We start from the raw sequence: 72089 nt of genomic DNA, 5'->3' as shown, positions 1-72089 counted from the left end.
CTATAGAAAGAGAGAAAGAGAAAAAGAAAAGAATAGCTAAAGATAGCTTTAGAGAATGGCCACACCCTTTCTCTCTCACCTAAAACTCCGGTTTAGAGATGATGTTATTATTATACTTTTCTTTTCTTTTCTTTTCTTCTCTTTTAAAGTAGTGCGAAAATTTCTATTGCTTAGGATGAAATCCATGGCTAGAATAATTGCACCTTGTTCTGTACTTGGGCTTTTGGGGTTCATCATACACGGGCCCACCCTCCCTCTCCTTCCTAATCTCAATAATGTGAGTAAGATGGTGGACCCCACATGTTAGTCCATCATTGGGACCGCCCCAAGTAAGCGCGGACGAGGACAGCTGGGCTTTAGGGTAGATTACCCAGGCACTAAGCGACACTTGGCGTCAGATGATTTGGAGAATGAGTGCCCACGTGGCGTGATCCGATGCGTGACACTTGTCAGGAGATGGGTGGGGATGGCCAGGTAGGAGTGGTTGAGGATGCTATTGGTGGTGGGCCACGTTGGTCATGGGTAGGTTGTCTATGTCATTTAGTGATTTGTTTGGGTAGGTTTTGGGGAGTCCCCTTAAATAATTTGTACCGGCGGGCACTACTCTGCATGTTTAACACCATTTATGTGTCCACATGCGAGTATTATGCGGCAATGCGCAAAGTTTTTCTGATGATTAGTACCATCCATCTTCCTAGTGTTATTATGAACGCCAACCATCGAATATTTCCATCCATAGTGATGGATAATACGACTATTAAAACCGCTCGATCAGCAAATCTTATCTTCTTTTGAATCCGAATCTACTGTATTTTGTGCAGTGCTATATTCCTATCAATCCCCGGGAAGCTCAATTGAAAATCACGTGTTATAATAAGATAAAAATATTACAGGCTAAAAATATTCAAGGTGTTAGAAATACTTTTTAAGAAATCACAGCTGACACGATGATAAGGTAAAGAATAGTTGCAGGGAATTTAAAAACAAACCAAGTAGCCAATAGTCATTCAAAAGGTTGATCAAACGACTGAGTGGAATGCGGTCAAGTCAACAATAGGGGTGTACACGAACTGAGCTAAATCGGTTAGCTCGCTCGACTCAACTTGAAAAAGCTCGATTTGACTCGGTTCGAAGCCAAGTTCGAGCAGAGTCGAGCTGAATTTTTAAGCTCGAAAATGAGTTCGAGCAGGCCCCAGCTCGACTTGACTCGGATCGAACCAGTTCGGTGACTCGATTACTTTAAGTGATTACTAGAACATGTGGTAAAAAAGTCTCCAAAAAGTCATATAGTGATAAAACGGCTACAACAATTGTTAGGATGTGTATAGCATCTATACGATCAGTAATACTGAAACGATTATAGTAATTGTCAAAACGTGTGAAACTTTCATATAGCAAAGTTAAGACTATAAATAGTAAAAGAATTCAATAAATCAAATTATCTAATGCCAGCCCAATTAAACAAAATCTTTCAATTATTCCTTCAATCATCAGTCATTTATATTCCTTAGTATACTCCCTTTAATTTTTGTTTGTCAATTACATTCTATAATATAATCATTTACTTTTATTTATTGTTGACCTTTAGTTTAATCTATAGCATTAATCAAGAAGTTGCTAACTTTAGCTCTAATTCAAATCTATACTCGTATGTTGAATTTAGTTCAAGCATCAGTCAAAGTTCTCCATTTAAGAAGGTGTTTTGCAGCCGATCTCCACGATCTACTATAAAGTTTTCTTTCACGTCTCTCTTTTAGCTGCACCATGACCGACTATAAGGTTTCCTTTCATGTCTCTTTTTTAGTTGTATCGAAAAAGTCATTTCTTACAAAAGTCAAAGGTGTAACTAATTATTAGAGGATAAACTTTACCATTTAACTATTACTTGATAATTTTAACATACTATAAGAGTAGCTGAGAAATTAATCTTATTCAATCTTGATCACATGCTACATATCTATCTATCTTGACGCTTAGGGTCATATTTGTTCCGTTTACATTCAATTTTAACACACTTGCACCTATCACATGACAGAAGTTGTATATCTAACCACGATATTTTGTGGACTGTAGTAGCCCATCTCAGCACGTGGACCCCAATACAGGTATCAAATAGATAATTTCCAACAGTCCAACTTCAGCGGCCAACATTAGCTCCTTAAAACCGTACGATCAGCGTAATTTACATACCATGCTCCATCCACACAATGTGGGGCATGCCCCACAATTCGTGCACCCACGATGGGCACACGTGCATGCCACACGTAGAATGAATGAATCACCACCGTTTAATAAATGGAAAGGCAAAGCACATGGAGCAAGATGGCTGATTCATGCATTACCAATGAGGAGAGGAGTGTATCTTTCCGTCATTGAAGTTGATGTGGGTGTGGGGAAAGGAGAAGAATGGGAAAATGGGTGTAAAGAGATCTCCTTTTTTTTAGTTTGTGGGGGTTATGATCTTTTGAAATCCCAACCAAGATGTGGGTGTTGGTTTCCTTTGAAAAGAGAGGCTGTACAACCATACTTTTGATTTATTGTAGTGGTTTTTTTTAAGGCCCTTTTATCTAGTTTGACTTGAATGAAACGTTGCCAGGATCATCACTTAAGAAAGAGAGTTGTTGCTATTGACATTCTCCCCATTTCAAAAAACCGATCATGACAACCAAGAAACGGTGCGGCCCACTCTTCGTGGACTGTAATCATCTGCAACTCTTGTGGGGCCCACCATGTTCTAAATGTGAAATCCACTCCGTCCATTAAATTAGGTGTTTTACGCGCATGATTCGATCCGGTTATCTCTCGGTGGTGTTCGTCTTTTGGCGTATGCAACATTAGCTCACCCACCATGCGTCGCCTCATGGGACCCGTGACCGGGATTTTTCAATATTCTTTCAGATATTATTGATGAGTTTTAGTCTATAAGTTATGATGAACGGATAGATTTGATCATCAGAATTTATAGAAAATAAGACTTTTTGGTTTGTCTTCAATTTCACAAATCAATGGTCTGGATCATAGTTGCGGAATAAGCATTTTATTACAGCTTATCTAAAGTTTCATCCACGTAATGAACGGTTCTGATCATCTGAATTATTTTTAAATATAGGCCTCATGATGTGATGTAAAGTGGATGAGCCTCAATCTCGACCTGGACAAAAGAACTCGGAATGCTGAGAGTTGGATTGATGGTGTTCCGAAAAGATATTAAAGAGTACTGCCAGATGCGAGGAGATATTTCAACATCATTTCTTAAACTCTGGTTTGTCATCCACCGTACACGTGGCAAAAAATCGCATCAATACAGACCGTCCAAATAATGGGGCCCAGAGTGGACCGTCCAAAAAATCGCATTTCTTAAACTTTGCTCGTCATGTAGGTCACACCACACGTGGGAGGAATGGTTGTGGTCGTTATGGATCAGTTGTATAATATTATTTTAATTCCTTTGCATTGCTGTATGCTTACGAGAGGAATGGTAGAGGATGATGGCGCGTGATTGGTTCGTTGCCGTGGGGCCCACCCATAATCAACCAAAACAATGAGGCTGTGTGTGTGGCCCACCATCTCGAGAGAATTTAAGGGAGCCGAACTCTTCCTTTTTCAGTGACGTCTGTATCCCCTGTATCATTCCTCATGGTATTATTGCTAATAAATTGAGGGACCCATCCTGGCCATTGAAATGAGAAAAGCTTTGATACTCAAGCGGGCTATGAATGTCCATACTCATGCATTGAGAAATAGAACATGTGGCATGCATCTAAATCAACGTCAACCGTTGAAGCTATGATCCCCTCTTTAAATAAATCATTAACTAAAAGTTAGGTATAATTAGGTGCCTTTATTTGGAATTTTAACATTAAAAGATGATAAATGCCCCCAAAAAAACGTGTTTTTTAAATAGTTCTAACCAAAAAAAAAAAAAAAAACCTATCCCCCTCAAGAATAGAGATCTAAACAGAGAAAGGCCACAAGTCCAACCGATTGGACCATAGTTTATGGTCCACCCAACGAATAACTTCCCTTTGAAGTTTGATAATGTATTTATGACATCCAATCCTTCCAGTGGGTTAGGTTGGGCTGACCAAGAAAATCATTTTGGGCAAAAATCAGTCCTATCCATTCATCAGGTGGATTATACGATAGAAAATAATTTTTAACCAATGATAAATAACAAAATATAAGTGTGATCAATACGATGAGTGGATTTAGCTGATTTTCATGCAAGTTGATCCTCATGATCAGCACAACCTACTAGAAGGGTTGGATGTCACAGGCACATGATAAAATAGAAGTACTAGAAGGGTTGGATGTCACAGGCACATGATAAAATAGAAATTCTTTGTTGGGTGGACTATCCAACTAATTGGACTTAGAGACATTCGACTAATGCTTTCATGATGGACATTTAAGTACTTTTTTTTTTTTTCCGGAATTTTCAAATGACAAGTGAGATAAAGGTTTTTAAGGATAAGCATTTTCAGCATTGGTCTAATTCCGACACCAAGTAATTAGGATAAAGATTAGAAGATGATGATGATGATGATGAGTAGAATTTTTACATAAAAAAATGTTACATGCCACAATGATTGGGGTGTGGATTGGGTACTACCTTCACCATGGCCTAGTTGGAGATGGGTGGCCTTGTAAGGGGCTCCGTGAGTCCCACTATGATATATGTAATTTATCCAAGTCATTCATCCATTCCGAAAGATCGTTTTAGGGCATGATCCCAAAATGAAGGCAAATCAAAGACTTTCATGTACCGGACCATAGAAAGTAGTGGTGACAATGATGCACACCATGATGTTAATTTGCCATTTAACTTGTCCACGGACTTAGATGAAGGGAAAATATAAATATTAACTTTATCCAAAACTTTAGTAGCCCCAAAGAGGTTTTCATCGGTAGGCATTCAATACTCACTGTTTCTTGTGGTGTAGTCCACATGAGCATTTGACACCTAAAATGATTTGTAAAAATGTATGAACAAAGTGGATAAAACACATACATCATAGTGAGCTCCATAGAGCCCTTGACAGATTGTTCATCTCTGACTAGGTCTTGGTGGGTGACCCAATCCCTGTCCTAAAATTAGCACTTAAGTGCCACATTTTAATGATTTTTGGATAGTTATTTAGATGACTCTAAAATTTTAACATGAAAATAAGACATGTCCTAAGGCTATCTAAGTGTAGTTACATAGAATTATCATTTAAAATTGGCTAAATTTCTTTAAGATAGGTTTAGGCCGTCTACGAATGGGTTTAGAGTCTAATAGATTAGCTTAAATGGATTTCTAGAACTTGAACATTAAATGATGAAGAAATTGTTAAAAGATAAGCATTTAATTCATTTTACATAGAGTTCTATTTTGGAAATAAGGCTAATGAGGGGGCATTTGATCATAAGTTACTTAAGATGAATTACTTATGCTTTAATTAGCTTATCTTTCATAAATAATTATTTTTAAAAAAAATCTACTTATAATTGATCATAAATCAAACTGAGTTATCTCAAATAAGTCAACTTATCCATTGCTATAAGTATAAAAAATAAAAAAATAAAAATAAAATAAAAAACCTTATTTGGTGGTATCTAAGAGTGTACACGAATTGAGCTAGCTCGGTTAGCTCGAATCGACTCTACTCAAAAAAGCTTGGTTCGGAGCTGTGTTCAAGCTGAGTCGAGCTGATTTTTTTAGCTCGAAAATGAGTTTGAGCCGAGTTCAAGCAAGCCCCAGCTCAACTCGACTCAGATCAAATCCAGCTCAAATAAAGCTTGAATCGAACTCGGATCGAACCAATTCGGTGACTCGGTTACTTTGCCGTTGATGTTGCTCACCAAGTGTTTGATAAAATGACTCAACGAAGTGTGGCTAGTGGTAAAGAAGGTATATACATGAAATAAATACCCTTTTTTTCTTGATTTTTCTTAGTTTTTATGTTACTTAAAAGGTGTTTGATAAAATACCTGTAAAACCATTGCTTCTATTTCACATCTAGAAGGATTTTGAAGGTGCAGTCCAGGTGTTTGTGGAAATGCCTCAATGGCGAAATCAGCTCGATCTTGGCTCGAACTCGGCCCGAGCTGGCCCAAGCTGTTGACCGAACCGAGCCGAGTCGAGTTCGAGCTAAGGTTAGCCAATGGCCGAGCCGAGTCGAGCTAAGGCCAGCTGGACTCGATTCAACTCAATGTACACCCCTAGTGGTATCCAAACGCCCCTTAATGTCTATAACATGGGCATAGAAAATTTAGGTGCATGTTCCAAGATTTATAACATAAAATCCGTCGTAAATGCCTCCGAGACAAGAAGTTTGATGCCTTAATGTAGAATTTTAATATAAAAAATACCACATGCCTCAAGGATGTACATGTAAGTGCCTTAAATTAGAGTTGTGCATTAGAAATATAGATAATTAATGCCAATATAATAGGCATATATTTTACTTGGGAATATATATTTAACTGTCTTTATCTAAAATTTTAACATCAAAGGAGGGTTACATATCTTAAAGATAGGCATTTAGACACATTTATCTAAGTTTTAATTTTAAAATGATATAAAATGCCTTTAAGATAGGCATTTATGTGGTTTCCATATTATTTTTAACATGAAAATTGAAATAAATATCATACCTGCCATAGGCACTTAAGAGCCCTTATTTATACATTTTAACATGAAAGAAGGGAATATGTTTTAAAGATAGACATTTAGGTTTCTATATCTGATGTTCCAATTTCAAAATAAAATAAAATAACTTTAAGAGAGTATTTATATGACTTTTCCTTTTTTTTTAAAAATAGTTTTTTTTTTTTTTTAAGGATAATGCTTCGTATATATGCATTTTAATTTTTAGGTGCCTTTATTTAGAGTTTTATCATGAAAAAAGACTATACGTCTCAAGGATATGTTTGCTTTGGAGTCATTTGGTGCAATGCCACACATGCTGCCTTGCAAATGCTACATGGGTTTATCCTATTTATCAAGGACTAGGGACATGGAATGGTGGAACACATGCGATCTTAAGATGGTATATTTCATGTTTTTCGTGTTACATCCAATCCGTCTATTTGATGTCTCTTTCTCATTTTCATAGTTCGTACCAAAATCCAGCTTGATCCAAACTTAGATGACCCACACCTTAGGAACAATGTGAAGTCATGCCTAAAATCACTATGTTGAAGCTCTATGGTCGGCATCAGTTTTGGATTAGAGTTCATCATGGTAAGACACACCTGATGAAGATGTTGGATGGAAGGTGGGTGCAACTATTTATGGTGGGTCCTACAAACAAACCTATGGTATGCGTCCCCTACCCATTGTTGTATGTGGTGTGGCCCACCTAATTGTGGATCTAGCTGAGTTTTTAGATTCAGAGCCTAACATCGAGAGAGCAACTGATAAACGGACTGGATGTTGTGGAAACAACCAGCGCTCGAAGCGGTGGCCCGGGTGTTTGACACACTGCGCGAAACAGGTGTTGTAGAGGAATCGGGTCCTATAGACCCTGGGAGCCATGCACCGCGAAAGGAGTTGCAATGAACGGCCCACATTCTATCAAAATCCAAGGCCAGGTGAATTTGTTCCCTTGAAAGTGCGAAAACTTCAAGATGGACCTGTTATTTCATTAATGGCCTGAAAATGGGTGGTTAGGGAGAAAAAAAAAAAAGATGTGCAATGATCCAAATCCAATATGTAAAACTGGTACTCATTGGATGGCTGGGATCTCCTTGCTTTCGGACTATGGCTAATTGACATGGTGGACTACGGGATCAACGGTCCTGATCACTCCCAAAGGATCAGGATGCGCCCCCCTGGATTAGTATGGCATATTGGGCCAATTAAAAGGCCAGATTCGCCTTTTACAATGCCATCCATTGCATGAGGCATGGTGGAGAGGAGTTGTACGATCCTGGACCCGATTAGTTTATCTCCTTGGGCTCTAAGTTCCTACTAGTGAATCGAGACTGTCCATTTTACTGGGCCCTACAATCTAGGATACGAATTGTACACGCCGCATGTAGAAACTTAGACAGTGTGGATCGTACAATTCCTCCACGTCGCATGCATGTGAACCACAAAAGATGTAGGAATGAATTCGTAGGGCCCAAGATGTACACGTGTGTGGGGAAATATGTTATCTAAAGTTGGATGATATTGGGCCCCATCGCTTTAAAAAACGACTTGAGTTTGGCTTAGCCAGGTGGACCGTTAAATTGCCCAGTACTTTCCAAGATGATGTAGGGCCCACAAGTGAATCTAAGCTACATCCCATGTTTCAGACTCTGGGATCCATCAGACCAATTGTCTAGAGTATGATCACACAAACATGGCCCCATTCTCCTGAGTATCCAAACAACATGGTGATTGAGATGCAACCCAAGCGGGCAGGCTAGGCAGAGGATCAACCCAAACTAAAACTAACCTCCAAAGAGGTTATCCTAGAGAAAGGCCCAGCCAAGATCTACTCAACCCTAAAACATTTGGGTTGGGTTGGGTTGGGTTGGGTTGGGTTAGACTTGCTTAGACTGGTTAACACCTGTGATTAGAAAATTAAAACATAGAATCGGAGATGCCACTAAAATAATATTTGTTAAGTACCAAATTGACATTAGTAAAATAAAGACTACAATCATCATAAATAAATAAAATGAAAGAAATTAAAAGTAAAAGGAACATTAATCTTAACAGCATGTTGTGTTTGGCATTCTGTGATTGAAATGTACTGGAATCCAAATATTTTATTTGGTAGCCTGGAATACATTGGATTTACTTCATACTTTGGGTGTGTATGATACTTAATATGCTAGCACGTTAGGATAGTAGATATAGAAGATATACATTCATTGAAAATAAACTGAAATAATTGTGAAAGCCGTCGTGGATAAGTTACAATCCGAAAACCAAAGCCATTGAAAATTTTGACCTCTGATTTGTGGACACTAGTTTATTGAAATAAGACCATTAGATGATTTTCAATTACCATTGAAATAAGACATCATTATCAAATCATTTATTTTTATATATAAAAAACCCAAAGTCACACCATTTGGACGGTTAAAGGTCGGAGTCATGATTATTCGATGGGTGCAATTTCTGGGTGCATGTTTATGAGCCATCAAACACAACTAGAGTATAGAACTTACAAGAGGGCTTTCACTCTCCATTTACACCCAAAGCTCACCTTCTACAAAGGACTTATATTCACTCATTTACACCCTTTTCAATGCACTAGAAATCCATCTACACTTATTCACGTACACAACGAAAGTCCCATTTACACCCATTCATGAACCAGATTTCAATGCAAGTCATAGTTCTATATATATATATATATATATATATATATATATATATATATATATATATATATATATATATATATGACGTACGTTAGTCATAACTCAATATCTATATGTAATGCTTGTGCATTAGTCATAACCCGGTTGCGTTTAGGTCTTAGCCCGAGCCCAAACTAACTTGAATTGGGTTGGTGTTGGATCTAGATTTTGAACCCAAGCCTAACACAACAAAAGTCCCATTTACACCCATTTGAAGGCCCTGTTTAGTACGGTTCGGATAGTCTGTTTTGTGTGGTTTTTAACCGTGTGACAAGGAAAAAGGCCCACCAGGGGATCCCATCAAAATTTGATTCTTGGTGAATCAAGATATTGGAAAGTATTGCATCCAGACACAGACTATATATAACCCAAAACTACAACCCTATTTCTAATAAAGGATAACCGGGTCACCTGCAAGTAACGGCACCACAACTTATGATGCAGCTGTAGAATCTTTTCACCCGCAAGTAACGGCACCACAAGTTGTGATGCAGCTGTAGAATCTATCCTGCTAAGTAGATCATTAGTACTACGAGTACAGTAATCTCAGGATAATGATCTTCCTTCTCTAAAATCAGGTTGATCCATCCTCAGTGAAGTGATTAAAACTACTGCCAACCACTTGATGAGATTAAACCACTGTCCAAGCAATTCACTATTAAAATAAAATACCATTTGATTCCAATGGCACACGGAATATGCAAAAATCATGTACAATAAATATTTTTAAAAAAATAATGAGAAAAATTCAAAACCACAATCACACGAGAACACGTGTATCATCTCTTGAACTACAACTACGGAAAATCTAGTAAAGAAAAATCAACTGCATCAAGGAAAGATTATAAACAAACAATTAACATACTACCTTCTTCAATAGTATAACAAAACTCTCTTGAATTCAAACTCAAAAGAAAAATTCATCCATCATTGTAATGCTAGCAATAGATTTTCTTACTTTAGATACCTTGAGAATAAAACCTTATAGCACCTCCCAAAGAGTCTTGGATCCTTAAATTTAGCTTTCGAGAAGAGAACCCACTTCTTGAAACCCTCGTCAGCAAGAAGAAACTATTCTCTCCAAAATTTGAAACTCTATCTTAACCCCTACATAACTTATTTCTAAAAGTCTCATTTTCATAAAGAAAATGCCAAAAATATTCCTCTAAAGGTAAATTAACAATTAAGCTTTGTTAGCATGTGAAACATGGGTCATATGAACTAAAAAAATAAATAAACTCATATTAATTTTGGTATTACTATTTTAATACTCAGGTAGGGCACACCTTTATATTTAGTCAGATTGTCAATTGTCTACTAATTCCATCCTTGTGGCCCATTTGATGAACCCACCCATATGATTTTGATCGATATAGAGGAGGTCGCAAACAGTTACATGGCCAAGATGGATCAGAAAAGGCCTGGTCGACGACAGAAGTGATCCAGACCATCGGACCTTAAATCGGGCATATCTCGCAATCCGGAATGAGTTATCTGACGTAAGATATATAATTTTGGGGTAGAATGAGCTACTTTAGACAACCAACCCTGCTAAACCGGGTTGCCCAAGCCAAATTTACGAAATACCGCCAGATTGACAGTCGTTTCCCTATTTTAATTTCGTTTTTACTATAAATAGTAAGTTTTAGTTTGATTATAACTCTCCATCCGTTGGGCTTTAGGAGTTGCGTCCAAAATGAAAAGAGCTTAGAAAAATTAGTAGAACATCTTGGTAAAACCAAATAGGACACTTGCTATTTTTGGCCGAAAACCTTGTGCACTAGTAGACATCACGACTGTCTATAAATAGTAAGTTTACTATTTATAGTAAGTCGCGAATTCTAGGAGTTTTAGTTATAGTTTGATTCTGATTTCTTTCACATTGCTTGGTACCCCTATTTAAAGGGTTGTGAACTCGTTTTTATTTATTTATTAATCAATTTCGAATTTATTAGAATTTATTTCTATTTTCTACTTTCTTTCCTCGTGGATTCTAGAAGTCTCTGTGAGGAGTCCAGAGAAGTTTCGTGGATTTGGAATAGTTATTATCTTGAGAAAGACAGTGCTTGACCTCACGTCCTTCCCTGCGTCAATTTGGTATCAGAGCGAGGTTTTTTTCGGATAGATGACTTCTAACGACGGGTCGGGCAACAATCTCATGGGTGGTGCTCGAGAAAATTTACCTTTAATAGCGGCAACTTTCGAAACAGTGCAACAAGAGAATCGGCAAGCCATGTAAGGGTTGCGAGCTTCCATCGACCACATAGCGGATCTCTTGGCAGAAACCCTAGGGCAATTCCGTGTTCCTGATGGTAATGCTCCACCGTCAATCGCTGAAACTCGTAATCGCCCTGATCGCATGATAGTATCGGCAGTGCATCCAAGGGTCATTCCTGAGAAAGGGGGATCCAGTGAGGAGGAGATCAATGACATAATCTTCCAACACCCCAAACAAGGCGGCAATTGAGTAAATCGAACAGATCAAGAATTCAAGATGCCGATTGATATTCCTAACTTCAATGGCCAACTACATATTGAGGATTTCCTCGATTGGCTTTCTGAAGTTGAGCGATTTTTTGACTATATGGATATCCTCAAAGCAAAGAAGGTTAAGCTTGTGGCCTACAAGTTGAAAGGCGAAGCTTCAGCTTGGTGGGAACAACTGCAACTCGCACGAACCAGGCAGATGAAAGCACCAATCCGCACATGGCAGCGGATGAAGCAGCTACTACGTGCCTGATTCCTCCCTAGCAATTACGATCAGGTATTATTCCAATAATACTAAAATTATCAACAGGGTAGTTGGTCGGTGAGATAATACGCAGAAGAATTTTACCACCTAGCAGCGCTTAATGATTTCGTCAAGACTGAATCACAACAAGTCGACCGATTCAACGGTAAATTACATATGGCGATCTAAGATCGGGTCCATATGCAGTCCGTCTAGATGATAAATGATGCGATCAAGTTGGCTACTCGAGCAAAAGCACAACTTGAACATCCTAACACACGGACGTATCATAACACAAAGATCGCTACGGCAAGACTACCCCAAAGAGCTCCAAAGCCCAAGGGGAAGGAGCTTATAGGAGCACGCACTCAACCTCCTACTTCTGAGAGTCGAGATCAGGGAAGCGGGTAAGCTAGACCCCAAAGGGGTGTATCAACTCTACTGGTCCAAGTAGAATCCTGAACCCATATGCTCGGCCAAGGCCCTATAACTGCTATCGTTGTGGCCAACCCGGGCACCTATCAAATACTTGTCCCCAACGAAAAGTGGCGAACCTCGCCATCAATTATGAAAGTGTTGATAACGCCTATAAAGATCCAAATGTTGAAGAACAGGAGCATATCACCGAAGACAGGGCAGATGATTCAGATTGGGTTCAACAAGATCGCGGCGAATCGCTCGTCGTGAGGCGGCTATTATATGCGCCAAGAAAAGAAGTGCATCCACAACGGCATAACATCTTTCACACTAGATGTACGGTGAATCGAAAGGTTTGTGACGTGATCATTGACAGTGGAACAGCGAGAACATCGTCTCCAAGGTTATGGTAGAAAAATTGTAATTGAAAACGGAGCGTTATCCCTCCTCATATGCAATCGGTTGGATCAAGAAGGTCAGCAAAATAAAGATAACTGAACGGTACACCATATCCTTTTCAATTGACAAACATTATAAGAATGAAGTAATATGCGATGTGGTTGACATGGAAGTATGTCACATGCTACTCGATCAACCTTGGCAATCTGACCGTGAGGCCACTCATAAAGGGCGAGATAACATATATATCTTCGTCAAGGATGACCGGAAGAATATATTGGCCCCTATGGATCCAGAGGGACCACCTAAAACTTCTAAAGTGGAAAGCCATTTTCTTTTAACCATACGAGACTTCATAGAAAAATCCAAAGAAACAAGACAGACTTATGCATTAATTCTAAAAGGGGAAGAGCTCGAGCCTACCATCATCCCTGAAAGACTGAGGCCCTTGTTATATGAATTTAAAGAAATCTAGCCCGATGACCTTCCCTATGGGTTACCCCCCATACAAGATATCCAACATCATATCAACTTTGTCCCTGGATCCAATTTACTTAATCGTCCTCATTATCGAATGAATCCGAATCAGTGTGAGATTCTGCAGGGGCAAGTGGAGGAGTTGATCCGTAAGGGTTTTATTTGAGAAAGCATGAGACCATGTGTCGTACCAGCTCTATTAACTCTAAAGAAAGATGGGAGTTGGTGCATGTGTGTCGACAGCCGGGCCATTAACAAAATCACCATAAAAAACAGGTTTCCTATACCGCGGTTGGACAATATGCTGGACATGCTAGAGGGTAAAAAAATATTCTCTAAATTGAACCTAAGGAGCGAATACCATCATATTCGAATAGGGCCGGGTGATGAGTGGAAAACGACCTTTAAAAATAAGGAAGGATTATACGAATGGATGGTCATGCCCTTCGATTTTTTGAATGTGCCTAATGCATTCATGAGATTAATGAACCAAGTTCTGAAACCTTTCATTGGGCGGTTCGTTGTGGTTTATTTCAATGATATTTAAATATACAGTTAAGACGAAATCACCCATATGGAACACCTCAAGAAGGTCCTTCAAGTGTTCACTGAAAATAAACTGTATCTCAATTTTAAAAAGTATAGTTTCATGACTGATAGCTTATTGTTTCTGAGTTTTGTCGTAACATCCACGGGCATTCGGGTGGATGACGATAATGTGCAGGCAATCTGATAATGGTCGGTTCCCACAAATATTCACGAAATATGAAGTTTTCATGGATTGTCGACATTCTATCGTCGGTTTATGAAAATTTTCAGTACCATTGTGTCACCAATCACATATTACATGAAGAAAGGGCAATTTTAGTGGACTGACAAAGCCAACAGGAGCTTTGCCGAAATCAAGCGCAGATTATCCACGACCCCAGTTCTTGTACTTTCCAACTTCGACAAACTACTTGAAGTCGAATGTGATGCCTCATATGTCGGGGTTGGGGGAGTTTTGTCTCAAAAAAGTAGGCTGGTAGCCTTTTACAGTGAGAAACTTAGGGATGCACGCAAGAAATGGTCTACACATGAGATCGAGTTGTACGCGGTGGTCCAGGCACTGTAACACTAGCAACATTATTTGATTCAAAGGGAATTCATACTTTACACGAACCATCAAGTTCTCAAATTCATTAATAGTCAAGCTAACATTAACTGTGTGCATGCTAAATAGATCTCATTTTTTCAGGAATTCACGTTCGTGCTAAAACATAAGTCAGGGCAACAGAATAAAGTAGCCGATGCGCTGAGTCGCCGTGCAACTTTATTAGTCATTATGAGCAATGAGGTTGTCGGGTTCGAGCGTCTCAAAGACATATATGCCGATGACGATGACTTCAAGGACGCATGGGTTAGATGCCAAGTGTTGAGGGTCAAATATTGCATATCAGACCCAGTTGTTGCTTAGATTTATGAACATGGTACCGTTTAATAGCCCTTTTTAATCATGTTTCTGTTGCAAGGTGGAATTGCGAGCTGGGACTGGATCGGGAGGCTAAAAGCATGGAATTAACGTTCAGAATGCACCAAGGCAAGGGACGGACCCAGGGGACCAAGATCAACGGAATTTCACACCAGGGGTCCGCGAAAATTGAGAAACTGAAGCTCAAGCGGCCTGAAAGTCAACCGAAATGCAAGATCACTGGGTTTCCATCATCTGTTTGGCTCAAAAATTTATACATGGACTGGGGGTCATAAATTAACCGTACATGTAAAATTTTAACCATTGGATACCTCTGGAAGTGGCCCAATTGACAGATCAACCCCTTAATTCCTTAAGTGGGGCTCACCTGATCTCTGGATCTGCCTCAGCTTTGGACTCAATGGCTCAAATGGATGGTACAACGAATCGATGGCGCAGATTTAATATACACATTATGATGGATCCCACGTGGGGGTTCGTGTGCACATTGCATAAGTGCACTGGCTGTGCATCGGATGAACCAGATCAGTCAACAGCCTGATGACCAATCTTCTTCTTCACCTCTCTCGCCTGCGAACTGCGAAAGCTCGAACAGAGCTTGTGGGTCACGTTTTGCGGGCCACCAACATGATCCGACTGTCCGATCTGGACCGTCCATAAGACCCACATGGCCCCTCTAACTTAGACCTAAGTGGAAGAATTTTAAAAGATAGCAGAGATTGAATTTCAACTGCCCAAGCGGAGGATGAACGGTAGAAGCACAAGTCTCGTGGGCCACACCGAGTCTGAGCCGAAACAGACCATACCTCATTGGTTTTTCGAGAAGAATCCGGTGGACGGCATGGATTTTGCAAAGGGCAAATTAAGTGGACCTCACCGAGAGTCCAGCGTCGACAATCCGGGCTCTGTTTACGCAGCCCGCGTGCGACCGTGAAAATCGGAGCTTGTGGGGCATCCCGTGATCTCTATCACTGCCGGATTGCCGATCCAAACCGTCCAAAATCCTTATAACTGGGTCTTTACCCCAACCAAGAAGCCAAAAACCGGAGTTTAGGACGTTCATCCATCTCAAAATTCATTCAAACGCAAACTGTTTTGCGTTCTTACGCAGGCTGGCTGCGTAAAGAGTTCCACCGCCTCTGGCTGCGCAGAAGGGACGATTCAACACCTCTCTTGGTGTCTATAAAGAGGGAAGGAAGTGCTGGACGAGGAGGAGGAGAAAAAAAAGATTGGAGGCTGAAACGTGGAAGAGAGTACAGGGTGCTCGGTTTTAGTTTTGCTGTTGGGATTGAAAGGGCTTCCGGCTGAAGCGTGGCACTGGGGTGGCTTGGGCTGTTGGAATGTGAATGGGAGAAAAAGACTAAGGGTTTTCTTCTTTCCTTTCCTTTGTGTTCCATTTTTTTCTTTTCCCTTATAGTTGTTTTAGTTTCAGGCCATTCATGTGTGGCTAAACCTCTTAGCTAGGGCTAAGAGGTGAAGCTTGTAGTCTGATGGGATAAACTTGGCTTGTGCCTATTGTTTAGATGGACTGATATTGATTTTTTTTGTTCAAATTAAAAAGAATACTTTTAGTTATTTTTAAGGGTTTGTTGTGACTGAAATTACAATGGATCTGCGATAATTTTGAGTATTTCTTTTCCCTTTTTATGTTTATGAAGTCAGGAACCCCTGTTGTTCATCATTGTCCCATGGGCATGGTAGGATGACAGTACCCTTCCTGATCTTCATACATTTTTGATTGGTTGGTAATTAGTTTAATCCTGTTGTTTGCTTTGTCTCTTGGGCATGGTTAGATGATGGAATCCATTCTAATTCATATACCTTTCATCTCTTGAAAACCAAATCAAGTAAGTTCAGTTTGAATTTCATAATCCTTGATACAGGCATAAGATCTCCCTGATCCCTACAAGTGGATCCTCTGAATCCCTAGTTTCCTTCCTCTGAATTACTAAAGTTTTAGATAATTATTCCACAATTGTTCCCTAAATTTACATTGGATTTAGATTACATCTTTTTTGCTAATTCTATATCTAATTAGTTTCAGATCACATACAAGTTCAGTCCCTGTGGATTCGACCTCGGTCTCACCGAGTTTATTACTACATCACAACCCTACACTTGGGGAGTGAACAAGTTTTTGGCGCCGTTGCCGGGGACTGACGGCTACATTTTTCTGGAATTAATTAGTTTTAGAATTAGGTTAGGATTAAGATTTTACTACTTTAGGATAAAAGTTTTTATTTTATTTTATTCTATTTTTAGAACTTAACCTGTTTTCCTATTTTGTAGGTTCTTGACATAAGTTCTTAAGTTGGTAATTCTTTCCTAAATTCTCTACTTTTTCTGTTTTTAGAATTAAGGTTTAAATCTTAGAAATTTTTCTAATTCCAGTATTTTTCCAATTTGTAAGAAATAGTTTATTCCTCTTTTGATTTTAGAAACTTGGTTAGTTATTCCCTTTTTTAGAAATTAACCTTCTTATTTTTATTTCTAGTTACTTTCTAATTGTAGAATTTTAGTTTAGAAACTAACCTTCCTATTTTGTAGGCCTTTAAGATAGAAATTTCTAATTCGGTAAGCTCCATTCCCCCAACGGTTGGTTTCACCAAAACCTCTCTCTAACTCTCAGGATATCCTAGAGGTGTTGAAACAGGTGAAAGTCAACATTTCTCTACTTGATGTCGTTAAACAGATACCTTCATATGCCAAATTCCTGAAAGACTTATGCACGACCAAAAGACGAAAAATTATTCGAAAGAAAATCTTCTTGACTGAGAAAGTGAGTGCCATCTTGAAGCAAGACGTGCCGCAGAAATTCAAGGATCCCGGTAGCCCAACCATATCATGTGTAATCGGGAACCATCGAATTGATCACGCACTTCTTGACTTAGGAGCGAGTGTCAATCTGATTCCCTACTCGGTATACAAACAGTTAGGTTTGGGTGAATTAAAACCCACCCTAACCACACTACAACTTGCTGATCGCTCTGTTCGTGTACCAAGAGGGATAATTGAAGATGTGTTGGTCTAAGTTGATAGATTTTACTACCCTGTAGACTTTATCATCCTGGACACCGAACCTATCAATAACATGAGCACTCAGATTCCTGTCATTCTTGGTCGCCCATTCCTTGCCACGTCAAATGCAATTATCAATTGCAGGAATGGTATCATGACTATGTCTTTTAGAAATTTGACATTGGAGTCAAACATTTTTTTCAATAACGGCAGCAACTCAGAGGATGATGACGATTTCCACAACATTAACATGATTGACTCTTTCGTGGAAGATACGACACTGCTGACCTTATCCTCCGACCATCTGGAGACGTGTCTGGCCCACTCCCATGATTTTGATGATGACATGATTAGGGAGACGTGTGCCTTACTTGATACTGCACCGGTACTTGAAGTTAACCGGTGGAGGCCATAATTTGAAGAATTGCCACAAACCGATGTAGTGCCTCTACCGTCTAACCTCAAGCCGCCGAAGCTTGACCTAAAACCTTTGCCCTCTGATTTGAAATATGCCTATTTAGGTCAAGATGAGACATACCCGGTGGTGATCTCTGCCCACCTGGAGAAAGAACAGGAGAGTATGCTCATATCTACTCTCATTGAGCATAAAGGAGCCCTGGGATGGACGATAGCGGACCTCAAGGGAATCGATCCCTCGATTTGTACTCACCGCATATATCTTGAGGATAATGCAAAAACCGCTCGGCAACCACAACGTAGACTAAATCCAAACATGAAGGAAGTGGTTAAGGCCGAGGTTCTTAAACTATTGGACGTAGGTATCATATACCCTATATCTGATAGTCAATGGGTGAGCCCAACTCAAGTGGTCCCTAAGAAGTCCGGAATCACCATCGTAGCCAATGCTAATAATGAACTCGTACCAACTAGAGTCACTACTGGTTGGAGAATGTGCATTGACTACAGGAAGTTGAATACCGTCACAAGGAAAGACCACTTTCCTTTACCATTCATTGATCAGATCCTTGAAAGGTTAGCTGGTCATTCCTATTACAGTTTCCTTGACGGGTATTCGGGCTACAACCAGATAGAGATAGCCCCTGAAGACCAGGAAAAGACCACATTTACATGTCCCTACGGCACCTTTGCTTATCGAAGGATGCCATTCGGACTATGTAATGCCCCTGCCACCTTTCAGCGATGTATGCTTAGTATCTTTTCTGATATGGTGGGGCAATATCTAGAGGTCTTCATGGACGATTTCTCTGTTTACGGTCCATCTTTCAGCAAGTGCTTGGAAAGTCTTAAATGTGTGCTGAAAAGATGTGAAGAAAAGAACTTGGTACTTAATTGGGAGAAGTGTCATTTCATGGTTCAGAAGGGAATTGTCCTTGAGCATATCATCTCGTCCAAAGGAATCGAGGTAGATAAGGCAAAAATAGATCTTATCTCTAACCTACCTCCACCCAAGAACATCAGAGACGTGCGATCCTTCTTAGGACACGCGGGATTTTACAGGCGATTCATAAAGGACTTTAGTCTTCTCTCTCGTCCTTTATGTAATCTTCTTCAAAAGGATGCTCCGTACGAGTGGACTGAGCAGTGCCAGGAAGCTTTCACCAAGCTTAAGGGCACGTTAACCATTGCACCTATCATGCAGCCACCCGACTGAAGCCTTCCTTTTGAGCTTATGTGTGACGCTTCTGATTATGCTCTTGGAGCGGTCCTAAGCCAGAGAAAAGATAAGCGGCCCTACGTCATTCATTACACAAGTAGAACTTTAAATTCTGCTCAGGTGAACTACTCGACTACGGAAAAGGAACTCTTACCTGTAGTGTTCGCCTTGGACAAATTTAGGTCCTACTTGATCGGATCCAAGATCATTATCTACACAGATCATACAGCACTTAAGTATCTTCTTTCTAAGAATGATTCTAAGCCTCGTTTGATACGATGAATCCTTCTACTCCAAGAATTTGATTTGAAAATTAAAGACAAAAAGAGAGTAGAGAACGTAGTGGCCGATCACCTTTCTCGCCTTAATACCTCTGATTCCCTTGAGGCGACCCATATCAATGATATGTTCCCTGATGAACAATTGTTCAGAATCTCCCATTCACCTTGGTTTGCTGATATTGCCAATTATCTTGCTATAGGTGCCATACCGACACAGTGAACTGCGCAAGATAAGAAGAAATTTTTCACCGAGGTGCGCAACTTTTTCTGGGATGATCCTTATTTATTTAAATATTGCCCAGACCAAATTCTAAGGAGATGTGTACTAGACGATGAGCATCAAAGCGTCATCTCCTTCTGTCACTCAGAGGCCTGTGGTGGTCACTTTTCTGCTAAAAAGACCACGGCCAAGATTCTGCAGTGTGGCTTTTATTGGCCCACTATGTTTAGGGACACTCATGAGTTTTGCAAAGCTTATGAGCGTTGCCAGAAATTGGGAGCATTGTCCCGTCGAAATATGATGCCTTTGAATCTCATCCTTATCATTGAAGCATTTGATTGCTGGGGCATCGATTTCATGGGACCATTCCCCCAATCATTTGGAAATCTGTATATTTTGCTCGCCATGGACTATGTCACTAAATGGGTTGAAGCGATTCCGTGTCGAACTAATGACCATCGCATGGTCATTAAATTCCTAAAAGAAAACATCCTTTCTCGATTCGGAACGCCTCGAGCCATCATTAGTGATGGGGGCTCACACTTTTATAATAGATCATTCGAGAGCTTAATGAAGAAATACGGTATCTCTCATAAGGTGAGCACCCCATACCATCCTCAGACAAGTGGACAAGCTGAGATTTCCAATAGGGAGATCAAACACATTTTGGAGAAAACGGTTAACCCAGATCGTAAGGATTGGTCAATCCGATTGACCGATGCCTTATGGGCATACCGTACTGCATTTAAAACCCCTATTGGAATGTCTCCCTTTAGACTTGTCTATGGGAAGGCTTGTCACTTGCCTGTGGAGCTGGAACATAAAGCGTACTGGGCGATCAAAAATCTTAATTTCAATCTAGACAACGCTAGCTCGCTACGCAAACTTCAATTGAATGAACTTGAAGAAATCCGGAATGATGCGTACGATAATGCGAGAATTTACAAGGACAAGATGAAAGCATTTCATGACCAACACATTTTGTGAAAATCATTCACGCCTGGTCAGAAGGTCCTTTTGTACAATTCTCGATTACATCTCTTTCCAGGTAAGCTTCAATCTCGTTGGACCGGCCCTTACATTGTTGTTACTGTTTTTCCTCATGGGGCCGTTGAGATAAGAGATCCCGACAATGGCAAGGAGTTTAAAGTTAATGGCCATCGATTGAAACTTTGTCGAGAAATTTGATTCAGAGGACATGTCCATGCCTCTGACTGATCCTGTTTACCAGGATTGATCTCCTAGTCTGATGGAGGTATAGGTAGGTTTCCTGTTTTCTTAGGACTAGGGTAGTTGCTTTATTTGTCTGGCTGAAGACGGTAAACTTAGCGCTCCTGGGAGGCAACCCAGCTCATCACTTCATTTTGTTTTTATCATTAGTTAGTTCAATGTTTGTGGGTAACATTACTGCAAACCCTCACGAGACTACAACTCATCCACTAGGGGTAACCTAGGGGTTTAAAGGCTTGTTGCATACGCTAAATGCAATCGAGAGCACCTACGAAAGTGGTATAGGTAGGTATTTATTTTTCTTATTTTTGTGTTACCTTCTCTCTCGTGCTGACCGACGCCCATGCTGCGATCTTTTGGAAAGCCTCTTGACTTTTTCGCCCAGGTACTATCTTTCCATCACTCTTATATTTTCGTTGTCCCATGTGCATTGTATGCTTATTTCTTTTACATTGAGGACAATGTAGATTTTAGGTTGGGGGTGGGAGATTAAGTTTACTAATCAGTGTTTTCTTGGTCTTGAGCAAAAGTTGTGAAAATTTTTAATTTTTCAGGGTTTCTGATGAAGTCGAAGTGATTTTGACAGGCCATCTAGGGCACTTAGAATTTCAAGATGCGTGATGTTGGTACTTCATGACTCTTGGATTCAGTTATCTATTAAATTTCACAGTTAAGTTTGAATTATTAATCCATTATTAGAATTTGTAAACATTGATTGAGTCATGAATTCGCAGGACACATCTCGCTTGCATATTAAGGTTTTAGTTCGATATTAAAGGATTAACTTGGTACTCACTAAGCATGAAAGGAACCGACCTGAGAAAATTGAAAGGATTGGGTGGATAATCTTCATCATAGGTTTGCTCCCTATAGGTGAAGGTTTGATTTCCCAAAGTAGCCTACGGAAAGGGGTGGGCAATGGTCTTCATCATAGGTTTGCTCCCTATAGGTGAAGATTTGATTCCTCCCCTTGGCGGTATTTTAATGAATATATATATATATATATATATATATATATATATATATATATATATATATATATATATATATATATATATATGATCGATTTACTGAAAAGATGACCCGTGAGAAAAGTTTTAGTTCTTATGAATTATCTTAGTGTTTACCGATAATATTATGAAATTAAGAAGTGAACCTTAATGATAAGCCGAGATTACACGATATACCCATGGAATTCAATATTTAGAATCGTTCTAATCAATGGATTAATATTTGAGCTTGATTCCAAGAGAAAGTAATGCCAACATTCATGAATCTTAGAATTCGAGTATCTGAATTGTCTTTCATAAATCTCTTGAATTTGTAGAAATAGTCCTGTAATTCTCAACTTACTTTTCGCATATTTTGCTCGGGACTAGCAAAATGCTGGTTGGGGGTTGTGTTGAGGGTCAAATATTGCATATTAGAACCAGTTGTTGCTTAGATTTATGAACATGGTACCGTTTAATAGCCCTTTTTAATCATGTTTCTGTTGCAAGGTGGAATTGCGAGCTGGGACTGGATCGGGAGGCTAAAAGCATGGAATTAACGTTCAGAATGCACCAAGGCAAGGGACGGACCCAGGGGACCAAGATCAACGGAATTTCACACCAGGGGTCCGCGAAAATTGAGAAACTGAAGCTCAAGCGGCCTGAAAGTTAACCGAAATGCAAGATCACTGGGTTTCCATCATCTGTTTGGCTCAAAAATTCATACATGGACTGGGGGCCATAAATTAACCGTACACGTAAAATTTCAACCATTGGATACCTCTAGAAGTGGCCCAATTGACAGATCAGCCCCTTAATTCCTTAAGTGGGGCCCACCTGATCTCTGGATCTGCCTCAGCTTTGGACTCAATGGCTCAAATGGATGGTACAACGAATTGATGGCGCAGATTTAATATACACATTATGATGGATCCCACGTGGGGGTTCGTGTGCACATTGCATAAGTGCACTGGCTGTGCATCGGATGAACCAGATCAGTCAACAGCCTGATGATCGATCTTCTTCTTCACCTCTCTCGCCTGCGAACTGCGAAAGCTCGAACAGAGCTTGTGGGTCACGTTTTGCGGCCACCAACATGATCCGACGGTCCGATCTGGACCGTCCATAAGACCCACATGGCCCCTCTTACTTAGACCTAAGTGGAAGAATTTTAAAAGATAGCAGAGGTCGGATTTCAACTGCCCAAGCGGAGGATGAACGGTAAAAGCACAAGTCTCGTGGGCCACACCGAGTCTGAGCCGAAACAGACCATACCTCATTGGTTTTTCGAGAAGAATCCGGTGGACGGCACGGATTTTGTAAAGGGCAAATTAAGTGGACCTCACCGAGAGTTTAGCGTCGACAATTCGAGCTCTGTTTACGCAGCCCGGCGCAACCGTGAAAACCGGAGCTTGTGGGGCATCCCGTGATCTCTATCACTGCCGGATTGCCGATCCAAACCGTCCAAAATCCTTATAAGTGGGTCTTTACCCCAACCAAGAAGCCAAAAACCGGAGTTTAGGACGTTCATCCATCTCAAAATTCATTCAAACACAAACTGTTTTGCGTTCTTACGCAGGCTGGCTGCGTAAAGAGTTCCACCGCCTCTGGCTGCGCAGAAGGGACGATTCAACACCTCTCCTGGTGTTTATAAAGAGGGAAGGAAGTGCTGGACGAGGGGGAGGAGAAAAAAAAGATTGGATGCTGAAACGTGGAGGAGAGTACAGGGTGCTCGGTTTTAGTTTTGCTGCTGGGATTGAAAGGGCTGCCGGCTGAAGCGTGGGACTGGAGGTGGCTTGGGCTGTTGGAATGTGAATGGGAGAAAAAGACTAAGGGTTTTCTTCTTTCCTTTCCTTTGTGTTCCGTTTTTTTCTTTTCCCTTATAGTTGTTTTAGTTTCAGGCCATTCATGTGTGGCTAAACCTCTTAGCTAGGGCTAAGAGGTGAAGCTTGTAATCTGATGGGATAAACTTGGCTTGTGCCTATTGTTTAGATGGACTGATATTGATTTTTTTTGTTCAAATTAAAAAGAATACTTTTAGTTATTTTTAAGGGTTTGTTGTGACTGAATTACAATGGATCTGTGATGATTTTGAGTATTTCTTTTCCCTTTTTATGTTTATGAAGTCAGGAACCCCTGTTGTTCATCATTGTCCCATGGGCATGGTAGGATGACAGTACCCTTCCTGATCTTCATACATTTTTGATTGGTTGGTAATTAGTTTAATCCTGTTGTTTGCTTTGTCTCCTGGGCATGGTTAGATGATGGAATCCATTCTAATTCATATACCTTTCATCTCTTGAAAACCAAATCAAGTAAGTTCAGTTTGAATTCCATAATCCTTGATGCAGGCATAAGATCTCCCTAATCCCTACAAGTGGATCCTCTGAATCCCTAGTTTCCTTCCTCTGAATTACTAAAGTTTTAGATAATTATTCCACAATTATTCCCTAAATTTACATTAGATTTAGATTATATCTTTTTTGCTAATTCTATATCTAATTAGTTTCAGATCACATACAAGTTCAGTCCCTGTGGATTCGACCTCGGTCTCACCGAGTTTATTACTACATCACAACCCTACACTTGGGGAGTGAACACCAAGAAGGTCACCCCGGCGACTTACATATGCAAGATGGGTTCCTTTTCAAGGGAAATCGACTATGCATCCCCAACAGTTTACTAAAGGCCCGTTTGGCCAACTGCATTAGGTGGGATTAAGGTGGATGGAATTATAAAAGTAATAATAAATGTATGTATAAGGTATTGTCCCTGGATTGGGTGTATCCCATATTTTCCAATACCATGTTTGGAATATATGCAATTAAAAGTAAATCCTGAGATTTCCTTTCAAATTACACTTGGGTAAAGGAAAAATTCATCATCCATGGGATTTGGAAATCCCATCTCATACTTTCCAATACAAGGCTCATTTTCCAAAGCCTAAAAATTAATTTTAATCCCATCCCACACTCCTTCCAAACATGTCATTCCCAATCTCGAGGTGGGATTAACAATGCAATCCCACTTAATACAACTTAATACCACTGGCCAAACAGGCCCTAAGGGAACAGATAATCTAAGAGCTACATGGAGGTGGCCTTAATGGACACCTTGGGCGAGACAAGACGTGAGCTTTTGTGGAAGAACGGTATTACTAGCCACAATTGGTACATGATATGGGAAAGACAATCCAACGTTATTATATTTATCAGACCTCCAAGGGCAATCTCATAATACGGGCCTTTACACCCCGTTACCCGTGCTTGATAGCCCTTGGGAGGATTTATCTATGGACTTCGTGCTTGGTCTCCCACGAACACAACGCGACATGGATTCGGTGTTTGTGGTAATAAATCGTTTCTCTACGATGGCGCACTTTATTCCATGCAAGAAGATTCTCGATACAATACACGTGACGAATCTATTCTTCAGAGAAATTATGCGGCTACACGGGGTTCCTAAGACTATTACTTCTGACCATCACACGAAGTTCATAAGCTACTTTTGACGGACTTTGTGGACTCGATTCGATACACGATGTTCACTCCCCAAGTGCAGGGTTGTGATGTAGTAATAAACTCGGTAAGACCGAGGTCGAATCCCAAGGGACTGAAACCTATACGTTATCTGAAACTAGGTAGAAATAGAACTAGCCTAAGATGAAATCTAAATCAAATATAAATTGATGAATAATGGTGAGAGATTAATGTAAAACTTAAGAGAAATCAGAGATAAGAAACTAGGGATTCAGAGGATCCACTTGTAGAGATCGGGGAGATCTTATGCCTGCTTCAAAAATCATGAAAATTAAACTGAACTTCCTCTGATATAGTTTTCAAGAGATGAAAGGTATATGAATTAGAATGAATTCCATCACCAAACCATGCCTAGAAGACAAAGCAAACAACAGAATTAAACTAATTACCAACCAATCAACAATGTATGAAGGTTAGGAAGGGTATGATTATCCGACCATGCCTAGGAGACGATGGTGAACAACAGGGCTTCCTGACGTCATAAACATATAAGGAAAAAGGAAATATTCAAAGTCATCACAGATCCATTGTAATTTCAGTCACAACAGACCATTAAAAACTACAAACATTCCCTTAATTAACTAAAATCAACATCAGTTCAGTAGAAACAAAAGGCATAAGCTAAAGGTCTCCCATCACGCTACAAGCTTCACCTCTTACCCCTAGCTAAGAGGTTTAACCTAACATGATGAGGCTAGAACACATAAGAATAAAATAAAACGAAATAAAAATCTCTAAAAGAACAACTCTCCCTATCTCTGACTTCAAGTTCTCCTAAAATCTCCTTCTTCCTTCCTTCACGGCTGCCCTGATCTCCCCCAAAAAATGACCTTGCTCACCTCTGTTTCTCCTTCTCTTTATAGAGGTGTACAGCTAAGCTGGCGTCGGTGGGAGATTTACGCACCCATGCCTAAAGAATCGTCTGGCGTACCTAGAATCATCACAGAAATGATCCTGTTATGGGATCTGAGCCATTCAGGCTCCTTGGCGACGGACGTCCGGCCGTTGGGAAGGTTTTGGATGGTTTAGATGGACGGTCCGATCACCTCCATGATCGTGCAACGGACGGAAGTCCGGTCTTCTCTCGAGCATGCGTAACTTAACGCAGGAAGCTGCGCTGATGCTCGGTGGGGCCAATGATTGGTGATTCCTGGAAAATCCATTCCGTCCACTGGATTCCCCTCGCAAAATCAGTCGGTTATGGATGACTTCTGCTCAGTTTTGCTGTGGTCCACAAGGTCTTTTTCTCTGTCATTCATTCTCTGTCAGATGGTTGAGATCATCCCAACGGTTTTATTCTCGGACTTTTGACACCCAGGATTGGACGAGAGGGCCCTTGGGCTCCTCATGGACGGTTCGGATGAGACCTTTGTTGTACGGTGGTGGCCCACAAGAACCGTCCGCAAGCCACAAAATTTTCGCGAAACAGAGCTTTGCATCCAGTACTGTGATGGTTGGTGGGCCCATATTTGATGTCAGTGTGGAAATCCAGATCGTCTATTGGATTTAACTTGAAAAACCAGTCGGACGTGGTCCGTTTTTTATCGGATTCGATGTGACCCACAGAGTTTTTCATACTACCGTCCGTCCCCCGTTTGGATGGTTGAAATCCAATCCACGACATCTTCTAAAATTTTGTCACCTAGTATTGGATCATACGGCCTTTGGAAAACTAATGGACGGTCCGGATCTTCGAATTACATGATGAATGGGGCCCACTGAGCAGACCCAACACCGGACAGCGTTAACGCTGTTGTGTTTGAAAATTTTTTGAGTTTTTTTCTTTTTGTCGATCAGCGCCTGCTGACCGACTTTGAGTGCATAGGTGCACGGCTGGGGCACGTGCACACTGTGCGTATGCAATGCACATGTGGGGTCCATCATGATGTATGTACCAAATCTCCTCCGTCCACCTATTTTGTCTCCCAGATTAAGGCGTTGAATCCAAATTTGAGGCAGTTTCAAATATCAGGTGGGCCCAGAATCAACGGTTTATGGGCTGATCTGTCAGTTGGGGAACTTCCATAGTGATCCGAGGGCTAAAATTTGAAATGTACGGTTAATTTATGTCCCCAATCCCATGTATAAAGTTTCGAGCCAATCGAATGGCGAGAACCCTGTGATCTTGCATTATGCACCAGTTTCAGGCCTCTTTAACATGAACGGCTTTATTTCCTCGGATCTCTGGTGTGTAAATCATTCAGTCTTAGTCCTCTGGAGTCCATCCCCTGCTCTGATGACTTTAAAGTGTCAAATCCATGCTTTTAATATTTTTTTCAATCAACACTCCTGATTTCATCCTGCAACAAAAAATACAATTAAAATACTCCATTAAGCATTATCATATACGTAAAATCTGGCAATAATCAGGGTCTGATATGCAATATTTGACCCTCATCACACGACTTCAGTTCAGCAGCGTCTACCACCCACAGATTGACGAGCAAACTAAGGCTGTGAATCGCACATTAGGAAACCTCATTTGATGTATTTCAGGAGAAAAACCGAAGCAGTGGGATTTGACCTTATCTCAAGCAGAGTTTGCATTCAACAATATGGTGAACCGCTCGATAGGAAAATTCCCGTTCCAGGTTATTTAGGGACGAGTACCTCGCCACACACTAGACTTGGTCCCTCTGCCCAAGCTCCAAGGCATGAGCATTGCTAGAGCTATACACGAGCAGACTAAGGCTCAAGTACTCGCTCGACTCGACTCGGAATACTCGACTCGTACTCGACTCGTCTGAGTTAGAGCCGAGTACGAGCGGGTTTCCATGACTCGTTTAGATTACGAGTAAAGTACAAGTCTAGAAGTACTCGAGTACTCGACTCGGTACTCGACTCGTACTCGACTCGTACCTGTGTATATAAGTCCACCCAAAAAAACCCTACCCCACCTGTCAAATTCCAGCAGCGCCCAAACCCTATCCCCACGGCCCCACCCGTCCTTTTCAAGCAGCGCCCAAACCCTTCCCTCCCAGCCAGCGTTCGAAAAAAAAAAACTCTCTCTCTCTCTCTCTCCCCTCCCTCTCCCAGCGCCCGTCTGGGCGTCCCTCTTCTTCCCCCTCTCTCTCTCTCACTCTCCCCTGTCCCCTGTCCGGCGGTGCTAAACCCTGCCGCTCGTCCCTGCGGCCTGTTCGGTGCCCCTATCCGGTGACGGAGCTCGTCCATGCCACTCGTCCGGTGCCGCAGCTCGTCCCTGCCATGCTGCCACTCGTCCCGTCGTCCGTCATCGCCCTGCCCTGCACGCAGTTGCTGGTTGTCCCTCTTCTGCTCGCCCGGTAAGGTGTGAGGTTGTTTTTTTTTATTTTTTATTGCTAATATATGTTAAAAATTGTTAATATAGTTTGAGATTAACCTGATATTTGTGTTTTCTCTTGATATCATGGTGAATTGCTAAGTTCAGTTTCCATTTACACATTAAAGGTAAATATTCTATAGCTTGGATTTTTCAACCAAGTTATATTAGTTAGATTACTAAACCTGCAGTGTACAAAGTGAAAATCAATTAAACAAGCTATACAACCTTTGGGCTGAATCATCTTATTGTATACTGCCAACAGCCTAGGCACATCTTCTGGATGTAAAAATCGTGATATCCGTCCACAACCATCAATGAAGAACTACTTAAGGCTTATTTGGAAGCATGGAATCCAATGTATTTTTGGCGGCGAATATACTAGTTTTGGTCATTTAGAAATAAAGAATTGGAGGGATTTGTGATCCAAATCCTTCAAAAGGTCATGATTTCAAATGGGCTCAATTCGACACAAACCATAAGATCCACCCCCATTCTGTATGATTTCAAATCCACACTGACAAAAGAGTCATTAAACAAAGAAAATGATCAAACACTCTTGGGGATTTTTGTGCATGGACCATCCATTATAAGTCCCACCATATTAACATTTTGGATCATCAAACCATGACTCCTAATGGTAGATTAGGCTCTTGAAATGCTTGTAAGTGATTGAAGATCATCTTACAAAGGTGAGTTAGAAATTACATTTATGGAACACTAATCCTAAGAAACATTGTATGAACATGTCTAATTAATGAGATTTTTATTTATGTACCAACTTTATTTAGTTGTTCTAAATGGGCAGTTTGGGTCATCACATGTTGTTGGAAGAAAAGTAAGCATTTGGGTGAGCCTGACAGACCTAATGTCTACATCATTTATCAGGTGGAGTGAGAGATTTCACATGGCTGTAGTAAATAAGTCTCATGTGACACTTACAAAGTAGCCAACTAACATGAACCCAATCAAAGGTGATGGGAGTTGAAGATCTAGATGGATCTTGATGGCTTCAGGCTAGCTAGCCATCAAAATTCCTAGCCTGCCCTCGGTCTCAAATTGGCCATGTGAGCCCAGGTCAAAATATTCAATTTGATCCTCTATCTTCAAAATATAGTTTTGGGATTAACCTGATATGTTAATATAGAAATTGTTTAATATATGTTAGAAATTGTTAATATAGAAATTGTTTAATCAAAGGTGAACATCTCACTCCCAATTGTTTACTTTAGTGTGGCCCACCTGAATTACAAGTCATCATTTTGTTTGTTTGTTTGTTTCTAAGCCTATCGTGGATCTTCAATTAATATCATGGTGGGCCTATCAAAGTCAGAGTAGCTTTTGTTTATAAAGATCTTTAAATGTGATCCACTTAATAAGTGGATAGGGCTGAGTTTTTCACAAAGTGTTTCCCATCATGGGTTATTAAACTAATTATGTATTAAATATTCATATCTCTAATGCGTGATTACTATTAAATAAAATGAGATGGATTCATTTTTAGCCATCTATTAAGCTGTGTCTTAGGTTTTTCAAGGAATAAGAGGGCAATCACTATTTGTGTTTTCCCTTGATACCATGCCCTAAAATAGTTATGTTTTCCATATTTCTTAATTTACTTTATAAATGGCAGTTTACTTGTTACTTTGTTAGTATTGAATGCTACATTGACATTTTGTTATTAGTTAGCTAAATGATAAATGTCAATTTCAGCATGCTCATTTGTTTGCATAGATATGAATTATTTGTATTGTTTTAGTTGTAGACTTGTAGTATAAGATAATCATTTGCCCATTTGAGGATTTTTATGTTGCCAGACATAGATTCAGTGTGTTCTTTGATGCATAGAAATTCTCAAATTGCCCCTTTTTGGACAATTCAGGGTTAGATAGATTGTAATGTCTTCATTTATTCCAATTTAAATGCATATGCCTGTTCTGGTTTCGTCTCTTCTTTTTCTCTCTAGATATATTTCATGTATTTATTTCCATCGTCAAATGTCCACACTTTGTGTTGATGATTGACATGGGAATCAAATACAAGATTAATATATTTTGGAGAGATAAGGAGAGATGCTGCCGGAATTTCGGCGTAGCATTTAAATTGGAAAATGAAGAATTACAATCTATCTAACTTTGAATGGGTGACTGATTTAGACAGTTAAGTAATTATGTCCGTCTAGCAGTCTAGTCATTTAGGACCCTAGGTATAGCTGTATAACATATCGAGAACTTTATTTTATAGATAGCTAGTCAAGACAAAAGCTCAAATACCCCTTGAATGGGTGCATCGGCCACATCTCCTCTAATAGTAGAGGGAGACACAGACACATCAACCGCATGCAAAGGGAAGAAAAAGAGATCAGCAGTGTGGGATGATTTCGAAGATGTGACAGTTAACAGTGTACAGAAGATAAAGTTTAATCACTGCAAAGGGTTATTCAACAAGATTCCAGGAGGATTTACGACACATCTAATTAGACATTTGAAGACGTGTCCTAAGAAAGCAAGACTCCCTCCTCCTAGCTAACAGACGTTGTCATTTACGAAGTCAGAAGGGGACAACTCCCAAGGTGTAGTGTCCACTCATAAGTTTGACAAGGAGAAGTTGAATGAGTGGTTTGCTAAATTAGTGATTTTGGAAGAAAAACCTTTCAGAATGATTAAAAGTAAAGGATTTAGGGCTTTCTGTCAATTCCTTAACCCTCGGGCCGAAAATGTCTCCCGCGTCATAGTGCAGAGAGAAAGCATGAAGATGTACGCAAAGGAGAAGATGAAACTGAAAGAAGTTTTGGCTTCAGTGACCAAAATAGCTTTGACTTCTGATTTATGAATGGCGTCTAATCAAAGAAAATGATACATTTCATTAACCGCTCACTATGTTGATAAAGATTGGAAACTATACAAGAAAATTTTAAACTCCAAACACCTTCCTCCTCCACATACTGGTTTACTTATTTCAGATTGCATCTACAGTTGTTTAGAAGGCTGAGGCATTAAGAAGCAAATTTCAGCAATAACTTTAGACAATACTTCAACAAATGACAGTGTCATTTCATGCTTACGTAACCAGTTCAAGGCTATAAGAAATTTATTTTTTGAAGGAAAAATATTTCAGGTCAGATGTTGTGCCCATATTGTAAATTTGATTGTCAAGAAGGGCTGAAAGTAATTGACAACACTATAGAGAACATAAGAGAAAGTGTGAAATATATAAGGGGGTCGCCATCAAGACTGAGTGTATAGAATGCATCATCCAACGTTTAAATGTGTCATCTAAAAAAACGTTGAAATTGGATATATGTACACGTTGGAACTCGACCTATGAAATGCTAGATGCGGCAATGGAATTACAGCTTGCATTTCCTGAATACACGGCACGTGACAGAACGTATTCTTGGTTGCCGAGCACAGATGATTGGGCCAAAGCACAACAAGTTCACACATTTCTCAAAGTTTTCTACGATTGCACGAAGATTTTTTCTGGGAATCAGTATCCAACCGCGAATCTGTTTCTTCCATCTCTTTGGAAGATTAAGGATGCTCTACAGAAAAATGTCAGTGTCGGTCCAGATTTCATACGCCAAATGACAGTTGGTATGAAGACGAAGTTCGATAAATACTGGGACGAATGTCATCTGTTGATGTCCTTGACAGTTGTTCTTGATCCTCGTTGTAATATGGGGTTGGTTAGCTTTATTTTCATGAAGCTTTATCTTACTGAAAGAGCGGCAGCAGAGACGTATAAAGTTTGTCAAGTCCTTGAAGATTTGTACAAATCGTATGTTAATACTTTACCTGCAGTGGGTGTTGAAGAAATTAGAGATGCGGATATTTTTGTATCCGGTAATTCGGATGTGCTAAATGAATATATATCATACTTAGCACAAGCATGAATGGGAGTTGATACTAAAGAATCAGAGTTAGAAATGTACCTCAAGGAGCCAATCATAGTGCGATCCGAATTTGATGTGTTGGAATGGTGAAAGATGGGGGTTAGTGAATCAAAATACCCTACATTATCTGTGATGGCACGGGACATATTATCTATACCAATTTCAACAGTGGCATCAGAATCCGCATTCAGCACAGGGAGCAGGGTTGTGAGCAAGTATCGAAGCTCACTTTCGCCAAATACAGTTGAAGCGTTGATTTGTACGCAAGATTGGTTGCGCCCAATATGGGGAGGAGATATGAATGATGATGATGATGATGATGATGATGAGATTGAGATTCATGACGAGTATCTACCTACAGATCAGTAATTATTTTCGGTTTTGTAATTTTTTTGGTTGAATGTTGAATGATCTGTAATATTATTTCACTGCAATTGCAAACACGAAAGTGTTGGTCCTTTTAGAATGTGGTTTGGAAAACTTTTAATCTTTGATATTTATTTACATATACCTGTTCATTTGCTTTTATTTTTGACTTTTGATACATTTATATTGCTTTCTTTTGTTCCTATATCAAGTTCAATTTATTTATCAATATTCTGATTTTTTTAATTAAAAATTGAATGTAGATATGTCGTAATCTGAGCCATCGACAAATATTTGGAACTATGCTTCCCTAGTTGAATCACCACCAAGGTCTGAAAAAATAAAGATTAAGTGTGGTTTGTGTGGCGCAAAGTTTGTAAACAAGACTAATCGATTTTGCTTACACTTGTCATGTCGAGGTGGTGATGCAAAACCATGCCCCAATGCCCCTAAGGATGTCCAAATTCTTTTTCAAGCTCTATTAGATTCGAATAGAAAACATTTCACTCCATCCAAACTTTCTACTTCTAGATCTAGTACATGAATGACATCCACAAAAGATGCAGAGGAGGAAGTCAGATTAAAAGGTTTGGAGGAAGAACAATTCTAACTCGCCTTAAAACACAGTATGGAAAATGTTTTTAGACTTCAGTGATATTCGAGTCAAAGATAACACAATGTAAAAGTAGGGTCGAGTTACTCGAGTACGACAAATAAGAAAAAGAAAAAGAGTAACAAATTCAAATTCCTGGCTCGTCTCGGTGAATTTTATAAGGTATTGGGTACTATATACAATTCTTCACATAAAGCAAGTTTAAAAAATCTAGTTCAATGTGTAAAAGAGCATGAAGGAAAAATCTCTTCGCCTTCTAACTGAGAGGAAGTGAACCAATTTGTATATGAAAAAATAGATAGCAGTTCCGATGGATCAGATGACAATACAGGAAGACACTCCTCTTATGAAGGTTATTAGTTATAAATTGTCATTTTGAAGTGAACAATGTAATGTAAATATGTTAATGTAATTATCGAAGTTTTTTAATCATAAATTATATACATTTTATATCTTTTATTGTTTAGTTTAACTTCGAATTCCAATTAACTCGAACTCGCCTCGAAAACTCGCACTCTATTCGACTCAATTTCTACTCGTACTCGAACTCGCTTCGAAAACTCGGATTTGACTCGACTCGTTTACTACTCGTACTCGGCTCATACTCGGGCGAGTAGAGTACGAGCAGAGAGTCCATGCTCGTCGACCGAGTAGAGCCAAGTACGAGCAACACTCGGGCGTTAAGAGCCGAGTACGAGTAGGGCGATACTCGACTCGACTCGACTCGACTCATGTACAGCTCTAAGCATTGCAGCAGAACATATGGTAGACAGAATCATGGGCATTCATGCGGAGGTATAGACCAAGCTACATGCCTCGAACGAAAAGTATAAAGAGCAAGCAGACAAGCATCGGTGATAAAAAGTATTCGAGGTGGGCGACCAAGTAATGGTCCATCTGCGCAAAGAAAGATTTTCGACCAGAACGTACAATAAGTTGAAGAATAAAAAGATTGGACCGGTACCAATTATCCGAAAGATCAATGACAACGCTTATGTTGTTAATCTTCCAGATGATATGGCGACCGAGTATCATGAACGAGAGCAAGACGAGAACTCGAGGACGAGTTCTTTTGAAGTAGAGGAGACTGATGTAGAGCGGGTCGCAGATAGTTACATGGCCAAGATGGATCAGAAAAGGCCCGATCGATGACAAAAGTGATCCAGACCATTGGACCTTAAATCGGGCGTATCTCGCAATCTGGAACGAGTTATCTGACGTAAAATATATGATTTTGGGGTAGAATGAGCTACTTTAGCCAACCAACCCTACTATACCGGGTTATCTACACCGGATTTGTAAAATACTACCAGATCGACGGTCATTTTCCTATTTTAATTTTGTTTTTACTATAAATAGTAAGTTTTAGTTTAATTATAACTCTTCATCCGTTGGGCTTTAGGAGTTGTGTCCAATGTGAAAAGAGCTTAGAAAAATTAGGAGAACAGCTTGGTAAAACCAAATAGGACGCTATTTTTGGCCGAAAACCTTTGCACTAGTAGACATCACGACCGTAAATAGTAAGTTTACTATTTATAGTAAGTCACGAATTCTAAGAGTTTTAGTTGTAGTTTGATTCTGATTTCTTTCTCATTGTTTGGTACCCCTATTTAAAAGGTTTTGAACTCGTTTTTATTGATTCATTAATCAATTTCGAATTTATTAAAATTTATTTTTATTTTTTACTTTTTTTCCTCATGAATTCAAGAAGTCTCTTTAAGGAGTTCAGAGAAGTTCCATAAATCCGAAATAGTTATCCTCTTCAGGAAGACGGTGCTCACCTGACGTCCTTCCCTGCGTTATATTTTTGTACCAGTAAATCTTTATTACGAGGCTTGTCGCTTTCAATGTACATATATGCTGCACAAGTGGCATGTAGGTGGAAAAGATGGTCCCTGACTTATTTGATACTCTAGGAGTGTATGACGCTTGATTTGTAGTCATATAGAAATTGTACACCTAGCATACATTAATTCAAATTCAACTGACTAGATCATAAGAACTCATTATCGCAGAAAGAGATTCTAGGAATTAGATCAGCAGCTCTAACCTCCGATTCTAAGACACGCGTTGAAATATATGACCATGGAATAAACCTCTGATTCTAAGACGCGTTGAAATATGTGACCATGGAATAAACCTCTGATTCTAAGACACGCGTTGAAATATATGAGCATGGAATAAACCTCTGATTCTAAGACGCGTTGAAATATATAACAATTGGATATATATTTTCATTTTAAACCTTACAATAAATGTCCACTAATACAATGGTCAGCTAATCAAATAAGTGCAATTACTTGTTCTTGGTACATCTAAAAAGGGCTCATAAATGGGATAGTTTAATTTGAATTATTCATATACAAGCATTAAATGTTTAGGTAATTTCTAAGCGCCTGCGTATCATCCATCACACTCTACCAGAGTATCGAAGTTCATCTCAAGTTAAAATAACGTGGCAAATGTTGGCCCATTAGACATTGAGATTGGTCTAGATCTCTTTCTGATTAGTGACCTGAAAACAGCCAACTGAAGCAAATATGGCCCTCCATTGTGGGCTCCACTAAATGAATGGTTCATTCACTAACGGTGGGCCCATTAGCAACTACTTCAATTTCGCAGCGCTCTCCAGGCCAGTTAATTCCTGGTCCATGATCACACATGTTTCATTACTAGTATTTGAACTCACAAAAGAATCATCTTAGAGAAATATTACGCCATAAATTAGGAATGGCAACGGGTAAGGCTTGGGCTGGGCGGGGGTTGACCCTAGACAGGCCATAGTATTCAAACCACTCACCAAGGTTCAGCCCAGGATTCATATCATTGAAAGATGAGCTGATCCAACAACTGTCTTTAAATAGAATATGAATGGCACTGGCTCGTACTTTGAACAGCTGATTCTTTTTGTATAATGGTGCCTTATTTAATGATTGGACTCGGTCAACTGGTTGCAGTGACTGAGCCCACATGCCCAGATACTGAGCTAGATTTCGAGCCCTCGAGCCAAGTTTAGGAGCAGGTGGCTATGGTCAGGTTTCTTATCCAACCCAACCAATTCAATTGCAAGACTGACCCCACCAACCCCCCATGACCTAACTCTCAGAATGAATACCAAAGTAAGGCTATGGACAACTTAGGCCGGTCAGTCGATACAGGCATGCATACGTACAAACATAAAACAATCATCTACAATTCTAAAATATTTTGTTTCGGGTTATGAGGTGGGGGGTTTTGAGTCCGGTAAATGTCATGTTCACATTGATTGCCAAATTTCCAAATAGGCCCAAGTCGACTAGTTCAAAATCCAGGCTTGGTCACGACCAAGGTGTTCCGTAATGGTAACGGTGGCCATAATGGCTACCGTTATCTTTACGATACGGGCCATAATAGCTGTTACGGCCCCGTAATGGCCGTTGCAGTCTCTCTTTTAAATAAATAAATAACTCCCGAAAAACCTATATCTACCCATAATGTTAATTAAAAAGTATGAAAAATATGTATATCTCATAATACACCATTACGGGGCTATCATGGCTTTTATAAGGGATGTAACGTGCCATTAACAGCAAATACGGGTCAATTTTTGCTATAACGGTTGTTACAGCAGTTACGGCCCAGTAACATGTAACAGTTGCCACCATTACCTTTACAGCCTTTACAGCACACCATGGTCACGACACATTGCCTGGTCTATGTGCGAGCCTGACCCCTACCTATTTGACTTGGAATGAGATTTCAGGCCACTTGACCATTGAGTTGACCAGGCCCACTGCCACACCAGGCCCAGGCCCTGGCCCTAATGGGTTTGGCCCCAGCCCATTGCCACCTCATCATAGTTACCCAGAACTTGCAAAAATCATTTTAAACTCTGCTAAGAATGGATTTATATAAATGAATCTATCAAAAGAATCGTATACAAAATATAAGAATGGCCACTCTCATATACATGTTTGTGTTCTATACCGTCCGATCGCCGGGCCCACCTCCTCACACACCATCGAATGGATCTCCTATTGCCAGTGGCTGTAGAAATGCACCTCCAAAACCCTTCTCCCATTCACAAACGTATGACCCTCACCAGGGCTTGGATTGGACCCAAGTAATCTATACCTCGACTCAGTAGTCTTCTTCAAGTTGGGGCCGCCGATCGATGGTGAGGGTGCTGGGCCCACCATATCCTGGCCCACCTGATGATTTTCCACCGGATGATGATCTGCGATTGATTTTCCGTCGATGAGCTGATTTCCATGCCTAGATGCCTCTAACGTTGGGAGTGTAAAAACCAAGATCAAGAACACAAGATTTCTAATCATTTTTGAATGGTTTTTGATAGATAGAAGGGGTTTGAATCTGGGTTCTTTTTTTCGAGTGAATGGATGTGAAGAGGTTATGGGTTTTTATAAGTTGGGCGTGGGAGAAGCATGTGATTTCCACGAACCTAGCCCCAATCTATGCATAAGTATACACGGGTTTTCAATTCTGACAAGTTGGGCTCATGGCTACGTAATCTACACCATTGATCTGTTGATACCCTCCACCAAAACGCTCCAGATTAGAAGATCATGGCCACCAGTTTTAGGACCTTTTTTAATTGAATGTGGACCGGTGTTTTATTTCTCCTCGTAACATGAATTATTTAGACCACTTATTGGAAGTTCTAGATAATCATTATTGAGTCTTTTTTTGTATTAATCGTCCATCCACAATGATTTAATACAGATCAACGGTTTGGATTTCCGAAACATGGGCTCCTCTTGTATGAATTGAAAACGAGCGTATACTGTACAAAGATGCGGTGCAATGTATCATATGATTCCTCTTTATGGGAAATTGGAAATCTGGGACGCGGATTAGCTACTGACGGATAGAGTAGTGAGACTTGCGATTGAAGTGACGTCACCATGTTATGTGGGCCCCACCACGATGTATGTGTTGTATCCATACCGTCCATCCATTTGGAAATATCATTTTATGGTATGATTCAAGGAACGAACCAGATCCAAAGCTGGAATGGAGCCTACCACAGAAAACAGAGAGGAGAGTAACACCTACCGTTGAAACCTTCCTAAGGTCCACCATGATCTTTATTTGAGATCTAACCTGTTAATGTGTTAAATAAGACATAAAAGAAGGGAAAAAACAAATATCAGCTTGATCGAAAACTTTTGTGGCCCTTAGAAGTTTTTAATGGTGGACGTCACTCTCCCTCAATTTTTTCTGTGGTGGGGTCCACTATAGCTTCAAATCTAACTCATTCTTTGTACCATGCCATAATATGTTCACTCCAAATGGATGGACGGTGTGGATACAGTACATACATCGTTGTAGGCCCACATAACTTGGTGACGTCGCTTCAGTAGAGAGTCTCGCTACTCAACCTGTCAGTAGCTAATCCGCGTCCGGAAATCAGGGACGGCTAACCACATGCGTTGGCTGGTGACGCTTTAAACGCACACGTGCTTTAAACGTACACGAACAAATGGCATAGTTACACGGTGAGTATTACCGTCCAAATTGCTGATCCAAATATGGATGTTGCACCACCGACAAATAACACTGACCGACCATCTGACTTTTTCCTCAATTTTGGACCACTCACTATTTTACTGCTGGCCATTAATTTCGATGGTTACGATGGTTGATCGGTCTGATTTTAGATTATAGTTCATAAACAATGTGGCCCACAATTTGGACGGTCTAGATAGCTGAGCATCAGTGCTCTGTGTGACAAGTGGACGCGGACTGGGTACTTACCCCCATCGGGACCTATGGATAGAGACGGACAGTCCTGTCAGGGCTCTGTGGGGCCCACCGTGATCTATATATTTTATCCACGCCGTCCATCCATTTCGACAGATCATTTTACGTTATGACAAAAAAAGGAGGAAGATTGAAGGCTCACGTGGACCACACAAAGCAGTGGGGATTGAAAGCCTACCGTTGAAAATTTCCAGAGGGCCATAAATGTTTTGGATCAAGCTGATATATATGTTTTCCATTCATCCAACTCTATGTGACCTTATGAACAGATTTGATGGAAGATAAAAAAACACGGTGAGCCCTGTGAATTTTTCAACGGTAGGAGTCCAATCCCAGCTTATTACTGTAGTGTGATCCACTTGAACCTTCCATCTGCCTTATTTTTGGTCTCATGTCTTAAAATGATATTTCAAAATAGATGAACGGCGTGGATAAAACATATACATTACGGCGGGCCCCACAGATCCCCTGATAGGACCGTCCGTCTCTATCCGCGTCCGTGACAAGCAGTGAATATGAGTCACCGTCAATTTCTTAAATTGTCAAAAAAAAAATAGGATGGGCGCCTAGCCCTGTCAAGGAATGGTCAAATGAGAGGGCGGCTAGGAAACATGCATATGGAACACGCAAAGAGAGCATTTGACCATGTGGATTGATTCAATACACTGGCCGCGAATGACGTTTGATACACAAGCACTTGGAAATGGAACACTCTGCATGTATTAACTCTGTTAACAAACTAAATTGTGGAACCTACAGCCTACCACTGCTAAAATGCAGCCTAAAAATCAACACCTCTGATTCGTGGAGACTTGGTTTTTGAAATAAAATCATTGGACATTTATTCATTTTTAACCGTCCAATAAATGTCTAGTAATCTAATGTTTAGATACCCAAGTAAAAGTAAAATTTAGTTAATGACGTATCTAAACTGACATCCATAATTTAGACGGTTTATTTTGAATTAATTTTATGCCATGTGAGTAATTCCTCAGTAATTTCTAACTGCCTGAGTATCATCCATCAGAGTATCAAAGCATTTCAGTTTGACAAGTGAGGCCGGCGGTAGTCCTGCGTTTGGCACGAAAGCCTTTCAAGTGTCCTTTTTGGCCAACATTCTTGCTTGTTTTCTCTCCAAAAAGTACCAAAAACCCAAATAAAGTGGCTGTTCAGCCCCCCTTTGATCAGGCCTCTCCTCGGAATTTTTTGTGGACGGCCAGAAAATTTCATTGAATCGGTGTCCGTTCATCCCCCTTATATTCTCTTGGAGGAGTCCCCTTGCTTTCGGTTTGACGGTGTGAGAAAATGGGACCACAACTCAATACAATCGCCATACCATTGAAGAGTGTACTCTCGATTTCAGTTCTGACAGGTGGGGATAGTGGTTCGGTAATCCAGACCATCCATCTATTGCGTGCCACATTGGATGGACCATTGCTTTAAAATATCCTACAAATAAATCCCCACCCTATTTATTTGTGAGCTAGAAATGGACGGTTGTGACGATAATGCAGTGGTATTCCACGTTTAACTGGAATGATTCATGAAATTAGTGGTTAGGATCTTCCGATCTGGGAGATGTTTGGGTACCAGTCACGTGGTAGAAACAGACCAATGTCTTGGATTATCGAATCAGGGGCACACTTGAGAGAACTAAAAGCCGGAGTATAGAGTCCAAAAGCTTATAGCCGAGTAGAGCTGGGCATCGAACCGAGTCGGATCGAATTGGGTCCAACTCGGTTCGGTCCGAAATCTATACAGTCTGATCCGAACCCGATATGATCCAGGACCGAGTCCGGAACACCTAACCCGAACCGATCTGACGCAAGGTTGGCTTGACCCGAACCGAGTCCGACTCAGTTAGGAAACTGAGTCAAATCGGGTTGGGTATTATTCGGATCTTTTTAACGGTGAAAATCATTATCCTCACTGTTATTTTCGGTGTGGTCTATTTGAGCTTTAGATATGATTCAATTTTTTTCCAAATACTCTAAAATAATCACTAAAAATGGATAAATTGTGTGGATATAATAAATACATCATTGTGGGGCCCATGTAACGTTGATCTTATTTGAGCCGTTCGTACAACTCAAAGCTCAAGGCGCTAGCTGTATTCATGTGTTGCAGTTGTAACGTGCGCTGCACGAAAGAGCTGCTATTAACGTTGACAAGTTCCATGGGTCTGATCATGGGGTATGTGTTATATCCAAACCGTCCATCCATTTGGCGAGTTCGTTTTAAGGCTTGAGACGAAAAATAAGATAGATCTAACTATCAAGTGGACCACACTGAAAAAAGCAGTGGGGATTGAATGTCTACCATTCAAACCCTTTTTGGGGTCGCAGTCCCACAGAATTTTGGAATCAATTTGAAATTTGTTTTGCTTCTTAATTTAGGTCTTTGTGACCTTAATGAACAGATTGGATAGAAGATAAATGTTATGATGTGCCTTACAAATTGTTTAACAGTGAAAATCATTCTCCTTGTTATTTATGGTGTGGTCCAGATGATCTTTGGATATGATTCATTTTTTGGACAATGCTCTAAAATGATCTCTAAAAATATATGAACAGTGTAGATATAATAAATACATCATTGTGGGCCATATAACTTTGATCTTCTTTGAACCATCCGTACAACTCAGAGCTCGAGGAGCGTCAGTGCTCACCTTCGCATGACACGTTCCTACAGCTAAGACAGCCTACAATAGCTATATAGCTGTGTATGGTACACCAGCGAATCTTTTTTACTATACACTCTAAACTTTATTGAGGCCCACTGTGAATGCATGTGGTTTATCTACGTACGCCATCCATTCATTTTTCCAGATCATTTTAGTCGTTGAACCCAAAATTGATGCATATCCAAAGCTCAAGTGGACCATACCATAGGAAAAAGTAATATCATTATAAGAACCACTTCGAATCGGGGCGGATTGGGTTTGCGGATCGGATCGGTCCAGATTGACCATGACCCGATCTGGACCCGAAAAAATGTCGGATCTGAATGGCTTTACCCGATCCGCACCGATCCAAACCGTCGGTTTAGTTCGGAACGGGTCAGATCGGGTTTGATCGGGTCGGATCCATCCGGATTGAGTCAGATATGCCCAACTCTATAGCCGAGGATTTCTAGAGAGCAGATTAGTTGAGACCCCAGACAACCCAAGACTGTGCGACCATTACAGTGGGGGCCCACCGTGATGTGTGTATTCTGTATCCACACCATTCATCCGTTTTTTCAAATCATGTTAGGGAATTATTCAAAAAATAAAGTAAGTCCAATTATCAAGTGGACCATACCATAGGAAATAGTGGTGATTGAATGGGTCACAAAAGTTTTGGATTAAGCTGATAATTCTATTTTCCCTTCATGCAGGCTTATTCGACCTTATCAACAAGATTAAACACCACGGAAACATTAAGTACATCGAAAGAAGTTTTTAATGGTAGGGCGTTCAATCACCACAATTTCTTATGTTATGGCCTACGGTATGGTTCACCTGATAATTGGATCTATGTCTGTTTTGATATAATAACTTAAAATGATCCCTAAAAACATATCGACAACGTAGATACGGAATACATATATCAAGGTGGGCCCACTATAAGGGCCTCACTGTCTTAGGTTGTTGTATTTTAAATTATTTTAAAATAATTTAGTGTTTCAAAATATTCATTGAGATGAGTCATGGTTGTGGCCATATGTGCGCATGTGTTATACGGATGTGTCTTTTCACTTAAGTCTAAAAGGCTGTATCCTTTTATATTTTATTTTGAAAAGTTATATCTTTTTAAGTTTAAGGATTGCACCAATTAGGTTTAAATCCAATAATCACAATCCCTTTTGAAATGGTGTCTCTACACCTTTGAGAGCAAATTCGATTTCAAGCCAAGTGACTCACGTTATGCCTCGACTTATATAAATTGATGAGTTTTCTATTTTCTCTTTTTAATTTTATTTCATTTAAATTGTTTTTCAAACTTCATATCCCAACATGGGTAAGTCCATAAATGAAAACCAATTAAATTGTCATAAATCACATCCACAAAATCATATTGCCGTAGCAGGATGCGGATTAGCTATTGTGAGGTTGAGCAGCGAGTCGAGCTACTCAAGTGTACCAAGTTCTCTAGTCATAAAAAAAAAAATTTGGTTAACTTGTTTGTACATCCGCTGTAAAGTCACACTTCACTGTTAGCGACCCCCACTAGGAATCGATGCCAAGACCAGAGTTGAAACGAGGCCCTACTATGATGTTGTACCCACACCGTTCATCCATTCGAAGAGATCATTTTATGGCATGATCCAGAAAATGAGGCAAATCTAAATCTGGAGTGGAACCACCACAAATCAATGGTGAGAGTGACACAAAAGTTTTCAATGGTGGGCGTCACTTTCCCACTGTTTCTGTGGTGGGTCCACTTGAGCTTTGGATCGTACTTATTTTTTGGATTATGCCCTGATATGATTTCTCCAAATGGATGGACGGTGTGGATACAACACACATCATGGTGGAGGCCACAGAACTGGGTGACGTCACTTCAATAGGGAGTCTCGCTGCTCAACGTGACAGTAGCTAATCCGCGTCCGTTGTAGCAGCACGATCCTCCGATTTCGGGGACACTTGTTCGTTGAAATAGAACCATTGGATTTTTTTTATAGTTTTTTAATCGTCCAATAAATGTTCACCTACCTATCGACAGAAGCTTAAAATAAGCATAAATTTCTGTTCATCTAAGCCGGGATCCGTAATTTAGACAGTTTTAATGTGAATTACTTGTATCACACGTCTGCAATGTCTAAATGCCTGCGTATCATTCGGCACGCTTTACCAGCCTGTCAATCTTTTCCTCTGATACGACACTCCAGCCGATGCTATGCACGAAAGTCCTCGCACGTTGACTATGGATGAGTCGCCAGGTGTCTACGTGATCCACACTTCAAGAAAAACTCTCTCTTTTTCCGTTTACGGTGGTCGGATCCTGTATTTTCTTTTTGCTGGTCACCAATAGAAGGGCTAGGATTGTTCCATCAATAAAATTTCAGGGGATCCCACATTCCTCTTGCCGCGTGTGAAACCACTCGTCTGGATCAGAAGTCCATGGGCCCACGTGAGCCAAAATCAAGGGTCGCGATGCCGTGCACTCTACTGTTGGTATGATCAGTGCTACACCGTGCAATGAATTTGAATCGTTGGTCAATTTCTCTTAACGGTCATTTATTCTGAACTAATATTTCCCACCTGACGATCAAACAAGTATAAATTTTGAGACAAGGAATGGACGGTGGGATCTCTCTGATGGGCAGTTTGGATGTCGCACGTATATGCCACATTGTTCCTCAGTGACATGCAATTAATGGTGAAAACGCCCTTAACCGATCTTTTTCACTGGCCTTTTGGGTCAAAGTGGGCCCAAGATAGTAACGGTCACTGCACCCAAAGGTAGAGGTGTACACCAGTCGAAACGAGTCCAGCTTGACACAGCTTGACTTGGCTGGACCACTAGCTGACCTATCTTGAGCTCTCCTTATCTCAGTCCTCGAGCCTGACTTGGCAGCTCGGCTTGGTTCAGTCAGCTCATGCCAGTTCAAGCCAAGTTTGAGCCTAGATCAAGTCAAGTTCACCCGTGTAACATTTTCACAAATATATAGTGCACTTTCAATATCTCACCGAATGTAAATCAGCAACACCAAAATCAAGACACAGGTGATTTATAGGTATTTCAACAAACACTCAGTAAGCAACACAAAAATCAAGACACAAGAATATTTATTTTATATCCATACCTTCCTCGTCACTAGCCAAGTCATTTCATTGAAAACTTGGTGAGCAACATTAATATCAAAATAATCAAGTCACCGAACTAGTTGGAGTTCGATTCAAGTTAGGGATCAGTCTAAGTCAAGTAGAGCCCGGACAAGCTCGAACTCAGTTCAATCAACTCAACTCAGCTTGAACTCAGTTTAAAACCGAGTCAAATCAAGCTTTTTCGAGTGGAGCCAAGCAAGCTAACTGGGTTTGTGTACAGCCCTACCCAAAGGGCCCATATGGCCCTCAGCTACTGGGGTCCACCAAAGACTGCGCTAATAGAATTTCTTGTGTCTAATCTATCTAGCTCTCCGCCTCAGTGAACGTCGCACGTGCCTGAGAGATCCGAATGTTGATATTGGGTATCCACACATGATAATGCCCAAAAGATGAACGGTCCAGATACCGCATAATGTATTTGTGGTTCACATTGCTTGACATTCTATAGAGACTAGAAGAGGATACAAGGCTAAATGGCCAAAAAGTTGTCATATACATCTATCTAAACCACAAAAATTGTGGGCCACATTATGGATGGACCATATCTCAAAGATTGAACTTATTGGCTAATTCTAACCATCCAATTGATGCAATGGATGGGAAATAATAAGTGGTTCAAAATCCAACTACAAAATCAGATGCTTTTTCGGACCTTGGCCAAGCATGAGATGGAAAGCAGATTAGGTAAGAACCCGGCCCCCACAAGACCGTGCAGCCCTTAACAGTAGGGTTACCGTGGAGCCCATATTGATGTATGTATTATGTATCCACGCCATCCATCCTTTTTTTCCTGATCATTGTAGGGCATTATACCAAAAATGAAGCAGATCCAACTATCAGATGGACCATTGTACAACTATTGTAAGCATCCACATGTGCATTGGCATGTTTCAAGAATCATGCTGGTCAACTAATCCTAACCATTCAATTAATGGTATCAAATGGTCGGTTAGAAGTAAAATAGCATGCTAAAGGGGGAAAAAATCAGATGGTTAGTATCATTTGTTTAGTGTAACTTTTGGGTTATGCTCCATCTATAACTGGCTAGTGATTTGGACGGTCTTGGTAGCTTTTCATGCAATAATGCCAGGCATACGGTGGGTGACTTGATCATTTTTTAAATGGGGAAAATCTACTATGGGTCTGTATGGAGAAAAGTGGGCCGCTCCATAGGAGCAGGTCAGACCAAGACGCGGCACGATCCAATGAGCTAATGACAACGAAAAAGCCAAACATTTAATTGACGACTAAGGTCGGTACAATATCAAATGTTTTTCATGTTTTTCAAAATCCAATTTCAAAGTTATATGCTTTTCATGCACAATGTAAGTCGGCACAACATTGGTTAGCACAACATAAGTCGGCAGGACGAAGGACATCCTAGAGGTAGGCACAACCCAAAATGGACTCTCCGAGAAACAATCTAAAAAGGCTATCAAGAGTTATGAAGAAGTTAATTAAAGGCGACAGAAATCAAACATCACAAAAACGTTCTATAAAGATGTTCTTTCTAATTGAAAGGATAGATCGATAGCCGAGGAAGAGCTTCATCCAACCTTATCCAAAGGTTGACCAATCTACCTCGATTCCGTCCGACCTTATCCATGCCTGTAGACCGACCTTATCTAGGGGAGCAATCCGAGATTCTCTCAAAGGATCGTGGAGTGTAATCCACAATTACTCGGGATACTGAAATTTCCACTGAGGATCCCTCTACGTTACTATTTCTCTTCAACTATAAATAGGGAGGTTCTCAATGGTGAAAGGTACTCTTTCTCTTCAACTATAAATAGGGAGATTCTCAATAGTGAAAGGTATGCATACATATTGTATCTATCCTTAAACCACTTCTACTAGGAGTTCCTTGCTTTAGCCAAGGTCTCCTTTATCTTCTTCCTAGATAGGTACTTGCGGGCCCAGAAAGGATGGACCAGATTTTTCGCATCAACGGGGTCCATTCCAAGCATACATAAAAGTGGACACGTCATCCTAATTAAAGCTATCAATGGACCAGGAATGGGGTTAGTTTAGTCCTAGATTTAGACTGTTCCGGTGGGCCTATTCAAAAGTTTCAGTTTGCCTGACCTGATCCCGGCCCATTGACAGCCCTAATTATAGGGTTCAAATGATGGAGTGGCGTTTATATCTGAAATGCTATGTCAGCCAATGTTGAAGTCGTGGGTCCTACCAAATGAACGGTCTGGATCACAAGAACTTTAATTTATTTGGGATTTGGGAACTTTGATAAATCGTATGTCAGTGCATGCTGAACACCGCAGCTGTCGTCGTTCGTCCTGGTTTATGGGCTAGTGAGGGACCAATGGGCTGTGGTGAGGATTGGAAGTGTTCCATAATAGACAGGGCCTGGCCCTTTAGCTAGACCTCTTCTGGGCTAGACTTGGGTTGGCTTTAAAGGCAAATGGGCTGGACCTGGTCTTGATCAGGATGCTTGGATAGACGAACCAGACCTGGCCGGATTGGCTATTTGGCCAATGGACGGGTTTCAAAAGCCTCGGCCCAGCCCCTTTGCACACACCTCTTGTGATCCAATTGGATTTCAATGTGCCCTCCCTACCTCTTGTCCATTACTGTGTAGAGGTGGGGCCCACATCCGTCAATCTACGCCGATCAACCAGTGGGCTGGCCGTGGATGGAGATTTTGCAAGAGGAAGCCTTGTCACACGCTCCCATCCAACGGATTCATTAGCTTGGAATTTGCAAATGGTCGAGTGCAAAACATAACAAATGGGTGATTTTTCAGGTTGCAATTAATTGTGATCAATCTGAGTCAACTCAACCATGTCAGGTCGATGTTTTCAAATCACCCAACTTAGTTTTGAAAGTCGGCCCAGACGAGTGGGCCCGCAGGATCTCACAGTCTACATTATTTTGGGATCTTCATAGAAGGCAAAAATAATTGATGTAAGTTTAATGGTTCACCTAATTACGATGGGAGCAAAGATGTCTGGCTGAATGAATGGAATCAATTTTTCCCTGGTAAACAATCGGAACTAGAGAGGCTAGAAGTTATCTGATCTCACCCTATCCAATTTTAAATTAGAAGTTGAATTTTAAACTTTGAAGTTTGGATTTCAACTTTAGACCATGAAGAGAAATTAGAAATAATAAAAGAATAAAAACTTGGACCCACCCACCAATGGTTGCTCATAAGTGGACTCCACAGGCTCATGTTCAATAAGATTAAATAATTTAGCTATTTAATGATGGGAAAAGCTCATGTTTCCCTGCTAATGATAATGGTGCATCCCATAATCACATGACCCATGGATGTCTAATTATCAATCTATTTGGTTAGATTTGCTCCACTCTTCATAAGTCACTATGAAGAACACATGGTGAAGGATATGTTTACCTTAGTAACATTATATCTATTCTAAACCATTCATTTTCCAAGTGACCGATAAGTCTTTAAAGTCCCCCGTTATACATTGATACACCATCCTCCAATGGCTTGAGCTTTTAGACCAAGCAGTGATTTAACATGATATCAAAACAGTTCATGTTCCAATCCCAAGCAAAAGGAACATATTTAGCCCCACAAACTTGAAAAATTAAACTGACCTGAGTCAAGATGGGTGCCATGTTCTCTGATCATCTAGCCTTGCTTCTGGTTTCTACTGGTATGGTTAGGTTGGGAATGATGCTAGAATGGGTTTTCTACATCATGCTGCTTCTTCCAACTGCTAGGTGATTTCTCCTTATTCTTCTTTGCTTAGTAGGGGCGTGGCCGCTTTCCTTCGCTCCATTTTCTGCTTCAGCAGCTGATCAATTAGCATCACCTTCCAACCTTTATTTTTTTTTAAGTTATAGTCTTTATTAGCTTTTGGATTTGATCTCTTGGCCTCCATGTGTGGTGCCTCTTTGTTTTTCAGTGAGAGGTTCCTATCTTGGTAAGGAGTTCGGTCCTCCCCTTGTGTGAAATTGTAAATTTTGATCTAAATCATTTTACTTGCAAGTCATGTTCTCCCAGCTTTTCCAAAAAAAGAAAAAAAGACATTTTAAATAGAATTACGAGTAACATAGGAAATAAAAAATCTATATAATCACATGTGGTTAAGATTTCACCCGCAAATGCCACTCAACTATTAAACTCCGAGTAGCTTCATTCACTTCTTTTAATGCAGAATTGCAGATAGCTTACAAGAACCTCTCACTTCAAATAATACACACACACACACACTCACTGAAGAAGAGAATATGCAATGCTCTATAAGGTCTACATATAATCCTTTCCATCCATCAAGTGAGATCTATTATTTGAACTATACACAAAATATCAACTCAATAAAATACTCATATGGACCCACCAATGGGAATAATATAAAATTACTCTCAAAATCATTAAGTTCACATGGTATGGCTCACTTGAGTTTTTACAAAATGATTTCAATTTCTTCTTTTAATCACGGTCTGTTGGACTTGATTAACAAGTTTGATGAAAGATGCACCATATGGTGGCCCACACACAGACCTATGGCTTCCGTTACTCACTATTCCATATAGTGTGGCCCATCTCAAATTTGAATATAGCTGTTTTTTTTCCCCTCAAGACTTAACATCAAGTATACAATATGAAGAGTAAAGTGATTTTTATACATAAAATATGGTGGGCCCCAGAGATTTGGGCCTTTAACGAAATGCATTGGAACCTCAATCTCCCTCTCTCTCCCACAATGTTTCTTCGCTTTTCTTTTTATTCATTTACCACTTCACTTGGACATACCCCTAATTATAATAATAGGATTAGAATATGTGAAATGCTCCAATGCTCTCTCAGCAATATAGCATACCGTGCTTCTAGTATTTATAACACAAGTTCCGCGAAGATTTTACTAGGTCTCAAGTTTGCATTGCGTGAATACCATAATATTTTAGAATCTACTTATATTTTGAAAATCTAACAATGTTATCATGAAATCTTCAAACTCGTAGCTTTATTTGTCACATTCCATCAAGGCAATGGCATTGATTAGATGACAAAAATTATAGTCAATGTGAATTTCTTGATGTCCCTTAGGACTTGCTTAGATTGTGAATTACGATTGTAATATAAAAGTGATATCATTATGAATTTACAACATTTGTTTAAATGCATAATTTGAGGGTCACATGCAGACATAATAGAAAATAAGTAAAAGAATTTATAATCATTACAATTTTCTATTACATTGTCATGAAATTTTTTTATCGACACATGCATATCAATGTATTTTTTTCTTTTAATATAATATCTTGGTATTAGAAAAGTATCATATTTACAGATTTATCATGCCTGTCAAAACACTGAAATTATTAGTTAAATACCACATTTTCCATAAAGACGGGTATTGTAATATATAATTATTGCACTTTCAATCCAATGGATGTAGATAGATTATTAGTCTGGATTCCTCGACCTCCTTGGACATGTTTGGATGACGACCATCCTTTCCTAATGTATCTATAGAAGAACTTAGAGTTGTGTACAAGCCAAACCAAGTTCAGCTTGGCCCAACTTAGCGTGGCTCAGTCTGCCAGCTACCCCAGCTTGAATTCAGCTTGGATTGGTTAGCTTATGCTTGCTTTAGATGAATTCGAGCCGAGCTTGAGCTTGGTCTTTTGAGTAGAGATCAAGTTTAAGCATACCAGCTGTACATGTGTATATATATATAATTCAGTTAAATATATAAATATTTAGGAAATATTTATATTAAGTGAACTCGATCCTAGTTGAATTGAGTGAAGTTTGAGTTAAGTTCCGAGCCAATTCAAGTCAAGCTCAATCCAGCTCGGATTATGCTCTAAATTTTTTTTTGAGCTCAAAAAATCAATTTAGCGAGGCCCAAATCAAGTTTCGGAGTTGAGCTTTTTCAAGTGGAATCAAACGATTTAACCAAGCTAGCCCAATTCATCCGGCTAACTCAATTCATGTACAACTACAGAGGAATTGCATACACGACGGTCAAAGTCCTGTGTCCCACTTCCTTTAAGCAGATAGTTATTATAATATAACTTTCAAAATAGATTATTACCGGACATTGAATGAGAGGTCAAAATGAAATGAAAATTACTGAACCATCTAAATTCAGAAAAAGCAAAAGAAGATCAATTAGAGGTTTGTATCGTTGGTCTAAAGTTTGTCCGGTGAACTATATACACTGCCCCAGAACTTGAACGGTTTAATATGAATGCAGTCACGCCATGTGTGCATTTCCTGAGTCCCTGCATATCAACCATCACAAAAAGTCAGAGTATCATAGAGCTCCTCAATCCACGCCGGACCGGAATTAGCGGGTACAGCACCCGAGCTCCATGGTGTTCACCACATTATGCATGTGACCACTCCATCCATCAGGTTCATCCTCACATTACCACCGTACATGCCAAAAATCAGGCTGATCCAGTACCCATGTGGGCCACAACACTGAGAACAATGTAAACTCACCCCAAAATCCTCTAAGTTTATGCGGTGTGGCCATTCTGAGTTTTGGATCAGAACTTTTGTGTGTCCATTAAATCTATTGAGGGATGCCTGATTAACGGTTTGGATGGAAAATAAAAAAAAACATGGTGGCAGTACACACAAGCCTATGGTTGACGTCTGGTTCCATAACTGTATGTGGTGCAGCGAACTTGAGCTGCGGATCGGACTACAGCCGAGGAACGCGCTTGATGAAAAAACAAAACACGGTGGGCCCGCCGCGTCCAACTACTGAACTCGCCCATAGGTGCCTGGCTAAGTGACGTCATGTGGCCCACCATGATGCATGTGTTGGATCCACACCGTCTATTCATTTGGATAGATCATATCAGGGAATGAGCCAAACAAATAATGGAACTGGATTGGCCGGTGCACCACACACCACCAACCTAGCTAACCTAGCTGGTGTGGGTACGCTTCGTGCGAAGACAAGCGTTAACGCTCCTCAAGCTTCGAGTAATATAAACAGTTGAAAGGATATCTAAGTTATGTAGGCCCCACAATGATGTATTTATTACATGTACACGGTTCATCTGTTGGATGGGTCATTTTTGAGCATTAGCTTAAAATCCAGTCATATCTAAAGCTCAAGTAAACCACACCACAAGTAGTAAGAGGACAATGATTCTCACCATTAAAATATTAATAAGGCCCACTATAATATTTACTTTTCCATCCAATCTGGTTATAAGGTTAGATAGACCTAGATTAAGGGGTAAAACAAATATCATATTGATCCAAAAGGGTTTCAATGGTAGAACCATTGCTTTTTTCAATGTGGTACACTTGGCCTTTTGATCTGTCTTATTTTTTGACTCAAGTTTTACGAAGAGCTCGCTAAATAGACGATCAGTTTAGATATAACACATACCACATGATGAGAACCACTGAATTTGATAACGTTAACACACATTACATAACCTGGTACACCAGCAATAGGCTTGCACAAAAGAATGAGGCAAAGAATGAGACAAATCCAAAGCTCAATTAGATGTGGGATTAAAATGTCTATCATTACCAACTTATTTAAGCCACATGAGTTTTCCCAAGTTTATATTTGTGTTTTCCCTTACTCCATGTCGGTGTTAACTTATAAAAAGTTGTATCACAAATAAACAGCATAGTTGAGCCTTAGGAAGGCTTCAACGGTGAGCATCACTGTCATTCCTGTTTTATGTGGTGGGTCTGTTGAAATTTGGATCTGACTCAATTCTTTGGTGCATGTCCTGAAATAATCTCTCCAAACGGATGAATGGTATGGATATAACATGGTGGGGCTCAAAGAGATTGTGACGTCAGTAGCTTCGTAGCCGGAAAGCGTGATTTTGTCAGGCAGAAGGGGCGTGACTTATGCGGACGTGGATGGAACAACTTCGTGTGGTTGGGAGTCACCTCGTCTATCAGGTGCCTCAGCATTTCGTTTGACCGTTATAAAAAAATTCAGGACGATTCAACTCAGGTTGGCAATATGGAAGTTGGATGGAAAGTCCCAGCCATTAAAACTTTCCAGATTCTGTGGGTGCGTGCATGCCATCCAATTGACTCATCTTGACTGCCACATGATTCCCCCAAATTCAAACACTAGTGGGTACGGCACCACGTGAATTTAGCGATTTCAGATACGATTTTACACTGTTCACTGTGTTCTGGCCCACCCGAGTGGTGGATTGGATTGAATATTTTAGGACCTGTAGTGAAAATACGGCGTCTCACCTGATGGACGGGGTGGATCTGAGGTGTGTTTGTCCCAAGTCGCCCTCACTCAGCGAAAGTGGGGAGCTGATAAGGTGCGGCCCAGCCTCACCTAACATAGTGCATCTCTGACCGTGGGGCTACCTTAATAATTTTTTATTTTTTATTTTTTGTATATCCACACAATCCACAGGTTTTTACCCTTTATTTTACAGCATGATCCCAAAAACTTAGTCAAATAAAAATCTTAAGTAGACCACATCATAGGAGAGTGGAGATTAAATTCTTACCATTAAAAACTTCCTAGGTCCACCGTAATTTTTATTTTCTGTCCACCATATTGATAACGTTAGAAAAACATGGATAAAGCAGGGGAAAAAGTAAATTTCAACTTATCTTTTGTAACTTTTAAAATCTTTTTAATAGTTAATAACTATTGTTTCATCTGATATGGCCTACCTGAGATTTGAATCTACTGCCACGCAGGTCAAATCCTCTCCGTCTTCTAGCGGATGCGGATTGCGTACTAACTCCCTAAGCTTAGCGTACTGAGTAAACTCTATAAGTTCCATCATGATTTATTTATTTTATCCGCTCAGTCCATCCATTTTACCCGATAATTTTAGATTTTGATGCAAAAAATGAAGCATATATAATGTTCAAATGTACCACACCATAGGAAATGGTTGAATTGAACATCTACCATTGGAAAATTCTTTAGGGTCACATAAGTTTTAGATCAAGCTAATATTTGTATTTTTCCTTCCTAGACATGAGCTCATGAACAGGGTGGATGACAAGTAAACATCGCCATGGGCCCTAGAAATGCTTCAACGGTGGAAATCATTCTCCCCACTGTTTCCTGTTCCTGTGGTATGATCCCCTTATCTTTGGATATGCTTCAATTTTGCACTCAACCCCTTAAAATATATGTAAAAATTAATGTACGGCGTGGATAGATCACATACATTCAAGGTGGGTCCAACTGATTTTACTCAGCACGATGAGAGCGTACCGAATAACTCCAATCCGTTTCGGCTAGCGCAGTCCGTTTGTAGATGACTCAGGTCCAATCCCCGACACCACGCTTCAAGAATCCTACCTGGACAAAACGCGAAGATGGGAAGCTGCTGCTGATAAACACAGACACCGTCCCCTTCTCTCCATCAAAATCCTAATTGCAGCGGCAGCACTGCTCCCAAAAGCCCAAGCATCAGCAGCAGCAGAACTTCCAACATGCCTTTCTTCAAGACACCTTTCAATGGCTACTCCGTGAAATTCAGCCCCTTCTACGAAAACCGCCTGGCGGTGGCGACAGCGCAGAACTTCGGCATCCTCGGCAACGGCCGCCTCCACGTCCTCGACCTCACCCCGTCCTCGGCCATCTCCAACCCTATGTCCTTCGACACCGCCGACGGAGTCTACGATGCCGCGTGGTCCGAATCAAACGAAAATCTCCTCATCGCTGCCGTCGCCGACGGATCCCTCAAGGTCTACGACGTCGCCCTCCCACCGACCGCCAACCCCATCCGATCCCTCCACGAGCACTCCCGCGAGATCCATTCCGTCGATTACAATCCCGTTCGCCGCGATTCCTTCCTCTCCGCCTCCTGGGATGACACCATCAAGCTCTGGACCATTGATCGACCCGCCAGTCTCCGCACTTTCAAGGAGCACGCCTACTGCGTCTACGCCGCTGTCTGGAACCCTCGCCACGCCGATGTCTTCGCCTCCGCTTCCGGCGACTGCACTCTCCGCATCTGGGACGTCCGCGAGCCTGCCTCCACCATGCTTATCCCTGCCCACGACTTCGAGATCCTCTCCTGCGACTGGAACAAGTACGATGACTGCTGCATCGCCACCGCGTCCGTTGACAAGTCCATCCGCGTGTGGGACGTGCGGAGCTTCCGCGCCCCCGTCGCTGTGCTCAATGGGCATGGCTTTGCTGTCCGGCGGATCAAGTTCTCGCCACACCAGGAGAGCCTGATCGTGTCTTGCTCGTACGACATGACGGTGTGCATGTGGGATTACCGAGTGGAGGATGCTCTTCTTGGACGATACGACCACCACACGGAGTTTGCGGTTGGAGTGGACATGAGTGTGCTTGTTGAGGGGCTGTTGGCGAGCACAGGGTGGGACGAGCTCGTGTATGTGTGGCAGCATGGGACGGATCCAAGAGCAATGTGATCACTGCAGTTACAGTGTTCTCTGTTTTCAGGTACATTTCCATCCATGTTCTTTTCATATGTGAATAAATTACCGAATATGGATGGATGGATGCCCACATATAATAAAACGGGTTTCTTTGTCATACAATGAACAAATGAATGTTCAATAGATTCAATTGTTTTCTTGGTGAAAAATTCAATTTAGTTCAGTAGAATTAGTTTTGTTACTTGGAATTGAATTGGATTTTTGCTGTGGGTGATATTAATCTTTCTTCATCTAGAAGAGACTGAATTCGACTCAGAATGCGTTAGGACTAGGTTTCAATGTATAGGAATGAGGAGAAGACCCTTTTTTCAAATCTAAGATTTGAAAGTGATGAAATAATTCAACACTTTAATTCACAATCTTGAGGTCAGTGGGAGCAATGCTAGAGGTAGGATTAGGAAGAAACAAAGATAGATGGAGAGACAATATTTTGTATTGAGAAGACATGTAGACTGGATTTTATGGGACTTACATGAGTTACTAACACCAAAGCGCCTTTTGATGTAAGATAAGCCCTGGAGCTCCATGGATGGCTATATTTTCTCTACCATATATAAAGTAAGCGGCAATGGGCAAAATTTCGCATACAATTAGTTTTTCAAGTTGCTAAAAATATGCATTGTTAAAGGGCATGGGAAGGGTTTTAAACCAAAAGAACGGCATTTAGGTAATTTAAGGTGAAGCCATCTTGCTGGGCGATGCTTTCCTTTTTACAACAAGAAAAACTTTGACACTCTCACAAGGTATGATGGTTAATACACATGCAGCATACCTTAAGAAGTTGTACACTTTGACATAGAATAAACCCGAACTAAATCATACAAGTCGTTGGCCCTGATCTAGATGGATCTTAAACTGAAAATTAAATTGATTTGATTTCTTAACTGGTCAATTGCTGGATATTTGATGGACTGTTAAAATGAAAACAGTCAATGGTCTAAATTCAACAAACAAATGCTTATTACTTAAGAGGATAGCATCATTAAATCGATCTAAACTTCGGATGATGACATATCTAAAGTGTGTCCCATAACCCGAACGGTTTGCTTGAGTTGACATATGCCACGTCTACAATTTTAGAGAGCCTTAGTGTCAACCATCAGTCCATCACACTTTGCCAAAATATATAAATGACTTCTTTTTACAGCCGCCTCTCCAACCCTCTTTCCCACATGTTGCAGACCACTTCCTTGCCATGTTAGTTGCACTAGACATTGTCTATCAAAGAGATGTCCTGCAATGCATCTTGACCTATTGATCTTTTACTTGACAACTGTAGCCCTTTGATCCAGGGCCATTTTGCAATGATCCAAACCATTTGTGTGATGAACCACGCAATGGATTGTTGATAATGAAAACAATCTTCAAGATTTGGAGACCCAATGGTCCACAAAACGACGGTTAAAGGAGGCAGTATATTAAAAGGAAAAGAGTTCAATGATCAAAGTGTTGAAATATTACAATTTGGGTATGCTTTTCTCAGGCATTCCCCATCCATGGTGAGGCTCATCTTATAAACGGTTCTGATAATTGAAAGATGACCCCAGATTCAACAATACAGTCTTGGTGTAAAAATAGCAATCCCTTGGACCTGTTGTAGCAAACCTTATCACAGCGACTTTTTCACAATCGCCTCTTCTCCCCTCTCTCCCACATCTCTCAAACCCGTTCCTCTCTTCACGTGCATTGCACATGCCGTATGGCTCATATCCACTTGTCTAGAATAACCAGATACTTTCATATGCTTAGGGTACTGGTATTTCATGGGTAGGTGTAAGATATAATTCAATAGTCTTCTATTATTTCATGTTAGTGACCTTTTTGAACTCCTCAAAAAATTCTTAGGATACTGTCTTCCAGACTTCTACAGATGTGGAGTTTTATACCCACTTCTTGTATCTGTTTTGATATCTGTGTTTTGTATATGGATATCATAGGCCATCCTTGTGGAGTTTTGACAGCTGACTTTATTAAGGTAGAAGTAACTTGTCAAGTTTTATTAGTGACCTTTTTGAACTCCTCAAAAAATTCTTAGGATTCCGTCTTCCAGACTTCTACAGATGTGGAGTTTTATACCCACTTCTTGTATCTGTTTCGATATCTGTGTTTTGTATATGTATATCATAGGCCATCCTTGTGGAGTTTTGACAGCTGACTTTATTAAGGTAGAAGTAACTTGTTAAGTTTTATTCAATTCATCATCATCTAAGTCTTGTTCCCAACTAATTGGGGTCAGCTGCACGAATCCTATTCCACCATTCCACTCTATCAAGGGCATTTGGAATGTCATGTTATTAGGATTCATGATGAAAGTTTTTTTTTTTTTTTTGGTTAGCTTGTTAGTACACCCCACTGTCAGATCACACTTCACTGTTAGCCACCCCCACTAGGGATCGATAACAAGACCTCAGTGTTGAAATGAGGTATCTTGCACTCAATCTACCACTTGAGCTATGGATCAGGGTGTGATTCATGATGAAAGTTATAGTAAAACTTTCACGCCGGCTGCCAACTTGATGTAATCCTCCTTTGTCTAGGCTTGGAACCGGCAATTAAAGCATAAAACTCCCACAGGCGTTATGCAATAGTCTGTTACATTTATGAGCTCTACTTGTTACTCAATGGATTGAAACAGCCTTAGGGCTTGTTTGGCAGCATGGATTTTAAATGCTGTGTAATCCGGTAGATCTTGCAACATGTGGAATTGAGCGGTTTTGTAAATCATCTCTTTAGGTGTGAATGTCAAAAAGGCTCTTTTGGGGGATTTTGATTCCTCTAAAATCCAAATCCCTCAAAACCCTTGCTACCAAAAAAGTCAAAATAAAATAAAACTCCCACGAATGCCTCTAAATCCACGTTGTGAAACGAGCCCTTATAGCATGCATGAAGGTACATTTACAACAAATCTAACAGTGTATTTAAATAATGTTGTTCTCCACCTCCAGAGAGTAAACCAAGCTAAAATAATTCATCAACTTGGAAAAATATGAAAATATTAAAGGATGAAGAGCCAATTTCAACAGTAGGACTCAAATCCAAAATTGTCTCATCTAACGAAATCCAAACCCACAGTTTTTTTTTTTTTTTTTTCGTCAAACTAAACTACAGCTTAAAAAACCTTTTATTTGGATGTAAAACTTGGTTGACCAACTACTGCTGATGTGGCCCCCCAACAATTCCTCTTCTTCTTCTTTTTTAATAATGTTTTATATATATATATATATGCATGATTGAAATAAAGATTTTCAAAAGTTTCTTGTTTGAAGCTACAAACCTATGTAATACCCCCTCCAAAACCCAAGAATAAGATTGGAGCTCTTGCCTCTTTGGTAACTTAGTTCAACTGACCTTATTTTGGTCTTCTGAAATCACCGGCAATGAAATCATTAAATCTTCCCATAAGGGGCTCAAAGAGAGTTTGATTCGTCAGCATGACATCTAGAAATCCTATCTAGGGTAAGGGAAGAGTTTGAGAATCTCTTGGCTCCCTAATTTTCAAATGCACTCCCCTTGGGCAGTAGGATCAACATGGGTGGCATGGAAGTAGTATATTTTCGTGAATGAATTGAAGACCTCTTGGTCCATTGCTCTAGCTGGTTTTGCCTCGTCCTTCAAGAACCTAATTTCATAACGGATGATCTAGCCAAATCAGGTGTATCTAGACGCACTTTGTTTGTTGGCACCTCTTATCCATTTTATCTTAATAGATAAAGCCCTTTTTTTGTTCTAAATAAATCTGTTGGTACCAGCCATTGAAAAAGAGAAAACAAAAAAATAATAATAGACATCCTTCTAATTCACAAGGTGACGCTTGTGATTCCCATCAATTCCTTCCCATAAGAAATCCCTCTGAATCCATTCTATCTTTAGGGGGCGTTTGGCGCACGGTATTAGATGGGATAGAATTGCATTTGGTCCTGTGTAATTCCATCCAGCATTTGGAGCGTATGGGAAAGGTTGGGATTAGTTTAGGTGGGATGGAATTGCATTTAGTCCCATGGAATTGCATTTGTTACCATGCAGGATTTTCGTGTATTTTGAAATCCACCATACATGTGGGTCCCACATTGATGCATACATTTATCCATGTTTTCCATCCATATACACCGTTTACACCTGACATTCTGGTTATATATGTGTACTAGTGAACGACAACCGTTGTGAATTTGGTCCATTGATTACAATTACATGGTCCACCAAACATGATTTTGCTTAATCCGGTGTTCTCCATAGTAAAAATTTTATCCCAAACATGGGATTGGATGGCTACAATACCATGGTATATCCAAACATGCAATCATTGTGCAATAATGATGTTAATACCATCTAATACAATTCAATACCATTCAATTCCGCAGACCAAACACGCCCTTAAAGCCACCATTGCTGGAATCTTGAAGAGAGAAAATAAACTGGGGGGTTTGAAAGGATGACCTTGATAAGGGTAATTCTCCCCCCAAGAGAGATATTCCCTTTCCAACTGGCCAGTCTCTTATCTATTTTATCGACGATGGACTCCCAGAACCTTGCTGACTTAGACTTTTGCCAAGAGGGAGGCCCAAACAGGGGCACGGGAGCCTCACCACTGTGAACCCTATGTGGACTGCAAGAGATTAACATCTACACTAACTGCAAGGCCTGCCATAGCACTTCTGAGATTTACTTGCAACCCAGAAACAGCCTCGAAACATCTGAGGATTTCTTTAACATTGACCACTTGATCCTCTCTAGGGTTGCAAGACAAGATAGTGCCTTTGGCAAACTGAAGATGCGTAATCTCCATCTCCAGACTACCAACCCAAAAACCCTTAAAAGGCCTTGAGTTACTGCTTTGTCCAACGAGAGGCTCAAACCTTTTATAAAATCAAGAACAACAGCGGGGACATCAGGTCACCCTGATGAATTGCTCTGCAGCTAGAGAAGAATCCTGCTGGCAATCTATTAACAAGGACTGACAATGAGACTGGAAATACACACCTTTATCCACCCAATCCTCCTCCCACTGAAGCCTATCCTGACTAAGCAAAAAAAAAAAAAAAAAAGAAACTGCTAGTATACATGGTCACATGCTTTCTCCATACCAATTTTGCATTGGTTGCCTACCTTTTCTGGTTTATCTCTAGACTCAATTAGCTCATTTGCCACTAGCATATACTGTTTACTCAATGAGGCATGTCAACTAAAGATTCATTTTGGTATGTGACAGAACCCTAATGCTTGCACATGGTACAACCAGGTATGAAATTTTGGTTTAGCAGAACCCAAAATTTTGGCATAAAAATGGATATATAGTTGCTAGAAAATCATATATAAATTCTAGAAATGTCAATAGAGCTTATTTTGTGAATCGATGAAAAATGCATGCATGTTTATTTCTGGAAATATTCTATCCAACAATCATTTAATCTCCAAAATAATTAAAGCACTCTGCAAAAGTTATAGATCCATGTTCTTCTTTGCCTTAGAAAATATCCAGCACTGTGATAACCCAAACTCAAATATGATCCAGGTACTGGCAGTGAGATGATATCATTCTGATACTGGTACCGGATACCATATGTATACCTGTGTCATCGCTTTCTCCCAACTATTTGGGTTTTGGATTTAAAATAGTAGATTGGCATAAGTTTTATGGCTGGCTTCCCAGTAGACATCAAGTTTCTTCTTTTACCCAGGCTCTAGGAGCTGGCCATTGGCAAATGCTCACCTTAATACCACTCACATGCTAGCACAATCCCACCACAATCCCACTCAGTATAGACCCCCAACCCAACTATTACATGCAGGCCTGAAAGGGCGAGCAAGCAAATTAGGGTCATATAGTGCCAGTTGCAAGGCAAACTGCCAATCACGGAGAATCCACACACAGTCATGCCTGAACAGTTCTCGGCACAGTATTGTTGCAAACCGGCCGATACATGATTGACAGTGCCATTCACATGCATGGTTTAAGACTCCGACAAGTCTGATGCTACTCATCCGAGGACATGGACACAGTCAGACCTTATCTGGTTCAACACCCCGAGTAACACCCACCTAGGTAAGTCCTGACTTGACTCATGGCTGACTATTTACTGATTATTTTAACCATGCTCACATGCCAACACGGTCATGCCCCACTCTGCCCCTTAGCCCATCTTTTGTATGCTGTCTTTTTCAAACAGTTCATTTCTAGCTTCAATGCCAAACTAGCCCACTATGCACAACATATGATCCACAATCGGAGTAGAAGTGGAAAGGACATGCTCAGGCAGCTGGCTGCAGAGGATAGCAGGGAACCCATGGATACATGTTTACCAAACACCGGTCACATGCCAACACAATCATGCCTGAGATTGCACCTTAGCCTAATCCAGAAGGAAAAATTTCCTACCAGTCAATGTCTCTAGCATGCATTGCCAGAGAAACTCCCTTGATGGTGTTTACCTATTGTATTGGTTCGATCTTTTCTGAACTCCCAGCAACTTCCTCGGGGCACTGAAGTATCAGATCAGATACTGATATTGGTATCTATGCTCCATATCTTAAGAATATGTGGAGTGCTCTTCCCGCTACCAAGTCCAGATATGCATCTGGATATCATAAATCCAGGAGTGTTGATTTGTACTTGTTTAGTAGTCTATTCCTTCACGTAGGGAGGCGCACTTGGATGCATTTCTTCCCTTTGGCTGAATGCGCAAGTGTTTGGTGCAGCATGTGGATGGTACCAGTTCATATTTAGTGGATTTTCTTCCAATGCTAATTCCTGGGATAGTTGTCTACTGGTGTTTATTAAGTGCTGTTTCAAGGTTTGGGAGAGAAGTGTTGAAGGCGGCGAACAGCTAAAGGTTTTGACTGAATGTCCTTTTCATCTTCATTTATTGTGTTTGAAAAGGTTCTGAAGCAGCTCAAATCTATGGATTGGCTGTTGGCCTAGGCTCCCTTCCTCCCATCTTCAGTCCTGATTTTACTTTTGAATGCAATCAGTCCGATTTCGAATTTCTTCTTCATGGTCACCATTTGGAAATTGGGAGTTACTGGGATCATCTATCACGTATCCACAATGAAGCCCTACTTGCGAAGTGCAAGTTTTGTTTCTTTTTTCACTCACAGCCTAAAGGTTTTGGACCTTCTGTTTTTGGGGGGTGGGAGGGGATCCCACATCCATGGTGTGCCATAAAGGCCTTTACGGGGCTGTAAAGGCTGTTACGTAAAGGTGACAATGGCAACCGTTACACGTTACGGGGTCATAACGGCCATAACAGCCTGTAATAATTGTTGTTAACCGCACGTTACATCCCCTATAAAGGTCATAATAGCCCTGTAATGGTCTATTACGGGACATATACAGGTTTTTCATACTTTTTAATCAACATTACAGGGCATGTATAGGTGTTTTTTTTTTTTGGGCGGGCGTAAGCTGTTTCGGGGGTGTTTCAATAAATAAATAAAAATAAAAAAGAGAGACTGTAATGGCCATTACGGGTCCGTAACAGCCGTTATGTCCCGAATCGTAAAGGTAATGGTGGTAGCCGTTATGGCCACCATTACCGTTATGGAACACCTTGCCCACATCCAGTTGATTGCATCCTTCGAGCTTCAACTAGCATTCAGAATTCATCAGTGAGTGCTCTCCAGTTTATCATCTCCTCAAGGTGCATTTGGATGCTTAGTTTAACCTAATTGTGTTCATAATAGAATAAATGAGAAAGGTGGGGTTCTACCATTTTGATTTGTAAGGACCAAGCTCCTAAATTCATGGGTTTCAACTTGGACCTGAAGCAATTGCAATTCCAATTTGGAGTGGAGGGTGTAGTCCTTCATCATGAATGGGGTGGGACTGACCTCACTATGGTCACCCACTCGTTATTGGAATGAATTAGGGCTCGTTTTGACGCAACCACTGTAAAAGTGGTCTTTTTCCTGCTTTGTTGGTGCTTTGTTGGTCGACTAGATGACTTTTTAGTGCCCATCTTGCCAACTGGCAGATCAGCAGGGGTTTTGTGAAATTGAATCCAAACGCACAATACAAACTGCGGTTTGGCTCAAAACAGTTTTTAGCGTCAAAAGCCCCTTCTGAGGGTGCGTCGGTGTGGGCCCTTATTAGATTCAAATTGAAAATTAAGCATCAACATGCAGTCTTGAACTTCCATTGCCATATGTCAGAATAGAGCCTGGATATGAGATATTCCGACTCCTGGAATCAAAGTTTGCTATGTGTTAGAATAGAGCTCAAATATAAGATTTTCGCACCTGCTAAATACAAGTTCAATGTGATTTTTGCTTTCTTTCTGCAAATCTCTAATAAGAAATCTGCTTCGTTGGTAAGTGGAATCTTTCACTTAGCATTCCACATGTCACATCGTGTGTTCTTTCTTGTATTTTGCTTGTTGTTCTTAGTTTTTCCTTCAAATTAATTACCTATCATTCGTAGTGAGTCGGTTTGATGACAATCAGGTGATGTTGCTTCTTGGGCCCCATCAAGGAATCAATTAGATATGATGCAAAATGGATATTTTTCTATTGTTGATCATAGATTTGTATATGAGAATTTCAAATCTGATTTGACTCATAATCATTCCATAACCTGTCACTCTGTCCAAAGAACGTCTGTCGAATGAATGAAGGAAAAACAAAGTCAAAAAATGCCCAAATTATAGCCTGCCGATTCTGACCATCAGTCCACTCATACCCATGTCCTCATCATAGTTCAAAAATTGGACAACCCGGCTCTTGAAGTTGAGCCAGGTCAGGTTGACTCAAAGAGTCGACCCGACTCAACTTGATACGATATTTAATTATTATTAAATTAGAAAAATAAGGACTAGGCTAAATACGTGAAATGGTTATGTTTATTCCAAGTAAAATGATACAAAAAGCTCGACGGCAGCAAATTAGATGGCTTGTGGGTAAAGGGCACCCCTTTCTTTGAAGAGGGATTAGGGTTGTATTCATTTCAGTATAAAACTCACAAAATGCCAGTAACCTGATGAGCCTTTCCGAGACTCGACCCAGTCACTCACAGTTCCGAGCTTCCCAGCAACTCAGCCCAAAATCTCACCAAGTTGAGTTGACTTGGCCAAATTTGGAGCCGAGTCAGCGAGTTTTAGAAGTGTGGACTTGACTCAACCTGGACTAGTAAACTGGTCCCTGATTGTGATTTGAGTGGACACTAGCCTAACCAGTTTTCATCCAGTGGGCAGTGGGTCTCGTGTTGCAATATATTACTCTTTTGAGTGGACAATCTTTACCCTTTGATTGCATTATTTCCTTTTACATGAAAATTTTGTATGGCCAATGGTTATGAGCGACTGCCTTTTTTGCCCATCCATTTTATTTGTTTGTTCGCCCCTCACCAAGAGCCCTCCATTTGTATGGTTAGGATTGTCCTATTGTTGTGATTTTTAGGATATGGATCATACAAGGTTGGACCACCAGAAAGTATCAGAGAATCACATGCATTGGCCTCCTGCACCGCACGCTGCTTCACTTGGACACTCAGATCAACCGAACCGAACCGTCAATTATGTCTAAGAAAACATTTAATGGGCACGCTGATCAGATGATCCAACCGATGCTTGATTTGGCCTTTGTTTTCTGTAGCCCATTGGACAGGATGTTTATGGGTGCCTAAGAAAAGTAATTCTTTAGAAGCATAAGCAATCCATGGTGGGCCTCAAATTGTTGATTGGACAACTGTCAAATGGTTAATATTTGATTAAAAAGGACATTGATCAAATGGTTAATATTTGTTACATCCATGTAATGCTTGCATTGTAGCCCTAAAGAACATTCTTATATCAATGGATTGGACTTAAGTCTCCTAATGCAACTAGGAGAGCATTGTAGCATTTCACAAATGCTGGTGGCCTCTTATGTAGCCTTTTGGGAACACTCAATACATTCCCCTAGTGATATTTTAATAATCTAATCCCATGCTCTGGACATCCATTTTCGTGGGGCCCAAAGCTCAACTCCTAACTGAATGTTCAGTCAGGTTGTTTGATTGGCATTCACTTTGGGATATGGCCAATGAATGTTTTAGACCCAACATGGATGGTTCATATACCGTATTCCTCTTTTCTCATGTTGTGAGAAGGCCAACTTTAGAAACCAATCCATTGATGCTTCTTCAAGCCGTCCATCAAATGGGCCCCACCATTGGCGAATGTGATTTGTGTGCTGATAAAACTTAAAAAAATAAAAAAATAATAATTAAAAATTAAAATTAAAATTAAAAAAAGGACAAGGTTTTCTTATCAAAAGTTGATAAAAAAGAATGCATGATCCCTTCTAAAGATATAAACAGGTTTACAATAATAGAATCCCCTATCTACAAAAACGCCCTTAATAATATCAGCATCAGTCAAGGTAACAACGAGCTTTGCTTACCTCACGCACATCTTCACGCACTGCCACGTGCCAAACTGGCATGTCTGAGGACATCCAACCCATGCATCTGATGATTCTCACCACACCATGAAAATGACTGGGCCGATAAATCTGACAAGCCCTCAGGTGGGCCACAAGCGTCTACTTTCATTCGATGTATGAGGCCCACCTGATGACCTGATCATCGGCCCAGATCATCCACACGATGGGTCTCCCATGATGCATGGCTCGGATGTTCATAACCACTGCCAGGTTGGACGTGTGGTGTAGAGGTGCATGTGGGCATAGCAAGACTCCGATAACAAAATACCTTTCATTTACAAAATTAGGGGAAAACCCTTCAGTTGCTGTGCACCTTAAATAATATTTAAAAATAAAAATTAAAAAAATCACTAAACGTCTTCCAAACTGTACTCTAAATTAAGCTAATTAAGCTAATTATTATATTAAACCCCTTTGTTTCATTTTCAACACAGAAAACACCCTGTGCTTCAAAAATCATCAAGAAAGACCCCACGAATAGGAAGTTTTAGACTTTCTTTTCCGAAATTGCCCTTCCTCCTGAGGGATTCAGCTTTGAAGGTGACCTCATCTGTATCAATCTGATGCTTGCGGCACTCTACACTGCAAAAAGTTAATCCTCTGCGAACATCAAAATATTCCACAAATCATTAGGCCCAAAATTGCAACTCAATCCAGGACGTTCAAATATCGCCCCTTCATTGCTAAAGTTAAAAAATAAAAAATCACACCAATTGGACAATCACCCCTCTGATCAATGACCACTAAATGGATGGTCCAGATTTTAAGTGGTCATGCATCAAAATGCAACAGATGATAATGGATGGTTGGAGATAATCCGTGTTAGATAAGATAGTTTGTATAGTGTGTATAACTGAAGCGTATATACAACTATACATAACAAAATCTACCTAAAAATTATATGTACAAAACTGGATATACAGCTATAGCTGTATGCGGCTGTGTACACACTATACATATATATTATCTATGCTCCATCCACAGTGGGCCCACGGTTTGGTTGGGCTGGATTGGTGCATCTCCTCTATAAAAAAAATCCCTGAAGTAAGGAAACAATTGAAAAGACATAAAATAAAGTAAAAATCAAGGGTCTTAAATGCCAACCTGTACATGAAAATATCTTTACTTTCCAGGCATTTCTGGCAGAGATGGCAAACCTTAGAAGGAAAAGTCTCGGAGCTGCCTCTTTGCATAAAACCAACTTCCATTTCTGCAACAGTGTTTGTTTCTAAATTGATGAGAAAAGGGTATATTTGGAAAGAAAAGGTACAAAACTACTGTCTTTTTAAAAGTTTTCGTGACGCAAAGGGGCGTTTTGTTATTAATTTTCAGTAAAAGGTTTTTATACCAGAGTAAATCAAGGCTTGTTTTGCTTTTAGGTCTCAATAATCTATTTTAAGGGGCTTTTTGTCATTTTCTCAAAATCGGAAGCCTCTTCAAAGAGGTAATTCTGGCCAGAGCAATGCACACGGTAATGTAAAATTTGCGTCAATTGGACGGTTAGAATTGTGTAGTCCAACCAATTAGACGGATAGAGATGTCCCATCCACAAAGGGACCCACCTGATGAACGATCCAGATCATGAATGTCATGCCACATGCACCGTTACTTTTCTTTCTTCTTCTTTTTTTTAATTTTATATATATATATATATATATATATATATATATATATATATATATATATATTGTCAATGACCCAAAGATAAACAAAATTACTATGGGTTTGCTTTGGTTAGAGCTCTCCCTTGCAAAACAAAACCCATAGATAAATTCCAAAATTGATATATTTCTTGTGTTTTAAGATTAGGTAATCACACACACATCGTGTTATGAGATCTGATCCGCTCATCTAGTGGGCCTAAGTATGGATTAGTGAAAGCCAAAAATACATTACTAATCAGAAAATCCAAAATAGTAGATTTGAAGAACAATATCTTTCAGAACACACCTCTATTAGGATCAATCTTGACTTCCTGAACTTCAAGGGGCCCATAATACGGATGGTTAGCTTGAGGCAACAGTCGGTGGGGCATCTGATGCGACATGAATACAGCATTAGTAGGCTGTGGATTCATACAAGAAGATGACCCATGAATCAATGGCTGGAAATGGTGGGCCTCATGATGCAGATACCCAACATTGAAATCATTCTGAAAAATTGTATGACCATTAACATCTGCCTCCAATGCATGAAATCTCGAATTATAGGACGGCTGACACTGTGAAATGTGGACGTAAGTATCATTAAAATCACTGTAATTTGATATCGGAAGCATTGCACTGGCATCCATCGAAGTCGAACCATAAGGAAATTTCTCTTCTATTTGAAGTGAATCCAATGGGTCGAAGCAAGGTGGAAATGGTGCGAGTTGAACATCATCCAATGCATTGATGTACATACCCAATGCGCTTTGCATATGATCTGAATTCACTTGTGGCGAAATCACAATCTCTCTCCCTTGTAATTTTTCCTTATCTTTAAAAAATCTGATTCTTCTTTTTACAATCTCTATCTTTGAATCCAATGTAACCGCTAATTCACGCAATGCTGCTTCGGACCATTCATTCAATTGGAAATCCCACGTCGGGTATTCCACTCGGGATTTTTCTTCATTCCATTGATTGAGTTCATGTTCGAGTTTCTTCTTCCTTTCACTTAGATATCTTGAAAGGTCGACCTTTCGCTTGTCTCGTTCTCCTATAGAAAGGGATCTATACCGTTTGATCATGTGTTCTACTTCCAATGGATCTTTCGGCCATGTCTCGTGAGCGTATAGTCGATCTCCATCTGGCCCAAAACATATCATGCAAGCATCTACACTGCACAATGTTGCAAATTCAAACATCTTTTTCAGCAGACCACGGCTTCTCTTCTTGAAAGTGGTATTTCGCGCTTTCGAATCATCGATTAGCTTAATGGGAATTCTAGCACGGCCCATTTTCAAAGATTGCAAGATCTTTAGAGAAAAAAGAAAGAAACAATGAGATTTAAGCAAAATAGAAAATTGTACTGTACATCTATTGCACGTGTATATGATATGGATCATTCATCATGTGGGTCGACCGACATTGGACGGTCTGGGATTCAAAGAGATGGATGTAATGGTGATTCATGACTATTCAATTAGTGGCATCCAAACAGACACAAAAATATAAGAAAACTTGTTCATCAACATTCAAAGGGATAGTATTTTGTCTGGAATATCGGTCGCTGTGATTGAGGCATGGAATCTGGATGGTAAGGCCCACCTGATTAAGGGTCTAGATCCTGGATCTCATCCACATTCATAGTAGTATTAGATTAAGGAGATTGTTAAGTCAAACAAAGAGAAGAGTAAGCTTATTCTACGAGTGTTGTGTGTGGGGCTCTTGTGGGTGTATGGCATCCAACCTGATGAGCATGGCCGTCCATCATAAAGGCTGGACGTGCCACAAATCAGGCTGATCCAACCATCATGTGGGCCACCACGTGAATTATGAGTTTTTGGGTGTCATCCATTGTTTTCTAAGGTGTGGCCATGTCATCCCATCGTCCCTATGTGGATGACATAATGCATGAGTTGCAGGTCAGTGGGCCCCACCAAAGAAAACAATGGACCACCATCCAAAAAACTCTGATTCTTCAAGATGGTCCACAAGATAATTGGACCGATCAACCTGATTTTTGGGCGTCTAACTTTCATAGTGGGTGAATTTGATGGACAGATTGGATTCCGTACACATACACCAGTGGGCCCCACTTGCAGCACTTCTAAAATAACTTGCACTCCAAGGATTTGGAGAGGAACATGCTTTAAGAAATCTTTCAAAAAGAAAAAAGAAGATGCTGTAAGAAAGAATTGCTCTAATTGTGTACCGAGAAGGGGTGGAAATGTTAAGCAATGTGGCATGAAATTGGTCCATACAAAATCAACGGCCATGATTCATTAGGAAAACGGATCAACAATGTAAAAAAATAACATATGCAGAGAAAGGAAAAAACATACCACACAAAGCTCTACCTCTTTTCCTTGAATGAGAAATAATTAATAGGGAGGTTAAGGGCCCGTTGGTTAATACTTAAAGAAAATCTACTTTCAAAATTTACCATGTGCGCATTGGTTATCTGTAGTAGGCAATTTTACTTTTAAGGAGTGGAACATTTCTGAGGCGTATCATGATTTATATGTTAGATCCACACCGTCCATCAGATTTTCTATATCATTTTCGATCATGAGTCTAAAAAATGAGGCACATCCAAAGCTCAAGTGGACCACACCACGAAAAGCATTGGGAGTTGAATGACTACCATTGAAACTTTCCTAGGATCTAGTGTGATGCTTAATTGTCATCTAACCTCTTGATAAGGTTACACAGACCTAGCTGGAGAGATAAAACACAAATATCAGCTTGATCAGAGTCTTTTGTGGTCCCAGGAAGTTTTCAACGGTAGGCACCCAATTCCCATTGTTTCCTATAGTGTGGCCCATTTAACCTTATATTTGCTTTATTTGTAGTCTTATGCCCTAAAATAGTATGAAAAAATGGATGAACGGTGTGGATAAAACATATACATCATGATACGCCCCACATAGCATCTAACAGGACTGTCCCACTGGATCCTTGTGGGGGGGTACACAATCCCTGCCCGGATTTGGAAACAAATTGCGTGGTACATACCACCAACCTCCATGGTGTATTGAATTCACCAAGTTCTATGGGCATTGAAAACTTCCTAGAGGCATTTTTTTCCTCTTCATCCACATATGTGTGACCTTATGAACGCGTTGGATGACTAATAAACATCACGGTGAGCCCTAGAAAGGTTTCAACGGTCTGAATCATTTGTCCCCACTGCTTTATGTTTTGTAGTCAACTTTAGCTTTGGATCTGCCTCCTTTATGGGCTCATGTCCTAAAATGATGTCTCCAAATGAATGTACGGTATGGATATTACACATACATCATGGTGGGCCCACAACAGTTGGTGACTTCGACACTCCACCGAGCACACCACGTAATCCGCTTCCTGGATTCGTGGGCGCGAGTTCGGTGGATAGCGGATCCAGACACAGGCGGATTATGTGAGACCCGGCCTCACCCAAGACGGATCAGCCCTTACCGTAAGGCCAACCTTGATGCATGTATTCGGCATCCACACCGTCCATCCGATTTTTCAGATCAGTTTAGGGCATTATCCCAAAAATGAAGCATATCTAATTATCAGGTGGACTATACTATGGGAAAGATTGGTTTTGGAAACTGCTAAACCCAGTGAAAAAAAAAAAAGAGAGACAGTAAAAATCCGCTTTTTTTTATTATTATTATTATTTTGTCCGAACCGGTTTTGGCAACTGCTAAACCCGGTTAATCTGATACCTCTCTAATCCAACGGTTAGTAATTCGAAATTTCTTGAGTGACTTTCGCACGGACACAGGCATTATTTTTGCTAACATGGACGGGACCGACTTTAGGCTAATCAGATCCACCCCGTCCATCACGTGCACAGCCATGTGTTTGTAACTCTCAATAAAAAATCACTAGATGCAATAATCAGGTGGGCCACACCTAGTAAAAAAGATGAGATGGGAAGTCCCAACATTAAAATCGTCCAAATTTCGTGTGGGGTCCACCATGATGTGCATATCTCATTCAATCCACTCATCTGACGTAACACACTAAGATAAATGGATTCCCAGAAAATAAGATCATTAAAAGACTCATGCGGACCACATTACATGTAATAATTTTACACCGTTTCCTATGGTTTTTCCTCCTTTAATATTTTATTTGATTAATTTTTAAGAT

At 40.3% G+C, this 72089-nt stretch overlaps 3 protein-coding genes across 3 annotated transcripts in view; 1 reads left to right on the top strand and 2 right to left on the bottom strand.

The window, feature by feature from the left end:
* The window catches only part of LOC131240995 (uncharacterized), a 1091-nt gene extending 938 nt beyond the window's left edge, over positions 1 to 153 (bottom strand). Inside the window, exon 1 of the mRNA XM_058239591.1 lies at positions 1 to 153. This exon is cut by the window's left edge and continues 938 nt beyond it. The gene's annotated coding sequence lies outside the window, so the exon portion shown is untranslated.
* Positions 154 to 54789: 54636 nt separating this feature from the next.
* LOC131240994 (peroxisome biogenesis protein 7) lies at positions 54790 to 56010 on the top strand. The gene has a single exon (XM_058239590.1). The coding sequence runs from the start codon at positions 54910 to 54912 to the stop codon at positions 55858 to 55860; it is 951 nt and encodes a 316-aa protein (XP_058095573.1). The 5' UTR covers positions 54790 to 54909; the 3' UTR covers positions 55861 to 56010.
* A 10739-nt stretch (positions 56011 to 66749) lies between these two features.
* LOC131239132 (agamous-like MADS-box protein AGL16) lies at positions 66750 to 69253 on the bottom strand. Its single transcript, XM_058236690.1, has 3 exons — positions 68251 to 69253; positions 67405 to 67510; positions 66750 to 66900 (listed from the first exon to the last, which is right to left on the bottom strand). Exons 1-3 carry the CDS (start codon positions 69239 to 69241, stop codon positions 66750 to 66752), a joined length of 1248 nt encoding a protein of 415 aa, XP_058092673.1. The 5' UTR covers positions 69242 to 69253.
* Positions 69254 to 72089: the final 2836 nt, after the last annotated feature.

Source organism: Magnolia sinica, chromosome 3 (assembly GCF_029962835.1).
Source record: "Magnolia sinica isolate HGM2019 chromosome 3, MsV1, whole genome shotgun sequence".
Lineage (NCBI taxonomy): Eukaryota > Viridiplantae > Streptophyta > Magnoliopsida > Magnoliales > Magnoliaceae > Magnolia > Magnolia sinica.
This window is presented reverse-complemented; position numbering and strand designations above follow the sequence as displayed.

Excerpts from the sequence above, each read along its gene's own strand:
- LOC131239132 (XM_058236690.1), bottom strand. The coding sequence starts at position 69,241 with ATGGGCCGTGCTAGAATTCCCATTAAGCTAATCGATGATTCGAAAGCG. Across the intron at positions 67,511-68,250 it reads CAAGATTGATCCTAATAGAG|AAATGGAAGTTGGTTTTATG; the intron begins GTGTGTTCTGAA and ends ACACTGTTGCAG. Across the intron at positions 66,901-67,404 it reads AAAGATATTTTCATGTACAG|AGGATTAACTTTTTGCAGTG; the intron begins GTTGGCATTTAA and ends TGATGTTCGCAG.
- LOC131240994 (XM_058239590.1), top strand. The coding sequence starts at position 54,910 with ATGCCTTTCTTCAAGACACCTTTCAATGGCTACTCCGTGAAATTCAGC.